Raw genomic sequence first — 72,089 nt, forward strand, 5'->3', positions numbered from 1 at the left:
TAGCATGAGATGTGACATCCAAGTCCTTCCCATTCCAATCCTGAGACCCTTCCGATAGCAGAGATGTGATATCTCAATGCTTATACCAAACCTGAGACCCTTCCTATGGCCTGAGATGTCATATACAACTCCTTCCCATTCCAATCCTGAGACCCTTCCTATAGCATGAGATGTGATATCTCAATGCTTATACCAAATCTGAGACCCTTCCTATAGCATGAGATGTGATATCCAACTCCTTCCCATTCCAAACCTGAGACCCTTCCTATAGCATGAGATGTGATATCTCAATGCCTCTTATACCAAACCTGAGATCCTTCCTCTAACATGAAATGTGATATCCAACTCCTTCCCCTTCCAAACCTGAGAGCCTTCCTATAGCATGAGATATGATATCCAAGTCCTTCCCATTCCAATCCTGAGAATCTTCATATAACATGAGATGTGATATCCAACTCCTTCCCATTCCAACCTGAGACCCTTCCTATAGCATGAGATGGGATATCCAACTCCTTCCAAATCCAATACTGATACCCTTCCGATAGCATGAGATGTGATATCCCAATGCTTCTACCAAACCTGAGACCCATACTATGGCATGAGATGTGATATCAAACTCCTTCCCATTCCAATCCTGAGACCCTTACTATAGCTTGAGATGTGATATCCAACTCCTTCCCATTCCAATTCTGAGACCCTTCCTATACCATGAGACTTGATATCTCAATGCTTCTAATACCAAACCTGAGACCCTTCCTATAACATGAGATGTGATATCCAAATCCTTCCCCTTCCAAACCTTAGACCCTTCCTTTATCATGAGATGTGATATCCAACTCCTTCCCATTCCAATCCTGAGACCCTTCCGATATCATGAGATGTCATATCTCAATGCTTCTAATATCAAACTTCAGACCCTCCCTATAGCATGAGATGTGATATCCAAGTCCTTCCCATTCCAATCCTGAGACCCTTCCTATAGCATGAGAAGTGATATCTCAATGCTTCTAATACCAAACCTGAGACCCGTCCTATAACATGAGATGTGATATCCAAATCCTTCCCCTTCCAAACCTTAGACCCTTCCTTTATCATGAGATGGGAATATCCAACTCCTTCCCATTCCAATCCTGAGACCATTCCGATAGCAGAGATGTGATATCTCAATGCTTATACCAAACCTGAGATCCTTCCTATAACATGAGATGTGATATCCAACTCCTTCCCATTCCAATCCTGAGACACTTCCTATAGCATGAGATGTGATATCTCACTGCTTATACCAAACCTGAGACCCTTCCGATAGCATGAGATGTGATATCCAACTCCTTCCCATTCTAATCCTGAGACCCTTCCTATAGCATGAGATGTGATATCTCAATGCTTCTAATATCAAACTTGAGACCCTCCCTATAGCATGAGATGTGATATCCAAGTCCTTCCCATTCCAATCCTGAGACACTTCCTATAGCATGAGATGTAATATCTCAATGCTTCTAATACCAAACCTGAGACTCTTCCTATAACATGAGATGGGATATCCAACTCCTTCCCATTCCAATCCTGAGACCCTTTCGATTGCAGAGATGTGATATCTCAATGCTTATACCAAACCTGAGACCCTTCCTACGGCATGAGATGTCATATACAACTCCTTCCCATTCCAATCCTGAGACCCTTCCTATAGCATGAGATGTGATATCTCAATGCTTATACCTAACCTGAGACCCTTCCTATAGCATGAGATGTGATATCCAACTCCTTCCCATTCCAATCCTGAGACCCTTCCTATAGCATGAGATGTGATGGCTCAATGCCTCTAATACCAAACCTGAGATCCTTCCTCTAACATGAAATGTGATATCCAACTCCTTCCCTTTCCAAACCTGGGAGCCTATCTATAGCATGAGATGTGATATCCAAGTCCTTCCCATTCCAATACTTAGACCCTTCCTACAGCATGCAATATGATATCTCAATGATTCTAATAACAAACCTGAGACCCGTCCTATAACATGAGATGGGATATCCAACTCCTTCCCATTCCAATCCTGAGACACTTCCGATAGCAGAGATATGATATCTCAATGCTTATACCAAACCTGAGACCCTTCCTATAACATGAGATGTGATATCCAACTCCTTCCCGTTCCAAACCTGAGACCCTTCCTTTAGCATGAGATGTGATATCCAGCTCCTTCCCATTCCAATCCTGAGACATTTCCGATAGCATGAGATGTGATATCTCAATGATTCTACAAAACCTGAGACCCTTCCTTTAGCATGAGATGTGATATCCAACTCCATCCCATTCCAATCCTGAGACCCTTCTTATAGCATGAGATGTGATATCTCAATACTTCTAATACCAAACCTGAGATCCTTCCGATAACATGAGATGTGATATCCAAATCCTTCCCCTTCCAAACCTGAGACCCTCCCTTTAGCATGAGATGTGATATCCAACTCCTTCCCATTCCAATCCTGAGACCCTTCTGATAGCATGAGATGTGATATCTCAATGCTTCTAATACCAAACCTGAGATCCTTCCGATAGCATGAGATGTGATATCTCAATGCTTCTAATACCAAACCTGAGATCCTTCCTATAACATGAGATGTGATATCCAAATCCTTCCCCTTCCAAACCTGAGACCCTCCCTTTAGCATGAGATGTGAAATCCAACTCCTTCCCATTCCAATCCTGAGACCCTTCTGATAGCATGAGATGTGATATCTCAATGCCTCTAAAACGAATCCTGAGACCCTTCCTATAACATGAGATGTGATATCCAACTCCTTCCAATTTCAACCTGAGACCCTTCCTATAGCATGAGATGGGATATCCAACTCCTATCAAATCCAATTCTGATACCCTTCCGATAGCATGAGATGTGATATCCCAATGCTTCTACCAAACCTGAGACCCTTCCTTTAGCATGAGATGTGATATCCAACTCCATCCCATTCCAATCCTGAGACCCTTCTTATAGCATGAGATGTGATATCTCAATGCTTCTAATACCAAGCCTGAGATCCTTCCTATAACATGTGATGTGATATCCAAATCCTTCCCCTTCCAAACCTGAGACCCTCCCTTTAGCATGAGATGTGAAATCCAACTCCTTCCCATTCCAATCCTGAGACTCTTATGATAGCATGAGATGTGATATCTCAATGCCTCTAATACCAAACCTGAGATACTTCCGATAGCATGAGATGTGATATCTCAATGCTTCTAATACCAAACCTGAGATCCTTCCTATAACATGAGATGTGATATCCAAATCCTTCCCCTTCCAAACCTGAGACCCTCCCTTTAGCATGAGATGTGATATCCAACTCCTTCCCATTCCAATCCTGAGACCCTTCTGATAGCATGAGATGTGATATCTCAATGCCTCTAATACCAAACCTGAGATCCTACCTCTAACATGAAATGTGATATCCAACTCCTTCCCTTTCCAAACCTGAGACCCTGCCTATAGCATGAGATGTGATATCCAAGTCCTTCCCATTCCAATCCTGAGACCCTTCCTATAGCATGTGATGTGATATCTCAATGCTTATACCAAACCTGAGACCCTTCCTATGGCATGAGATTTCATATACAACTCCTTCCCATTCCAATCCTGAGAGCCTTCCTATAGCATGAGATGTGATATGTCAATGCTTATACCAAACCTGAGACCCTTCCTATAGCATGAGATGTGATATCCAACTTCTTCCCATTCCAATCCCGAGACCCTTCCTATAACATGAGATTTGATGTCTCAATGCTTCTAATACCAAACCTGAGATCTTTCCTATAACATGAGATGTGATATCCAACTCCTTCCCATTCCAATTCTGAGACCCTTCCTATAGCATGAGATGTGATATCTCAATGCTTATACCAAACCTGAGACCCTTCCTATAGCTTGAGATGTGATATCCAACTCCTTCCCATTCCAATCCTGAGACCCTTCCTATAGCATGAGATGTGATATCTCAATGCTTCTAATACCAAACCTGAGACCCTTCCTATAGCTTGAGATGTGATATCCAACTCCTTCCCCTTCCAAACCTGAGAGCCTTCCCATAGCATGAGATATGATATCCAAGTCCTTCCCATTCCAATCCTGAGACCCTTCCTATAACATGAGATGTGATATCCAACTCCTTCCCATTCCAACCTGAGACCCTTCCTATAGCATGATGGGATATCCAACTCCTTCCAAATCCAATACTGATACCCTTCCGATAGCATGAGATGTGATATCCCAATGCTTCTACCAAACCTGAGACCCATACTATGGCATGAGATGTGATATCAAACTTCTTCCCATTCCAATCCTGAGACCCTTCCTATAGCTTGAGATGTGTTATCCAACTCCTTCCCATTTCAATTCTGAGACCCTTCCTATACCATGAGACTTGATATCTCAATGCTTCTAATACCAAACCCGAGACCCGTCCTATAACATGAGATGTGATATCCAAATCCTTCCCCTTCCAAACCTTAGACCCTTCCTATATCATGAGATGTGATATCCAACTCCTTCCCATTCCAATGTGAGACTATTCCGATATCATGAGATTTGTTATCTCAATGCTTCTAATATCAAACTTGAGACCCTCCCTTATAGCATGAGATGTGACATCCAAGTCCTTCCCATTCCAATCCTGAGACCCTTCCGATAGCAGAGATGTGATATCTCAATGCTTATACCAAACCTGAGACCCTTCCTATGGCCTGAGATGTCATATACAACTCCTTCCCATTCCAATCCTGAGACCCTTCCTATAGCATGAGATGTGATATCTCAATGCTTATACCAAATCTGAGACCCTTCCTATAGCATGAGATGTGATATCCAACTCCTTCCCATTCCAATCCTGAGACCCTTCCTATAGCATGAGAAGTGATATCTCCATGCGTATACCAAACCTGAGACCCTTCCTATAGCATGAGATGTGATATCCAAATCCGTCCCATTCCAATCCTGAGACCCTTCCTATAGCATGAGATGTGATATCTCAATGCTTATACCAAACCTGAAAGCCTACCTATAGCATGAGATGTGATGTCCAAGTCCATCCCATTCCAATCCTTAGACCCTTCCTACAGCATGCGATGTGATCTCTCAATGATTCTAATACCAAACCAGAGACCCGTCCTATAACATGAGATGGGATATCCAACTCCTTCCCATTCCAATCCTGAGCCACTTCCGATAGCAGAGATGTGATATCTCAATGCTTATACCAAACCTGAGACCCTTCCTATAACATGAGATGTGATATCCAAATCATTCCCATTCCAATCCTGAGACCCTTCCGATAGCATGAGATGTGATATCTCAATGCTTCTAATACCAAACCTGAGATCCTTCCTATAGCATATGTGATATCCAACTCCTTCCCATTCCAAACATGAGACCCTTCCTATAGCAAGAATGTAATATCCAACTCCTACTCATTCCAATCCTGAGACCATTCCTATAGCATGAGATGTGATATATCAATGCTTCTAATACCAAACCTGAGATCCTTCCTATGACATGAGATGTGATATCCAAATCCTTCCCATTCCAATCCTGAGACCCTTCCGATAGCATGAGATGTGATATCTCAATGCTTCTAATACCAAATCTGAGATCCTTCCTATAGCATGAGATGTGATATCCAACTTCTTCCCATTCCAATCCTGAGACCCTTCCTATAGCATGAGATGTGATAACTCAATGCTTATACCAAACCTGAGACCCTTCCTATAGCATGAGATGTGATATCCAACTTCTTCCCATTCCAATCCTGAGACCCTTCTTATAACATGAGATGTGATGTCTCAATGCTTCTAATACCAAACCTGAGATCTTTCCTATAACATGAGATGTGATACCCAACTCCTTCCCATTCCAATTCTGAGACCCTTCCTATAGCATGAGATATGATATCCAAGTCCTTCCCATTCCAATCCTGAGACCCTTCCTATAACATGAGATGTGATATCCAACTCCTTCCCATTCCAACCTGAGACCCTTCCTATAGCATGAGATGGGATATCCAACTCCTTCCAAATCCAATACTGATACCCTTCCGATAGCATGAGATGTGATATCCCAAAGCTTCTACCAAACCTGAGACCCATACTATGGCATGAGATGTGATATCAAACTCCTTCCCCTTCCAAACCTGAGACCCTCCCTTTAGCATGAGATGTGATATCCAACTCCTTCCCATTCCAATCCTGAGACCCTTCTGATAGCATGAGATGTGATATCTCAATGCCTCTAATACCAAACCTGAGATCCTACCTCTAACATGAAATGTGATATCCAACTCCTTCCCTTTACAAACCTGAGACCCTGCCTATAGCATGAGATGTGATATCCAAGTCCTTCCCATTCCAATCCTGAGACCCTTCCTATAGCATGTGATGTGATATCTCAATGCTTATACCAAACCTGAGACCCTTCCTATGGCATGAGATGTCATATACAACTCCTTCCCATTCCAATCCTGAGACCCTTCCTATAGTATGAGATGTGATATCTCAATGCTTATACCAAACCTGAGACCCTTCCTATAGCATGAGATGTGATATCCAACTTATTCCCATTCCAATCCTGAGACCCTTCCTATAACATGAGATTTGATGTCTCAATGCTTCTAATACCAAACCTGAGATCTTTCCTATAACATGAGATGTGATATCCAACTCCTTCCTATTCCAATTCTGAGACCCTTCCTATAGCATGAGATATGATATCCAAGTCCTTCCCATTCCAATCCTGAAACCCTTCCTATAACATGAGATGTGATATCCAACTCCTTCCCATTCCAACCTGAGACCCTTCCTATAGCATGAGATGGGATATCCAACTCCTTCCAAATCCAATACTGATACCCTTCCGATAGCATGAGATGTGATATCCCAATGCTTCTACCAAACCTGAGACCCATACTATGGCATGAGATGTGATATCAAACTCCTTCCCCTTCCAAACCTGAGACCCTCCCTTTAGCATGAGATGTGATATCCAACTCCTTCCCATTCCAATCCTGAGACCCTTCTGATAGCATGAGATGTGATATTTCAATGCCTCTAATACCAAAACTGAGATCCTACCTCTAACATGAAATGTGATATCCAACTCCTTCCCTTTCCAAACCTGAGACCCTGCCTATAGCATGAGATGTGATATCCAAATCCTTCCCATTCCAATCCTGAGACCCTTCCTATAGCATGTGATGTGATATCTCAATGCTTATACCAAACCTGAGACCCTTCCTATGGCATGAGACGTCATATACAACTCCTTCCCATTCCAATCCTGAGACCCTTCCTATAGCATGAGATGTGATATCCAACTTCTTCCCATTCCAATCCTGAGACCCTTCCTATAACATGAGATTTGATGTCTCAATGCTTCTAATACCAAACCTGAGATCTTTCCTATAACATGAGATGTGATATCCAACTCCTTCCCATTCCAATTCTGACACCCTTCCTATAGCATGAGATGTGATATCTCAATGCTTATACCAAACCTGAGACCCTTCCTATAGCTTGAGATGTGATATCCAACTCCTTCCCATTCCAATCCTGAGACCCTTCCTATAGCATGAGATGTGATATCTCAATGCTTCTAATACCAAACCTGAGACCCTTCCTATAGCTTGAGATGTGATATCCAACTCCTTCCCCTTCCAAACCTGAGAGCCTTCCCATAGCATGAGATATGATATCCAAGTCCTTCCCATTCCAATCCTGAGACCCTTCCTATAACATGAGATGTGATATCCAACTCCTTCCCATTCCAACCTGAGACCCTTCCTATAGCATGATGGGATATCCAACTCCTTCCAAATCCAATACTGATACCCTTCCGATAGCATGAGATGTGATATCCCAATGCTTCTACCAAACCTGAGACCCATACTATGGCATGAGATGTGATATCAAACTTCTTCCCATTCCAATCCTGAGACCCTTCCTATAGCTTGAGATGTGTTATCCAACTCCTTCCCATTTCAATTCTGAGACCCTTCCTATACCATGAGACTTGATATCTCAATGCTTCTAATACCAAACCCGAGACCCGTCCTATAACATGAGATGTGATATCCAAATCCTTCCCCTTCCAAACCTTAGACCCTTCCTATATCATGAGATGTGATATCCAACTCCTTCCCATTCCAATGTGAGACTATTCCGATATCATGAGATTTGTTATCTCAATGCTTCTAATATCAAACTTGAGACCCTCCCTTATAGCATGAGATGTGACATCCAAGTCCTTCCCATTCCAATCCTGAGACCCTTCCGATAGCAGAGATGTGATATCTCAATGCTTATACCAAACCTGAGACCCTTCCTATGGCCTGAGATGTCATATACAACTCCTTCCCATTCCAATCCTGAGACCCTTCCTATAGCATGAGATGTGATATCTCAATGCTTATACCAAATCTGAGACCCTTCCTATAGCATGAGATGTGATATCCAACTCCTTCCCATTCCAATCCTGAGACCCTTCCTATAGCATGAGAAGTGATATCTCCATGCGTATACCAAACCTGAGACCCTTCCTATAGCATGAGATGTGATATCCAAATCCGTCCCATTCCAATCCTGAGACCCTTCCTATAGCATGTGATGTGATATCTCAATGCTTATACCAAACCTGAGACCCTTCCTATGGCATGAGATGTCATATACAACTCCTTCCCATTCCAATCCTGAGACCCTTCCTATAGTATGAGATGTGATATCTCAATGCTTATACCAAACCTGAGACCCTTCCTATAGCATGAGATGTGATATCCAACTTATTCCCATTCCAATCCTGAGACCCTTCCTATAACATGAGATTTGATGTCTCAATGCTTCTAATACCAAACCTGAGATCTTTCCTATAACATGAGATGTGATATCCAACTCCTTCCTATTCCAATTCTGAGACCCTTCCTATAGCATGAGATATGATATCCAAGTCCTTCCCATTCCAATCCTGAAACCCTTCCTATAACATGAGATGTGATATCCAACTCCTTCCCATTCCAACCTGAGACCCTTCCTATAGCATGAGATGGGATATCCAACTCCTTCCAAATCCAATACTGATACCCTTCCGATAGCATGAGATGTGATATCCCAATGCTTCTACCAAACCTGAGACCCATACTATGGCATGAGATGTGATATCAAACTCCTTCCCCTTCCAAACCTGAGACCCTCCCTTTAGCATGAGATGTGATATCCAACTCCTTCCCATTCCAATCCTGAGACCCTTCTGATAGCATGAGATGTGATATCTCAATGCCTCTAATACCAAAACTGAGATCCTACCTCTAACATGAAATGTGATATCCAACTCCTTCCCTTTCCAAACCTGAGACCCTGCCTATAGCATGAGATGTGATATCCAAATCCTTCCCATTCCAATCCTGAGACCCTTCCTATAGCATGTGATGTGATATCTCAATGCTTATACCAAACCTGAGACCCTTCCTATGGCATGAGACGTCATATACAACTCCTTCCCATTCCAATCCTGAGACCCTTCCTATAGCATGAGATGTGATATCCAACTTCTTCCCATTCCAATCCTGAGACCCTTCCTATAACATGAGATTTGATGTCTCAATGCTTCTAATACCAAACCTGAGATCTTTCCTATAACATGAGATGTGATATCCAACTCCTTCCCATTCCAATTCTGACACCCTTCCTATAGCATGAGATGTGATATCTCAATGCTTATACCAAACCTGAGACCCTTCCTATAGCTTGAGATGTGATATCCAACTCCTTCCCATTCCAATCCTGAGACCCTTCCTATAGCATGAGATGTGATATCTCAATGCTTCTAATACCAAACCTGAGACCCTTCCTATAGCTTGAGATGTGATATCCAACTCCTTCCCCTTCCAAACCTGAGAGCCTTCCCATAGCATGAGATATGATATCCAAGTCCTTCCCATTCCAATCCTGAGACCCTTCCTATAACATGAGATGTGATATCCAACTCCTTCCCATTCCAACCTGAGACCCTTCCTATAGCATGATGGGATATCCAACTCCTTCCAAATCCAATACTGATACCCTTCCGATAGCATGAGATGTGATATCCCAATGCTTCTACCAAACCTGAGACCCATACTATGGCATGAGATGTGATATCAAACTTCTTCCCATTCCAATCCTGAGACCCTTCCTATAGCTTGAGATGTGTTATCCAACTCCTTCCCATTTCAATTCTGAGACCCTTCCTATACCATGAGACTTGATATCTCAATGCTTCTAATACCAAACCCGAGACCCGTCCTATAACATGAGATGTGATATCCAAATCCTTCCCCTTCCAAACCTTAGACCCTTCCTATATCATGAGATGTGATATCCAACTCCTTCCCATTCCAATGTGAGACTATTCCGATATCATGAGATTTGTTATCTCAATGCTTCTAATATCAAACTTGAGACCCTCCCTTATAGCATGAGATGTGACATCCAAGTCCTTCCCATTCCAATCCTGAGACCCTTCCGATAGCAGAGATGTGATATCTCAATGCTTATACCAAACCTGAGACCCTTCCTATGGCCTGAGATGTCATATACAACTCCTTCCCATTCCAATCCTGAGACCCTTCCTATAGCATGAGATGTGATATCTCAATGCTTATACCAAATCTGAGACCCTTCCTATAGCATGAGATGTGATATCCAACTCCTTCCCATTCCAATCCTGAGACCCTTCCTATAGCATGAGAAGTGATATCTCCATGCGTATACCAAACCTGAGACCCTTCCTATAGCATGAGATGTGATATCCAAATCCGTCCCATTCCAATCCTGAGACCCTTCCTATAGCATGAGATGTGATATCTCAATGCTTATACCAAACCTGAAAGCCTACCTATAGCATGAGATGTGATGTCCAAGTCCATCCCATTCCAATCCTTAGACCCTTCCTACAGCATGCGATGTGATCTCTCAATGATTCTAATACCAAACCAGAGACCCGTCCTATAACATGAGATGGGATATCCAACTCCTTCCCATTCCAATCCTGAGCCACTTCCGATAGCAGAGATGTGATATCTCAATGCTTATACCAAACCTGAGACCCTTCCTATAACATGAGATGTGATATCCAAATCATTCCCATTCCAATCCTGAGACCCTTCCGATAGCATGAGATGTGATATCTCAATGCTTCTAATACCAAACCTGAGATCCTTCCTATAGCATATGTGATATCCAACTCCTTCCCATTCCAAACATGAGACCCTTCCTATAGCAAGAATGTAATATCCAACTCCTACTCATTCCAATCCTGAGACCATTCCTATAGCATGAGATGTGATATATCAATGCTTCTAATACCAAACCTGAGATCCTTCCTATGACATGAGATGTGATATCCAAATCCTTCCCATTCCAATCCTGAGACCCTTCCGATAGCATGAGATGTGATATCTCAATGCTTCTAATACCAAATCTGAGATCCTTCCTATAGCATGAGATGTGATATCCAACTTCTTCCCATTCCAATCCTGAGACCCTTCCTATAGCATGAGATGTGATAACTCAATGCTTATACCAAACCTGAGACCCTTCCTATAGCATGAGATGTGATATCCAACTTCTTCCCATTCCAATCCTGAGACCCTTCTTATAACATGAGATGTGATGTCTCAATGCTTCTAATACCAAACCTGAGATCTTTCCTATAACATGAGATGTGATATCCAACTCCTTCCCATTCCAATTCTGAGACCCTTCCTATAGCATGAGATATGATATCCAAGTCCTTCCCATTCCAATCCTGAGACCCTTCCTATAACATGAGATGTGATATCCAACTCCTTCCCATTCCAACCTGAGACCCTTCCTATAGCATGAGATGGGATATCCAACTCCTTCCAAATCCAATACTGATACCCTTCCGATAGCATGAGATGTGATATCCCAAAGCTTCTACCAAACCTGAGACCCATACTATGGCATGAGATGTGATATCAAACTCCTTCCCCTTCCAAACCTGAGACCCTCCCTTTAGCATGAGATGTGATATCCAACTCCTTCCCATTCCAATCCTGAGACCCTTCTGATAGCATGAGATGTGATATCTCAATGCCTCTAATACCAAACCTGAGATCCTACCTCTAACATGAAATGTGATATCCAACTCCTTCCCTTTACAAACCTGAGACCCTGCCTATAGCATGAGATGTGATATCCAAGTCCTTCCCATTCCAATCCTGAGACCCTTCCTATAGCATGTGATGTGATATCTCAATGCTTATACCAAACCTGAGACCCTTCCTATGGCATGAGATGTCATATACAACTCCTTCCCATTCCAATCCTGAGACCCTTCCTATAGTATGAGATGTGATATCTCAATGCTTATACCAAACCTGAGACCCTTCCTATAGCATGAGATGTGATATCCAACTTATTCCCATTCCAATCCTGAGACCCTTCCTATAACATGAGATTTGATGTCTCAATGCTTCTAATACCAAACCTGAGATCTTTCCTATAACATGAGATGTGATATCCAACTCCTTCCTATTCCAATTCTGAGACCCTTCCTATAGCATGAGATATGATATCCAAGTCCTTCCCATTCCAATCCTGAAACCCTTCCTATAACATGAGATGTGATATCCAACTCCTTCCCATTCCAACCTGAGACCCTTCCTATAGCATGAGATGGGATATCCAACTCCTTCCAAATCCAATACTGATACCCTTCCGATAGCATGAGATGTGATATCCCAATGCTTCTACCAAACCTGAGACCCATACTATGGCATGAGATGTGATATCAAACTCCTTCCCCTTCCAAACCTGAGACCCTCCCTTTAGCATGAGATGTGATATCCAACTCCTTCCCATTCCAATCCTGAGACCCTTCTGATAGCATGAGATGTGATATCTCAATGCCTCTAATACCAAAACTGAGATCCTACCTCTAACATGAAATGTGATATCCAACTCCTTCCCTTTCCAAACCTGAGACCCTGCCTATAGCATGAGATGTGATATCCAAATCCTTCCCATTCCAATCCTGAGACCCTTCCTATAGCATGTGATGTGATATCTCAATGCTTATACCAAACCTGAGACCCTTCCTATGGCATGAGACGTCATATACAACTCCTTCCCATTCCAATCCTGAGACCCTTCCTATAGCATGAGATGTGATATCCAACTTCTTCCCATTCCAATCCTGAGACCCTTCCTATAACATGAGATTTGATGTCTCAATGCTTCTAATACCAAACCTGAGATCTTTCCTATAACATGAGATGTGATATCCAACTCCTTCCCATTCCAATTCTGACACCCTTCCTATAGCATGAGATGTGATATCTCAATGCTTATACCAAACCTGAGACCCTTCCTATAGCTTGAGATGTGATATCCAACTCCTTCCCATTCCAATCCTGAGACCCTTCCTATAGCATGAGATGTGATATCTCAATGCTTCTAATACCAAACCTGAGACCCTTCCTATAGCTTGAGATGTGATATCCAACTCCTTCCCCTTCCAAACCTGAGAGCCTTCCCAGAGCATGAGATATGATATCCAAGTCCTTCCCATTCCAATCCTGAGACCCTTCCTATAACATGAGATGTGATATCCAACTCCTTCCCATTCCAACCTGAGACCCTTCCTATAGCATGATGGGATATCCAACTCCTTCCAAATCCAATACTGATACCCTTCCGATAGCATGAGATGTGATATCCCAATGCTTCTACCAAACATGAGACCCATACTATGGCATGAGATGTGATATCAAACTTCTTCCCATTCCAATCCTGAGACCCTTGCTATAGCTTGAGATGTGTTATCCAACTCCTTCCCATTCCAATTCTGAGACCCTTCCTATACCATGAGACTTGATATCTCAATGCTTCTAATACCAAACCTGAGACCCGTCCTATAACATGAGATGTGATATCCAAATCCTTCCCCTTCCAAACCTGAGACCCTTCATATATCATGAGATGTGATATCCAACTCCTTCCCATTCCAATCCTGAGACCCTTCCGATATCATGAGATTTGTTATCTCAATGCTTCTAATATCAAACTTGAGACCCTCCCTATAGCATGAGATTTGACATCCAAGTCCTTCCCATTCCAATCCTGAGACCCTTCCGATAGCAGAGATGTGATATCTCAATGCTTATACCAAACCTGAGACCCTTCCTATGGCCTGAGATGTCATATACAACTCCTTCCCATTCCAATCCTGAGACCCTTCCTATAGCATGAGATGTGATATCTCAATGCTTATACCAAATCTGAGACCCTTCCTATAGCATGAGATGTGTTATCCAACTCCTTCTCATTCCAATCCTGAGACCCTTCCTATAGCATGAGAAGTGATATCTCCATGCGTATACCAAACCTGAGACCCTTCCTATAGCATGAGATGTGATATCCAAATCCGTCCCATTCCAATCTTGAGACCCTTCCTATAGCATGAGATGTGATATCTCAATGCTTATACCAAACCTGAGAGCCTACCTATAGCATGAGATGTGATGTCCAAGTCCATCCCATTCCAATCCTTAGACCCTTCCTACAGCATGCGATGTGATATCTCAATGATTCTAATACCAAACCAGAGACCCGTCCTATAACATGAGATGGGATATCCAACTCCTTCCCATTCCAATCCGGAGCCACTTCCGATAGCAGAGATGTGATATCTCAATGCTTATACCAAACCTGAGACCCTTCCTATAACATGAGATGTGATATCCAAATCATTCCCATTCCAATCCTGAGACCCTTCCGATAGCATGAGATGTGACATCTCAATGCTTCTAATACCAAACCTGAGATCCTTCCTATAGCATATGTGATATCCAACTCCTTCCCATTCCAAACATGAGACCCTTCCTATAGCAAGAATGTAATATCCAACTCCTACCCATTCCAATCCTGAGACCATTCCTATAGCATGAGATGTGATATCTCAATGCTTATACCAAACCTGAGACTCTTCCTATAGCATGAGATGTGATATCCAACTCCTTCCCCTTCCAAACCTGAGAGCCTTCCTATAGCATGAGATATGATATCCAAGTCCTTCCCATTCCAATCCTGAGACCCTTCCTATAACATGAGATGTGATATCCAACTCCTTTCCCTTCCAAACCTGAGAGCCTTCCTATAGCATGAGATATGATATCCAAGGCCTTCCCATTCCAATCCTGAGACCCTTCCTATAACATGAGATGGGATATCCAACTCCTTCCAAATCCAATACTGATACCCTTCCGATAGCATGAGATGTGATATCCCAATGCTTCTACCAAACCTGAGACCCATACTATGGCATGAGATGTGATATCCAACTCCTTCCCATTCCAATCCTGAGACACTTCCTATAGCATGAGATGTGATATCTCACTGCTTATACCAAACCTGAGACCCTTCCTATAGCATGAGATGTGATATCTCAATGCCTCTTATACCAAACCTGAGATCCTTCCTCTAACATGAAATGTGATATCCAACTCCTTCCCCTTCCAAACCTGAGAGCCTTCCTATAGCATGAGATATGATATCCAAGTCCTTCCCATTCCAATCCTGAGACCCTTCCTATAACATGAGATGTGATATCCAACTCCTTCCCATTCCAACCTGAGACCCTTCCTATAGCATGAGATGGGATATCCAACTCCTTCCAAATCCAATACTGATACCCTTCCGATAGCATGAGATGTGATATCCCAATGCTTCTACCAAACCTGAGACCCATACTATGGCATGAGATGTGATATCAAACTCCTTCCCATTCCAATCCTGAGACCCTTACTATAGCTTGAGTTGTGATATCCAACTCCTTCCCATTCCAATTCTGAGACCCTTCCTATACCATGAGACTTGATATCTCAATGCTTCTAATACCAAACCTGAGACCCGTCCTATAACATGAGATGTGATATCCAAATCCTTCCCCTTCCAAACCTTAGACCCTTCCTTTATCATGAGATGTGATATCCAACTCCTTCCCATTCCAATCCTGAGACCCTTCCGATATCATGAGATGTCATATCTCAATGCGTCTAATATCAAACTTCAGACCCTCCCTATAGCATGAGATGTGATATCCAAGTCCTTCCCATTCCAATCCTGAGACCCTTCCTATAGCATGAGAAGTGATATCTCAATGCTTCTAATACCAAACCTGAGACCCGTCCTATAACATGAGATGTGATATCCAACTCCTTCCCATTCCAACCTGAGACCCTTCCTATAGCATGATGGGATATCCAACTCCTTCCAAATCCAATACTGATACCCTTCCGATAGTATGAGATGTGATATCCCAATGCTTCTACCAAACATGAGACCCATACTATGGCATGAGATGTGATATCAAACTTCTTCCCATTCCAATCCTGAGACCCTTGCTATAGCTTGAGATGTGTTATCCAACTCCTTCCCATTCCAATTCTGAGACCCTTCCTATACCATGAGACTTGATATCTCAATGCTTCTAATACCAAACCTGAGACCCGTCCTATAACATGAGATGTGATATCCAAATCCTTCCCCTTCCAAACCTGAGACCCTTCATATATCATGAGATGTGATATCCAACTCCTTCCCATTTCAATCCTGAGACCCTTCCGATATCATGAGATTTGTTATCTCAATGCTTCTAATATCAAACTTGAGACCCTCCCTATCGCATGAGATTTGACATCCAAGTCCTTCCCATTCCAATCCTGAGACCCTTCCGATAGCAGAGATGTGATATCTCAATGCTTATACCAAACCTGAGACCCTTCCTATGGCCTGAGATGTCATATACAACTCCTTCCCATTCCAATCCTGAGACCCTTCCTATAGCATGAGATGTGATATCTCAATGCTTATACCAAATCTGAGACCCTTCCTATAGCATGAGATGTGATATCCAACTCCTTCTCATTCCAATCCTGAGACCCTTCCTATCGCATGAGAAGTGATATCTCCATGCGTATACCAAACCTGAGACCCTTCCTATAGCATGAGGTGTGATATCCAAATCCGTCCCATTCCAATCTTGAGACCCTTCCTATAGCATGAGATGTGATATCTCAATGCTTATACCAAACCTGAGAGCCTACCTATAGCATGAGATGTGATGTCCAAGTCCATCCCATTCCAATCCTTAGACCCTTCCTACAGCATGCGATGTGATATCTCAATGATTCTAATACCAAACCAGAGACCCGTCCTATAACATGAGATGGGATATCCAACTCCTTCCAATTCCAATCCTGAGCCACTTCCGATAGCAGAGATGTGATATCTCAATGCTTATACCAAACCTGAGACCCTTCCTATAACATGAGATGTGATAGCCAAATCATTCCCATTCCAATCCTGAGACCCTTCCGATAGCATGAGATGTGACATCTCAATGCTTCTAATACCAAACCTGAGATCCTTCCTATAGCATATGAGATATCCAACTCCTTCCCATTCCAAACATGAGACCCTTCCTATAGCAAGAATGTAATATCCAACTCCTACCCATTCCAATCCTGAGACCATTCCTATAGCATGAGATGTGATATCTCAATGCTTATACCAAACCTGAGACTCTTCCTATAGCATGAGATGTGATATCCAACTCCTTCCAAACCTGAGAGCCTTCCTATAGCATGAGATATGATATCCAAGTCCTTCCCATTCCAATCCTGAGACCCTTCCTATAACATGAGATGTGATATCCAACTCCTTTCCCTTCCAAACCTGAGACCCTTCCTATAGCATGAGATATGATATCCAAGGCCTTCCCATTCCAATCCTGAGACCCTTCCTATAACATGAGATGGGATATCCAACTCCTTCCAAATCCAATACTGATACCCTTCCGATAGCATGAGATGTGATATCCCAATGCTTCTACCAAACCTGAGACCCATACAAGGCATGAGATGTGATATCCAACTCCTTCCCATTCCAATCCTGAGACACTTCCTATAGCATGAGATGTGATATCTCACTGCTTATACCAAACCTGAGACCCTTCCTATAGCATGAGATGTGATATCTCAATGCCTCTTATACCAAACCTGAGATCCTTCCTCTACCATGAAATGTGATATCCAACTCCTTCCCCTTCCAAACCTGAGAGCCTTCCTATAGCATGAGATATGATATCCAAGTCCTTCCCATTCCAATCCTGAGACCCTTCCTATAACATGAGATGTGATATCCAACTCCTTCCCATTCCAACCTGAGACCCTTCCTATAGCATGAGATGGGATATCCAACTCCTTCCAAATCCAATACTGATACCCTTCCGATAGCATGAGATGTGATATCCCAATGCTTCTACCAAACCTGAGACCCATACTATGGCATGAGATGTGATATCAAACTCCTTCCCATTCCAATCCTGAGACCCTTACTATAGCTTGAGATGTGATATCCAACTCCTTCCCATTCCAATTCTGAGACCCTTCCTATACCATGAGACTTGATATCTCAATGCTTCTAATACCAAACCTGAGACCCGTCCTATAACATGAGATGTGATATCCAAATCCTTCCCCTTCCAAACCTTAGACCCTTCCTTTATCATGAGATGTGATATCCAACTCCTTCCCATTCCAATCCTGAGACCCTTCCGATATCATGAGATGTCATATCTCAATGCTTCTAATATCAAACTTCAGACCCTCCCTACAGCATGAGATGTGATATCCAAGTCCTTCCCATTCCAATCCTGAGACCCTTCCTATAGCATGAGAAGTGATATCTCAATGCTTCTAATACCAAACCTGAGACCCGTCCTATAACATGAGATGTGATATCCAAATCCTTCCCCTTCCAAACCTTAGACCCTTCCTTTATCATGAGATGGGAATATCCAACTCCTTCCCATTCCAATCCTGAGACCATTCCGATAGCAGAGATGTGATATCTCAATGCTTATACCAAACCTGAGATCCTTCCTATAACATGAGATGTGATATCCAACTCCTTCCCATTCCAATCCTGAGACACTTCCTATAGCATGAGATGTGATATCTCACTGCTTATACCAAACCTGAGACCCTTCCTATAGCATGAGATGTGATATCCAACTCCTTCCCATTCTAATCCTGAGACCCTTCCTATAGCATGAGATGTGATATCTCAAAGCTTCTAATATCAAACTTGAGACCCTCCCTATAGCATGAGATGTGATATCCAAGTCCCACCCATTCCAATCCTGAGACACTTCCTATAGCATGAGATGTAATATCTCAATGCTTCTAATACCAAACCTGAGACTCTTCCTATAACATGAGATGGGATATCCAACTCCTTCCCATTCCAATCCTGAGACCCTTTCGATTGCAGAGATGTGATATCTCAATGCTTATACCAAACCTGAGACCCTTCCTACGGCATGAGATGTCATATACAACTCCTTCCCATTCCAATCCTGAGACCCTTCCTATAGCATGAGATGTGATATCTCAATGCTTATACCTAACCTGAGACCCTTCCTATAGCATGAGATGTGATATCCAACTCCTTCCCATTCCAATCCTGAGACCCTTCCTATAGCATGAGATGTGATGTCTCAATGCCTCTAAAACCAAACCTGAGATCCTTCCTCTAACATGAAATGTGATATCCAACTCCTTCCCTTTCCAAACCTGGGAGCCTATCTATAGCATGAGATGTGATATCCAAGTCCTTCCCATTCCAATACTTAGACCCTTCCTACAGCATGCAATATGATATCTCAATGATTCTAATAACAAACCTGAGACCCGTCCTATAACATGAGATGGGATATCCAACTCCTTCCCATTCCAATCCTGAGACACTTCCGATAGCAGAGATATGATATCTCAATGCTTATACCAAACCTGAGACCCTTCCTATAACATGAGATGTGATATCCAACTCCTTCCCGTTCCAAACCTGAGACCCTTCCTTTAGCATGAGATGTGATATCCAGCTCCTTTCCATTCCAATCCTGAGACATTTCCGATAGCATGAGATGTGATATCTCAATGATTCTACCAAACCTGAGACCCTTCCTTTAGCATGAGATGTGATATCCAACTCCATCCCATTCCAATCCTGAGACCCTTCTTATAGCATGAGATGTGATATCTCAATACTTCTAATACCAAACCTGAGATCCTTCCGATAACATGAGATGTGATATCCAAATCCTTCCCCTTCCAAACCTGAGACCCTCCCTTTAGCATGAGATGTGATATCTCAATGATTCTACCAAACCTGAGACCCTTCCTTTAGCATGAGATGTGATATCCAACTCCATCCCATTCCAATCCTGAGACCCTTCTTATAGCATGAGATGTGATATCTCAATACTTCTAATACCAAACCTGAGATCCTTCCGATAACATGAGATGTGATATCCAAATCCTTCCCATTCCAATCCTGAGACCCTTCTGATAGCAAGAGATGTGATATCTCAATGCTTCTAATACCAAACCTGAGATCCTTCCGATAGCATGAGATGTGATATCTCAATGCTTCTAATACCAAACCTGAGATCCTTCCTATAACATGAGATGTGATATCCAAATCCTTCCCCTTCCAAACCTGAGACCCTCCCTTTAGCATGAGATGTGAAATCCAACTCCTTCCCATTCCAATCCTGAGACCCTTCTGATAGCATGAGATGTGATATCTCAATGCCTCTAAAACGAATCCTGAGACCCTTCCTATAACATGAGATGTGATATCCAACTCCTTCCCATTTCAACCTGAGACCCTTCCTATAGCATGAGATGGGATATCCAACTCCTTCCAAATCCAATTCTGATAACCTTCCGATAGTATGAGATGTGATATCCCAATGCTTCTAACAAACCTGAGACCCTTCCTTTAGCATGAGATGTGATATCCAACTCCATCCCATTCCAATCCTGAGACCCTTCCTATAGCATGAGATGTGATATCTCAATGCTTCTAATACCAAACCTGAGACCCTTCCTATAGCTTGAGATGTGATATCCAACTCCTTCCCCTTCCAAACCTGAGAGCCTTCCCATAGCATGAGATATGATATCCGAGTCCTTCCCATTCCAATCCTGAGACCCTTCCTATAACATGAGATGTGATATCCAACTCCTTCCCATTCCAACCTGAGACCCTTCCTATAGCATGATGGGATATCCAACTCCTTCCAAATCCAATACTGATACCCTTCCGATAGCATGAGATGTGATATCCCAATGCTTCTACCAAACCTGAGACCCATACTATGGCATGAGATGTGATATCAAACTTCTTCCCATTCCAATCCTGAGACCCTTCCTATAGCTTGAGATGTGTTATCAAACTCCTTCCCATTTCAATTCTGAGACCCTTCCTATACCATGAGACTTGATATCTCAATGCTTCTAATACCAAACCCGAGACCTGTCCTATAACATGAGATGTGATATCCAAATCCTTCCCCTTCCAAACCTTAGACCCTTCCTATATCATGAGATGTGATATCCAACTCCTTCCCATTCCAATCCTGAGACACTTCCTATAGCATGAGATGTGATATCTCACTGCTTATACCAAACCTGAGACCCTTCCTATAGCATGAGATGTGATATCCAACTCCTTCCCATTCTAATCCTGAGACCCTTCCTATAGCATGAGATGTGATATCTCAAAGCTTCTAATATCAAACTTGAGACCCTCCCTATAGCATGAGATGTGATATCCAAGTCCTTCCCATTCCAATCCTGAGACACTTCCTATAGCATGAGATGTAATATCTCAATGCTTCTAATACCAAACCTGAGACTCTTCCTATAACATGAGATGGGATATCCAACTCCTTCCCATTCCAATCCTGAGACCCTTTCGATTGCAGAGATGTGATATCTCAATGCTTATACCAAACCTGAGACCCTTCCTACGGCATGAGATGTCATATACAACTCCTTCCCATTCCAATCCTGAGACCCTTCCTATAGCATGAGATGTGATATCTCAATGCTTATACCTAACCTGAGACCCTTCCTATAGCATGAGATGTGATATCCAACTCCTTCCCATTCCAATCCTGAGACCCTTCCTATAGCATGAGATGTGATGTCTCATTGCCTCTAATACCAAACCTGAGATCCTTCCTCTAACATGAAATGTGATATCCAACTCCTTCCCTTTCCAAACCTGGGAGCCTATCTATAGCATGAGATGTGATATCCAAGTCCTTCCCATTCCAATACTTAGACCCTTCCTACAGCATGCAATATGATATCTCAATGATTCTAATAACAAACCTGAGACCCGTCCTATAACATGAGATGGGATATCCAACTCCTTCCCATTCCAATCCTGAGACACTTCCGATAGCAGAGATATGATATCTCAATGCTTATACCAAACCTGAGACCCTTCCTATAACATGAGATGTGATATCCAACTCCTTCCCGTTCCAAACCTGAGACCCTTCCTTTAGCATGAGATGTGATATCCAGCTCCTTCCCATTCCAATCCTGAGACATTTCCGATAGCATATGATGTGATATCTCAATGATTCTACCAAACCTGAGACCCTTCCTTTAGCATGATATGTGATATCCAACTCCATCCCATTCCAATCCTGAGACCCTTCTTATAGCATGAGATGTGATATCTCAATACTTCTAATACCAAACCTGAGATCCTTCCGATAACATGAGATGTGATATCCAAATCCTTCCCCTTCCAAACCTGAGACCCTCCCTTTAGCATGAGATGTGATAGCCAACTCCTTCCCATTCCAATCCTGAGACCCTTCTGATAGCAAGAGATGTGATATCTCAATGCTTCTAATACCAAACCTGAGATCCTTCCGATAGCATGAGATGTGATATCTCAATGCTTCTAATACCAAACCTGAGATCCTTCCTATAACATGAGATGTGATATCCAAATCCTTCCCCTTCCAAACCTGAGACCCTCCCTTTAGCATGAGATGTGAAATCCAACTCCTTCCCATTCCAATCCTGAGACCCTTCTGATAGCATGAGATGTGATATCTCAATGCCTCTAAAACGAATCCTGAGACCCTTCCTATAACATGAGATGTGATATCCAACTCCTTCCCATTTCAACCTGAGACCCTTCCTATAGCATGAGATGGGATATCCAACTCCTTCCAAATCCAATTCTGATACCCTTCCGATAGCATGAGATGTGATATCCCAATGCTTCTAACAAACCTGAGACCCTTCCTTTAGCATGAGATGTGATATCCAACTCCATCCCATTCCAATCCTGAGACCCTTCCTATAGCATGAGATGTGATATCTCAATGCTTCTAATACCAAACCTGAGACCCTTCCTATAGCTTGAGATGTGATATCCAACTCCTTCCCCTTCCAAACCTGAGAGCCTTCCCATAGCATGAGATATGATATCCAAGTCCTTCCCATTCCAATCCTGAGACCCTTCCTATAACATGAGATGTGATATCCAACTCCTTCCCATTCCAACCTGAGACCCTTCCTATAGCATGATGGGATATCCAACTCCTTCCAAATCCAATACTGATACCCTTCCGATAGCATGAGATGTGATATCCCAATGCTTCTACCAAACCTGAGACCCATACTATGGCATGAGATGTGATATCAAACTTCTTCCCATTCCAATCCTGAGATCCTTCCTTTAGCTTGAGATGTGTTATCAAACTCCTTCCCATTTCAATTCTGAGACCCTTCCTATACCATGAGACTTGATATCTCAATGCTTCTAATACCAAACCCGAGACCCGTCCTATAACATGAGATGTGATATCCAAATCCTTCCCCTTCCAAACCTTAGACCCTTCCTATATCATGAGATGTGATATCCAACTCCTTCCCATTCCAATGTGAGACTATTCCGATATCATGAGATTTGTTATCTCAATGCTTCTAATATCAAACTTGAGACCCTCCCTTATAGCATGAGATGTGACATCCAAGTCCTTCCCATTCCAATCCTGAGACCCTTCCGATAGCAGAGATGTGATATCTCAATGCTTATACCAAACCTGAGACCCTTCCTATGGCCTGAGATGTCATATACAACTCCTTCCCATTCCAATCCTGAGACCCTTCCTATAGCATGAGATGTGATATCTCAATGCTTATACCAAATCTGAGACCCTTCCTATAGCATGAGATGTGATATCCAACTCCTTCCCATTCCAATCCTGAGACCCTTCCTATAGCATGAGAAGTGATATCTCCATGCGTATACCAAACCTGAGACCCTTCCTATAGCATGAGATGTGATATCCAAATCCGTCCCATTCCAATCCTGAGACCCTTCCTATAGCATGAGATGTGATATCTCAATGCTTATACCAAACCTGAAAGCCTACCTATAGCATGAGATGTGATGTCCAAGTCCATCCCATTCCAATCCTTAGACCCTTCCTACAGCATGCGATGTGATCTCTCAATGATTCTAATACCAAACCAGAGACCCGTCCTATAACATGAGATGGGATATCCAACTCCTTCCCATTCCAATCCTGAGCCACTTCCGATAGCAGAGATGTGATATCTCAATGCTTATACCAAACCTGAGACCCTTCCCATAACATGAGATGTGATATCCAAATCATTCCCATTCCAATCCTGAGACCCTTCCGATAGCATGAGATGTGATATCTCAATGCTTCTAATACCAAACCTGAGATCCTTCCTATAGCATATGTGATATCCAACTCCTTCCCATTCCAAACATGAGACCCTTCCTATAGCAAGAATGTAATATCCAACTCCTACTCATTCCAATCCTGAGACCATTCCTATAGCATGAGATGTGATATATCAATGCTTCTAATACCAAACCTGAGATCCTTCCTATGACATGAGATGTGATATCCAAATCCTTCCCATTCCAATCCTGAGACCCTTCCGATAGCATGAGATGTGATATCTCAATGCTTCTAATACCAAATCTGAGATCCTTCCTATAGCATGAGATGGAATATCCAACTTCTTCCCATTCCAATCCTGAGACCCTTCCTATAGCATCAGATGTGATATCTCAATGCTTATACCAAACCTGAGACCCTTCCTATAGCATGAGATGTGATATCCAACTTCTTCCCATTCCAATCCTGAGACCCTTCCTATAACATGAGATGTGATGTCTCAATGCTTCTAATACCAAACCTGAGATCTTTCCTATAACATGAGATGTGATATCCAACTCCTTCCCATTCCAATTCTGAGACCCTTCCTATAGCATGAGATATGATATCCAAGTCCTTCCCATTCCAATCCTGAGACCCTTCCTATAACATGAGATGTGATATCCAACTCCTTCCCATTCCAACCTGAGACCCTTCCTATAGCATGAGATGGGATATCCAACTCCTTCCAAATCCAATACTGATACCCTTCCGATAGCATGAGATGTGATATCCCAAAGCTTCTACCAAACCTGAGACCCATACTATGGCATGAGATGTGATATCAAACTCCTTCCCCTTCCAAACCTGATACCCTCCCTTTAGCATGAGATGTGATATCCAACTCCTTCCCATTCCAATCCTGAGACCCTTCTGATAGCATGAGATGTGATATCTCAATGCCTCTAATACCAAACCTGAGATCCTACCTCTAACATGAAATGTGATATCCAACTCCTTCCCTTTACAAACCTGAGACCCTGCCTATAGCATGAGATGTGATATCCAAGTCCTTCCCATTCCAATCCTGAGACCCTTCCTATAGCATGTGATGTGATATCTCAATGCTTATACCAAACCTGAGACCCTTCCTATGGCATGAGATGTCATATACAACTCCTTCCCATTCCAATCCTGAGACCCTTCCTATAGTATGAGATGTGATATCTCAATGCTTATACCAAACCTGAGACCCTTCCTATAGCATGAGATGTGATATCCAACTTATTCCCATTCCAATCCTGAGACCCTTCCTATAACATGAGATTTGATGTCTCAATGCTTCTAATACCAAACCTGAGATCTTTCCTATAACATGAGATGTGATATCCAACTCCTTCCTATTCCAATTCTGAGACCCTTCCTATAGCATGAGATATGATATCCAAGTCCTTCCCATTCCAATCCTGAAACCCTTCCTATAACATGAGATGTGATATCCAACTCCTTCCCATTCCAACCTGAGACCCTTCCTATAGCATGAGATGGGATATCCAACTCCTTCCAAATCCAATACTGATACCCTTCCCATAGCATGAGATGTGATATCCCAATGCTTCTACCAAACCTGAGACCCATACTATGGCATGAGATGTGATATCAAACTTCTTCCCCTTCCAAACCTGAGACCCTCCCTTTAGCATGAGATGTGATATCCAACTCCTTCCCATTCCAATCCTGAGACCCTTCTGATAGCATGAGATGTGATATCTCAATGCCTCTAATACCAAAACAGAGATCCTACCTCTAACATGAAATGTGATATCCAACTCCTTCCCTTTCCAAACCTGAGACCCTGCCTATAGCATGAGATGTGATATCCAAGTCCTTCCCATTCCAATCCTGAGACCCTTCCTATAGCATGTGATGTGATATCTCAATGCTTATACCAAACCTGAGACCCTTCCTATGGCATGAGACGTCATATACAACTCCTTCCCATTCCAATCCTGAGACCCTTCCTATAGCATGAGATGTGATATCCAACTTCTTCCCATTCCAATCCTGAGACCCTTCCTATAACATGAGATTTGATGTCTCAATGCTTCTAATACCAAACCTGAGATCTTTCCTATAACATGAGATGTGATATCCAACTCCTTCCCATTCCAATTCTGACACCCTTCCTATAGCATGAGATGTGATATCTCAATGCTTATACCAAACCTGAGACCCTTCCTATAGCTTGAGATGTGATATCCAACTCCTTCCCATTCCAATCCTGAGACCCTTCCTATAGCATGAGATGTGATATCTCAATGCTTCTAATACCAAACCTGAGACCCTTCCTATAGCTTGAGATGTGATATCCAACTCCTTCCCCTTCCAAACCTGAGAGCCTTCCCATAGCATGAGATATGATATCCAAGTCCTTCCCATTCCAATCCTGAGACCCTTCCTATAGCATGATGGGATATCCAACTCCTTCCAAATCCAATACTGATACCCTTCCGATAGCATGAGATGTGATATCCCAATGCTTCTACCAAACATGAGACCCATACTATGGCATGAGATGTGATATCAAACTTCTTCCCATTCCAATCCTGAGACCCTTGCTATAGCTTGAGATGTGTTATCCAACTCCTTCCCATTCCAATTCTGAGACCCTTCCTATACCATGAGACTTGATATCTCAATGCTTCTAATACCAAACCTGAGACCCGTCCTATAACATGAGATGTGATATCCAAATCCTTCCCCTTCCAAACCTGAGACCCTTCATATATCATGAGATGTGATATCCAACTCCTTCCCATTCCAATCCTGAGACCCTTCCGATATCATGAGATTTGTTATCTCAATGCTTCTAATATCAAACTTGAGACCCTCCCTATAGCATGAGATTTGACATCCAAGTCCTTCCCATTCCAATCCTGAGACCCTTCCGATAGCAGAGATGTGATATCTCAATGCCTATACCAAACCTGAGACCCTTCCTATGGCCTGAGATGTCATATACAACTCCTTCCCATTCCAATCCTGAGACCCTTCCTATAGCATGAGATGTGATATCTCAATGCTTATACCAAATCTGAGACCCTTCCTATAGCATGAGATGTGATATCCAACTCCTTCTCATTCCAATCCTGAGACCCTTCCTATAGCATGAGAAGTGATATCTCCATGCGTATACCAAACCTGAGACCCTTCCTATAGCATGAGATGTGATATCCAAATCCGTCCCATTCCAATCTTGAGACCCTTCCTATAGCATGAGATGTGATATCTCAATGCTTATACCAAACCTGAGAGCCTACCTATAGCATGAGATGTGATGTCCAAGTCCATCCCATTCCAATCCTTAGACCCTTCCTACAGCATGCGATGTGATATCTCAATGATTCTAATACCAAACCAGAGACCCGTCCTATAACATGAGATGGGATATCCAACTCCTTCCCATTCCAATCCTGAGCCACTTCCGATAGCAGAGATGTGATATCTCAATGCTTATACCAAACCTGAGACCCTTCCTATAACATGAGATGTGATATCCAAATCATTCCCATTCCAATCCTGAGACCCTTCCGATAGCATGAGATGTGACATCTCAATGCTTCTAATACCAAACCTGAGATCCTTCCTATAGCATATGTGATATCCAACTCCTTCCCATTCCAAACATGAGACCCTTCCTATAGCAAGAATGTAATATCCAACTCCTACCCATTCCAATCCTGAGACCATTCCTATAGCATGAGATGTGATATCTCAATGCTTATACCAAACCTGAGACTCTTCCTATAGCATGAGATGTGATATCCAACTCCTTCCCCTTCCAAACCTGAGAGCCTTCCTATAGCATGAGATATGATATCCAAGTCCTTCCCATTCCAATCCTGAGACCCTTCCTATAACATGAGATGTGATATCCAACTCCTTTCCCTTCCAAACCTGAGAGCCTTCCTATAGCATGAGATATGATATCCAAGGCCTTCCCATTCCAAACCTGAGACCCTTCCTATAACATGAGATGGGATATCCAACTCCTTCCAAATCCAATACTGATACCCTTCCGATAGCATGAGATGTGATATCCCAATGCTTCTACCAAACCTGAGACCCACACTATGGCATGAGATGTGATATCCAACTCCTTCCCATTCCAATCCTGAGACACTTCCTATAGCATGAGATGTGATATCTCACTGCTTATACCAAACCTGAGACCCTTCCTATAGCATGAGATGTGATATCTCAATGCCTCTTATACCAAACCTGAGATCCTTCCTCTAACATGAAATGTGATATCCAACTCCTTCCCCTTCCAAACCTGAGAGCCTTCCTATAGCATGAGATATGATATCCAAGTCCTTCCCATTCCAATCCTGAGACCCTTCCTATAACATGAGATGTGATATCCAACTCCTTCCCATTCCAACCTGAGACCCTTCCTATAGCATGAGATGGGATATCCAACTCCTTCCAAATCCAATACTGATACCCTTCCGATAGCATGAGATGTGATATCCCAATGCTTCTACCAAACCTGAGACCCATACTATGGCAGGAGATGTGATATCAAACTCCTTCCCATTCCAATCCTGAGACCCTTACTATAGCTTGAGTTGTGATATCCAACTCCTTCCCATTCCAATTCTGAGACCCTTCCTATACCATGAGACTTGATATCTCAATGCTTCTAATACCAAACCTGAGACCCGTCCTATAACATGAGATGTGATATCCAAATCCTTCCCCTTCCAAACCTTAGACCCTTCCTTTATCATGAGATGTGATATCCAACTCCTTCCCATTCCAATCCTGAGACCCTTCCGATATCATGAGATGTCATATCTCAATGCTTCTAATATCAAACTTCAGACCCTCCCTATAGCATGAGATGTGATATCCAAGTCCTTCCCATTCCAATCCTGAGACCCTTCCTATAGCATGAGAAGTGATATCTCAATGCTTCTAATACCAAACCTGAGACCCGTCCTATAACATGAGATGTGATATCCAAATCCTTCCCCTTCCAAACCTTAGACCCTTCCTTTATCATGAGATGGGAATATCCAACTCCTTCCCATTCCAATCCTGAGACCATTCCGATAGCAGAGATGTGATATCTCAATGCTTATACCAAACCTGAGATCCTTCCTATAACATGAGATGTGATATCCAACTCCTTCCCATTCCAATCCTGAGACACTTCCTATAGCATGAGATGTGATATCTCACTGCTTATACCAAACCTGAGACCCTTCCTATAGCATGAGATGTGATATCCAACTCCTTCCCATTCTAATCCTGAGACTCTTCCTATAACATGAGATGGGATATCCAACTCCTTCCGATTCCAATCCTGAGACCCTTTCGATTGCAGAGATGTGATATCTCAATGCTTATACCAAACCTGAGACCCTTCCTACGGCATGAGATGTCATATACAACTCCTTCCCATTCCAATCCTGAGACCCTTCCTATAGCATGAGATGTGATATCTCAATGCTTATACCTAACCTGAGACCCTTCCTATAGCATGAGATGTGATATCCAACTCCTTCCCATTCCAATCCTGAGACCCTTCCTATAGCATGAGATGTGATGTCTCAATGCCTCTAATACCAAACCTGAGATCCTTCCTCTAACATGAAATGTGATATCCAACTCCTTCCCTTTCCTCCAAACCTGAGAGCCTATCTATAGCATGAGATGTGATATCCAAGTCCTTCCCATTCCAATACTTAGACCCTTCCTACAGCATGCAATATGATATCTCAATGATTCTAATAACAAACCTGAGACCCATCCTATAACATGAGATGGGATATCCAACTCCTTCCCATTCCAATCCTGAGACACTTCCGATAGCAGAGATATGATATCTCAATGCTTATACCAAACATGAGACCCTTCCTATAACATGAGATGTGATATCCAACTCCTTCCCGTTCCAAACCTGAGACCCTTCCTTTAGCATGAGATGTGATATCCAACTCCTTCCCATTCCAATCCTGAGACCCTTCCTATAGCATGAGATGTGATATCTCAATGCTTCTAATACCAAACCTGAGACCCTTCCTATAGCTTGAGATGTGATATCCAACTCCTTCCCCTTCCAAACCTGAGAGCCTTCCCATAGCATGAGATATGATATCCAAGTCCTTCCCATTCCAATCCTGAGACCCTTCCTATAACATGAGAAGTGATATCCAACTCCTTCCCATTCCAACCTGAGACCCTTCCTATAGCATGATGGGATATCCAACTCCTTCCAAATCCAATACTGATACCCTTCCGATAGCATGAGATGTGATATCCCAATGCTTCTACCAAACATGAGACCCATACTTTGGCATGAGATGTGATATCAAACTTCTTCCCATTCCAATCCTGAGACCCTTGCTATAGCTTGAGATGTGTTATCCAACTCCTTCCCATTCCAATTCTGAGACCCTTCCTATACCATGAGACTTGATATCTCAATGCTTCTAATACCAAACCTGATACCCGTCCTATAACATGAGATGTGATATCCAAATCCTTCCCCTTCCAAACCTGAGACCCTTCATATATCATGAGATGTGATATCCAACTCCTTCCCATTCCAATCCTGAGACCCTTCCGATATCATGAGATTTGTTATCTCAATGCTTCTAATATCAAACTTGAGACCCTCCCTATAGCATGAGATTTGACATCCAAGTCCTTCCCATTCCAATCCTGAGACCCTTCCGATAGCAGAGATGTAATATCTCAATGCTTATACCAAACCTGAGACCCTTCCTATGGCCTGAGATGTCATATACAACTCCTTCCCATTCCAATCCTGAGACCCTTCCTATAGCATGAGATGTGATATCTCAATGCTTATACCAAATCTGAGACCCTTCCTATAGCATGAGATGTGATATCCAACTCCTTCTCATTCCAATCCTGAGACCCTTCCTATAGCATGAGAAGTGATATCTCCATGCGTATACCAAACCTGAGACCCTTCCTATAGCATGATATGTGATATCCAAATCCGTCCCATTCCAATCTTGAGACCCTTCCTATAGCATGAGATGTGATATCTCAATGCTTATACCAAACCTGAGAGCCTACCTATAGCATGAGATGTGAAGTCCAAGTCCATCCCATTCCAATCCTTAGACCCTTCCTACAGCATGCGATGTGATATCTCAATGATTCTAATACCAAACCAGAGACCCGTCCTATAACATGAGATGGGATATCCAACTCCTTCCCATTCCAATCCTGAGCCACTTCCGATAGCAGAGATGTGATATCTCAATGCTTATACCAAACCTGAGACCCTTCCTATAACATGAGATGTGATATCCAAATCATTCCCATTCCAATCCTGAGACCCTTCCGATAGCATGAGATGTGACATCTCAATGCTTCTAATACCAAACCTGAGATCCTTCCTATAGCATATGAGATATCCAACTCCTTCCCATTCCAAACATGAGACCCTTCCTATAGCAAGAATGTAATATCCAACTCCTACCCATTCCAATCCTGAGACCATTCCTATAGCATGAGATGTGATATCTCAATGCTTATACCAAACCTGAGACTCTTCCTATAGCATGAGATGTGATATCCAACTCCTTCCCCTTCCAAACCTGAGAGCCTTCCTATAGCATGAGATATGATATCCAAGTCCTTCCCATTCCAATCCTGAGACCCTTCCTATAACATGAGATGTGATATCCAACTCCTTTCCCTTCCAAACCTGAGAGCCTTCCTATAGCATGAGATATGATATCCAAGGCCTTCCCATTCCAATCCTGAGACCCTTCCTATAGCATGAGAAGTGATATCTCAATGCTTCTAATACCAAACCTGAGACCCTTCCTATAACATGAGATGGGAATATCCAACTCCTTTCCATTCCAATCCTGAGACCATTCCGATAGCAGAGATGTGATATCTCAATGCTTATACCACACCTGAGATCCTTCCTATAACATGAGATGTGATATCCAACTCCTTCCCATTCCAATCCTGAGACACTTCCTATAGCATGAGATGTGATATCTCACTGCTTATACCAAACCTGAGACCCTTCCTATAGCATGAGATGTGATATCCAACTCCTTCCCATTCTAATCCTGAGACCCTTCCTATAGCATGAGATGTGATATCTCAATGCTTCTAATAACAAACTTGAGACCCTCGCTATAGCATGAGAAGTGATATCCAAGTCCTTCCCATTCCAATCCTGAGACACTTCCTATAGCATGAGATGTAATATCTCAATGCTTCTAATACCAAACCTGAGACTCTTCCTATAACATGAGATGGGATATCCAACTCCTTCCCATTCCAATCCTGAGACCCTTTCAATTGCAGAGATGTGATATCTCAATGCTTATACCAAACCTGAGACCCTTCCTACGGCATGAGATGTCATATACAACTCCTTCCCATTCCAATCCTGAGACCCTTCCTATAGCATGAGATGTGATATCTCAATGCTTATACCTAACCTGAGACCCTTCCTATAGCATGAGATGTGATATCCAACTCCTTCCCATTCCAATCCTAAAACCCTTCCTATAGCATGAGATGTGATGTCTCAATGCCTCTAATACCAAACCTGAGATCCTTCCTCTAACATGAAATGTGATATCCAACTCCTTCCCTTTCCAAACCTGAGAGCCTATCTATAGCATGAGATGTGATATCCAAGTCCTTCCCATTCCAATACTTAGACCCTTCCTACAGCATGCAATATGATATCTCAATGATTCTAATAACAAACCTGAGACCCGTCCTATAACATGAGATGGGATATCCAACTCCTTCCCATTCCAATCCTGAGACACTTCCGATAGCAGAGATATGATATTTCAATGCTTATACCAAACCTGAGACCCTTCCTATAACATGAGATGTGATATCCAACTCCTTCCCGTTCCAAACCTGAGACCCTTCCTTTAGCATGAGATGTGATATCCAGCTCCTTCCCATTCCAATCCTGAGACATTTCCGATAGCATGAGATGTGATATCTCAATGATTCTACCAAACCTGAGACTTTTCCTTTAGCATGAGATGTGATATCTCAATGCTTCTAATATCAAACTTGAGACCCTCCCTATAGCATGAGATGTGACATCCAAGTCCTTCCCATTAAAATCCTGAGATCCTTCCGATAGCAGAGATGTGATATCTCAATGCTTATACCAAACCTGAGACCCTTCCTATGGCCTGAGATGTCATATACAACTCCTTCCCATTCCAATCCTGAGACCCTTCCTATAGCATGAGATGTGATATCTCAATACTTCTAATACCAAACCTGAGATCCTTCCGATAACATGAGATGTGATATCCAAATCCTTCCCCTTCCAAACCTGAGACCCTCCCTTTAGCATGAGATGTGATATCCAACTCCTTCCCATTCCAATCCTGAGACCCTTCTGATAGCATGAGATGTGATATCTCAATGCTTCTAATACCAAACCTGAGATCCTTCCGATAGCATGAGATGTGATATCTCAATGCTTCTAATATCAAACTTGAGACCCTCCCTATAGCATGAGATGTGACATCCAAGTCCTTCCCATTAAAATCCTGAGACCCTTCCGATAGCAGAGATGTGATATCTCAATGCTTATACCAAACCTGAGACCCTTCCTATGGCCTGAGATGTCATATACAACTCCTTCCCATTCCAATCCTGAGACCCTTCCTATAGCATGAGATGTGATATCTCAATGCTTATACCAAATCTGAGACCCTTCCTATAGCATGAGATGTGATATCCAACTCCTTCCCATTCCAATCCTGAGACCCTTCCTATAGCATGAGATGTGACGTCTCAATGCTTCTAATACCAAACCTGAGATCCTTCCTATAACATGAGATGTGATATCCAACTCCTTCCCATTCCAATCCTGAGACCCTTCCTGTAGCATGAGAAGTGCTATCTCCATGGTTATACCAAACCTGAGACCCTTCCTGTAGCATGAGATGTGATATCCAAATCCTTCCCATTCCAATCCTGAGACCCTTCCTATAGCATGAGATGTGATATCTCAATGCTTATACCAAACCTGAGAGCCTACCTATAGCATGAGATGTGATATCCAAGTCCATCCCATTCCAATCCTTAGACCCTTCCTACAGCATGCGATGTGATATCTCAATGATTCTAATACCAAACCAGAGACCCGTCCTATAACATGAGATGGGATATCCAACTCCTTCCCATTCCAATCCTGAGCCACTTCCGATAGCAGAGATGTGATATCTCAATGCTTATACCAAACCTGAGACCCTTCCTATAACATAAGATGTGATATCCAACTCCTTCCCGTTCCAAACCTGAGACACTTCCTATAGCATATGTGATATCCAACTCCTTCCCATTCCAAACATGAGACCCTTCGTATAGCAAGAATTTAATATCCAACTCCTACCCATTCCAATCCTGAGACCATTCCTATAGCATGAGATGTGATATATCAATGCTTCTAATACCAAACCTGAGATCCTTCCTATGACATGAGATGTGATGTCTCAATGCTTCTAATACCAAACCTGAGATCTTTCCTATAACATGAGATGTGATATCCAACTCCTTCCCATTCCAATTCTGAGACCCTTCCAATAGCATGAGATGTGATATCTCAATGCTTATACCAAACCTGAGACCCTTCCTATAGCTTGAGATGTGATATCCAACTCCTTCCCATTCCAATCCTGAGACCCTTCCTATAGCGTGAGATGTGATATCTCAATGCCTCTAATACCAAACCTGAGATCCTTCCTCTAACATGAAATGTGATATCCAACTCCTTCCCCTTCCAAACCTGAGAGCCTTCCCATAGCATGAGATATGATATCCAAGTCCTTCCCATTCCAATCCTGAGACCCTTCCTATAAAATGAGATGTGATATCCAACTCCTTCCCATTCCAACATGAGACCCTTCCTATAGCATGAGATGGGATATCCAACTCCTTCCAAATCCAATCCTGATACCCTTCCGATAGCATGAGATGTGATATCCCAATGCTTCTACCAAACCTGAGACCCATACTATGGCATGAGATGTGATATCAAACTCCTTCCCATTCCAATACTGAGACCCTTCCTATAGCTTGAAATGTGATATCCAACTCCTTCCCATTCCAATTCTGAGACCCTTCCTATACCATGAGACTTGATATCTCAATGCTTCTAATACCAAACCTGAGACCCATCCTATAACGTGGGATGTGATATCCAAATCCTTCCCCTTCCAAACCTTACACCCTTCCTTTATCATGAGATGTGATATCCAACTCCTTCCCTTTCCAATCCTGAGACCCTTACGATATCATGAGATTTGTTATCTCAATGCTTCTAATATCAAACTTGAGAGCCTTCCTATGGCCTGAGATGTCATATACAACTCCTTCCCATTAAAATCCTGAGACCCTTCCTATAGCATGAGATGTGATATCTCAATGCTTATACCAAATCTGAGACCCTTCCTATAGCATGAGATGTGATATCCAACTCCTTCCCATTCCAATCCTGAGACCCTTCCTATAGCATGAGATCTGATGTCTGAATGCTTCTAATACCAAACCTGAGATCCTTCCTATAACATGAGATGTGATATCCAACTCCTTCCCATTCCAATCCTGAGACCCTTCCTATAGCATGAGAAGTGATATCTCCATGCTTATACCAAACCTGAGACCCTTCCTATGGCCTGAGATTTCATATACAACTCCTTCCCATTCCAATCCTGAGACCCTTCCTATAGCATGAGATGTGATATACAACTCCTTCCCATTCCAACCTGAGACCCTTCCTATAGCATGAGATGGGATATCCAACTCCTTCCCATTCCAATCCTGAGACCCTTCCTATAGCATGAGATGTGATGTCTGAATGCTTCTAATACCAAACCCGAGATCCTTCCTATAACATGAAATGTGATATCCAACTCCTTCCCCTTCCAAACCTGAGAGCCTTCCCATAGCATGAGATATGATATCCAAGTCCTTCCCATTCCAATCCTGAGACCCTTCCTATAACATGAGATGTGATATCCAACTCCTTCCCATTCCAATCCTGAGACCCTTCCTATAACATGAGATGTGATATCCAAATCCTTCCCCTTCCAAACCTTAGACCCTTCCTTTATCATGAGATGTGATATCCAACTCCTTCCCATTCCAATCCTGAGACCCTTCCGATATCATGAGATTTGTTATCTCAATGCTTCTAATATCAAACTTGAGACCCTCCCTATAGCATGAGATGTGACATCTAAGTCCTTCCCATTCCAATCCTGAGACCCATCCTATAGCATGAGATGTGATATCTCAGTGCTTCTAATACCAAACCTGAGACCCTTCCTATAACATGGGATGGGATATCCAACTCCTTCCCATTCCAATCCTGAGACCCTTCCGATAGCAGAGATGTGATATCTCAATGCTTATACCAAACCTGAGACCCTTCCTATGGCCTGAGATGTCATATACAACTCCTTCCCATTCCAATCCTGAGACCCTTCCTATAGCATGGGATGTGATATCTCAATGCTTATACCAAATCTGAGACCCTTCCTATAGCATGAGATGTGATATCCAACTCCTTCCCATTCCAATCCTGAGACCCTTCCTATAGCATGAGATGTAATATCTCAATGCTTATCCCAATCCTGAGTGCCTATCTATAGCATGAGATGTGATATCCAAGTCCATCCCATTCCAATCCTTAGACCCTTCCTACAGCATGCGATGTGATATCTCAATGATTCTAATACCAAACCAGAGACCCGTCCTATAACATGAGATGGGATATCCAACTCCTTCCCATTCCAATCCTGAGCCACTTTCAATAGTAGAGATGTGATATCTCAATGCTTATACCAAACCTGAGACCCTTCCTATAACATGAGATGTGATATGCAACTCCTTCCCGTTCCAAACCTGAGACACTTCCTATAGCATATGTGATATCCAACTCCTTCCCATTCCAAACATTAGACCCTTCCTATAGCAAGAATGTAATATCCAACTCCTACCCATTCCAATCCTGAGACCATTCCTATAGCATGAGATGTGATATATCAATGCTTCTAATACCAAACCTGAGATCCTTCCTATGACATGAGATGTGATATCCAAATCCTTCCCATTCCAATCCTGAGACCCTTCCTATAGCAAGAGATGTGATATCCAAATCCTTCCCATTCCAATCCTGAGACCCTTCCTATAACATGAGTTGTGATATCCAATTTCTTCCCATTCCAACCTGAGACCCTTCCTATAGCATGAGAAGGGATATCCAACTCCTTCCCAATCCAATCCTGAGACCCTTCCGATAGCAGAGATGTGATATCACAATGCTTATACCAAACCTGAGACCCTTCCTATGGCATGAGATGTGATATCCAACTCCTTGCCATTCAAATCCTGAGACCCCTACTAAAGCATGAGATGTGACATCTCAATGCTTCTACCAAACCTGAGACCCTTCCTTTAGCATGAGATGTGATATCCAAATCCTTCATATTCCAATCCTGAGGCCCTTCCTATAGCATGAGATGTGATATCTCAATGCTTCTAATACCAAACCTGAGATCCTTCCTATAACATGAGATGTGATAGCCAATTCCTTCCCATTCCAAACCTGAGACCCTTCCTATTGGATGAGATGTGATCTCCAACTCCTTCCCATTCCAACCCTGAGACCCTTCCTATACCATGAGATGTGATATCTCAATGCTTCTAATACCAAACCTGGGACCCGTCCTATAACATGAGATATGATATCCAAATCCTTCCCCTTCCAAACCTGAGACCCTTCCTTTAGCATGAGATGTGATATCCAAATCCTTCCCATTCCAATCCTAAAACCCTTCCTATAGTATGAGATGTGATATCTCAATGTTTCTAATAAAAAACCTTAGACCCTTCCTATAGCAAGAGATGTGATATCCAATTCCTTCCCATTCCAATCCTGAGACCCTTCCTATAACATGAGATGTGATATCCAACTCCTTCCCATTCCAACCTGAGACCCTATAGTATGAGAAGGGATATCCAACTCCTTCCCAATCCAATCCTGAGACCCTTCCCATAGCAGAGATGTGATATCTCAATGCTTATACCAAACCTGAGACCCTTCCTATGGCATGAGATGTGATATCCAACTCCTTGCCATTCAAATCCTGAGACCCTCCCTATAACAAGAGATGTCATATCCAACTCCTTCCCATTCCAAACCTGAGACCCTTCCTTTAGCATGAGATGTGATATCCAAATCCTTCACATTCCAATCCTGAGACCCTTCCTATAGCATGAGATGTGATATCTCAATGCTTCTAATACCAAACCTGAGATCCTTCCTATAACATGAGATGTGATATCCAACTACTTCCCATTCCAAACCTGAGACCCTTCCGATAGCATGAGATGTGATATCTCAATGCTTCAAAAACCAAACATGAGAACCATCCTATAACATGAGATGTGAAATCCAAATCCCTTCCTTCCCAAACCTGAGACTCTTCCTATAGCATGAGATGTGATATCTCAATGCTTCTACCAAACCTGAAACCCTTCCTATAGCATGAGATGTGATATCCAACTCCTTCCCATTCCAATCCTGAGACCCTTCCTATAGCATGAGATGTGATATCTCAATGCTTCTAATACCAAACCTGAGACCCGTCCTATATCAGGAGATGTGATATCCAAATCCTTCCCCTTCCAAACCTGAGACCCTTCCTTTAGCATGAGATGTGATATCCAGCTCCTCCCATTCCAATCCTGAGACCCTTCCGATAGCATGAGATGTGATATCTCAATGCTTCTAATATCAAAATTGAGACCCTCCTTATAGCATGAGATGTGATATCTAAGTCCTTCCCATTCCAATCCTGAGACCCTTCCGATAGCAGAGATGTGATATCTCAATGCTTATACCAAACCTGAGACCCTTCCTATAGCATGAGATGTGATATCCAACTCCTTCCCATTCCAATCCTGAGACCCTTCCTATAGCATGAGATGTGATATCTCAATGCTTCTACCAAAACTGAGACCCTTCCTTTAGCATGAGATGTGATATCCAACTCCTTCCGATTCCAATCCTGAGACCCTTCCTATAGCATGAGATGTGATATCTCAATGCTTCTAATACCAAACCTGAGACCCTTCCTATAACATGAGATGTGATATCCAACTCCTTCCCATTCCAATCCTGAGACCCTTCCTATAGCATGAGATGTGATATCTCAATGCTTCTAATACCAAACCTGAGATCCTTCCGATAGCATGAGTTGTGATATCTCAATGCTTCTAATACAAAACCTGAGATCCTTCCTATAACATGAGATGTGATATCCAAATCCTTCCCCTTCCAAACCTGAGACCCTCCCTTTAGCATGAGATGTGATATCCAACTCCTTCCCATTCCAATCCTGATACCCTTCTGATAGCATGAGATGTGATATCTCAATGCCTCTAATACCAAACCTGAGATCCTACCTCTAACATGAAATGTGATAGCCCACTCCTTCCCTTTCCAAACCTGAGAGCTTTCTTACAGCATGAGATGTGATATCCAACTCCTTCCCATTCCAATCCTGAGACCCTTCCGATAGCATGAGATGTGATATCTCAATGCTTCTAATATCAAAACTGAGACCCTCCCTATAGCATGAGATGTGATATCTAAGTCCTTCCCATTCCAATCCTGAGACCCTTCCGATAGCAGAGATGTGATATCTCAATGCTTATACCAAACCTGAGACCCTTCCTATAGCATGAGATGTGATATCCAACTCCTTCCCATTCCAATCCTGAGACCCTTCCTATAGCATGAGATGTGATATCTCAATGCTTCTACCAAAACTGAGACCCTTCCTTTAGCATGAGATGTGATATCCAACTCCTTCCCATTCCAATCCTGAGACCCTTCCTATAGCATGAGATTTGATATCTCAATGCTTCTAATACCAAACCTGAGATCCTTCCTATAACATGAGATGTGATATCCAACTCCTTCCCATTCCAATCCTGAGACCCTTCCTATAGCATGAGATGTGATATCTCAATGCTTCTAATACCAAACCTGAGATCCTTCCAATAGCATGAGTTGTGATATCTCAATGCTTCTAATACCAAACCTGAGATCCTTCCTATAACATGAGATGTGATATCCAAATCCTTCCCCTTCCAAACCTGAGACCCTCCCTTTAGCATGAGATGTGATATCCAACTCCTTCCCATTCCAATCCTGATACCCTTCTGATAGCATGAGATGTGATATCTCAATGCCTCTAATACCAAACCTGAGATCCTACCTCTAACATGAAATGTGATAGCCCACTCCTTCCCTTTCCAAACCTGAGAGCCTTCCTACAGCATGAGATGTGATATCCAAGTCCTTCCCATTCCAATCCTGAGACCCTTCCTATAACATGAGATGTGATATCCAACTCCTTCCCATTCCAACCTTAGACCCTTCCTATAGCATGAGATGGGATATCCAACTCCTTCCAAATCCAATCCTGATACCCTTCCGATAGCATGAGATGTGTTATCCCAATGCTTCTACAAAACCTGAGACCCATACCATGGCATGAGATGTGATATCAAACTCCTTCCCATTCCAATCCTGAGACTCATCCTATAGCTTGAGATGTGATATCCAACTCCTTCACATTCCAATCCTGAGACCCTTCCTATAGCTTGAGATGTGATATCCAACTCCTTCCCATTCCAATTCTGAGACCCGTCCTATACCATGAGACTTGATATCTCAATGCTTCTAATACCAAACCTGAGACCCTTCCTATAACATGTCGATGTGATATCCAAGTCCTTCCCATTACAATCCTGAGACCCTTCCTATAGCTTGAGATGTGATATCCAACTCCTTCCCATTCCAATTCTGAGACCCGTCCTATACCATGAGACTTGATATCTCAATGCTTCTAATGCCAAACCTGAGACCGGTCCTACACCATGAGATGTGATATACAAATCCTTCCCCTTCCAAACCTTAGACCCTTCCTATAGCATGAGATGTGATATCGCAATGCTTCTAATACCAAACCTGAGACCCTTCTTATAACGAGATGGGATATCCAACTCCTTCCCAGTCCAATCCTGAGACCCTTCCGATAGCAGAGATGTGATAACTCAATGCCTATACCAAACCTGAGACCCTTCCTATGGCATGAGATGTCATATACAACTCCTTTCGATTCCAATCCTGAGACCCTTCCTAGAGCATGAGATGTGATATCCAACTCCTTCCCATTCAAATCCTGAGACCCTTCCTATAGCATGAGATGTGATATCTCAATGCTTCTAATACCAAACCTGAGATCCTTCCTATAACATGAGATGCGATATCAAACTCCTTCCCCTTCCAAACCTGAGACCCTCCCTTTAGCATGAGATGTGATATCCAAATCCTTCCCCTTCCAAACCTGAGACCCTCCCTTTAGCATGAGATGTGATATCCAACTCCTTCCCATTCCAATCCTGAGACCCTTCTGATAGCATGAGATGTGATATCTCAATGCCTCTAATACCAATCCTGAGACCCTTCCTATAACATGAGATGTGATATCCAACTCCTTCCCATTCCAACCTGAGACCCTTCCTATAGCATGAGATGGGATATCCAACTCCTTCCAAATCCAATACTGATACCCTTCCGATAGCATGAGATGTGATATCCCAATGCTTCTACCAAACCTGAGACCCATACTATGGCATGAGATGTGATATCAAACTCATTCCCATTCCAATCCTGAGACCCTTCCTATAGCTTGAGATGTGATATCCAACTCCTTCCCATTCCAATTCTGAGATCCTTCCTATACCATGAGACTTGATATCTCAATGCTTCTAATACCAAACCTGAGACCCGTCCTATAACATGAGATGTGATATCCAAATCCTTCCCCTTCCAAACCTAAGACCCTTCCTTTATCATGAGATGTGATATCCAACTCCTTCCTATTCCAATCCTGAGACCCTTCCGATATCATGAGATGTGATATCTCAATGCTTCTAATATCAAACTTGAGACCCTCCCTATAGCATGAGATGTGATATCCAAGTCCTTCCCATTCCAATCCTGAGACCCTTCCTATAGCATGAGATGTGATATCTCAATGCTTCTAATACCAAACCTGAGACCCTTCCTATAACATGAGATGGGAATATCCAACTCCTTCCCATTCCAATCATGAGACCCTTCCGATAGCAGAGATGTGATATCTGAATGCTTATACCAAACCTGAGATCCTTCCTATAACATGAGATGCGATATCCAACTCCTTCCCATTCCAATCCTGAGACACTTCCTATAGCATGAGATGTGATATCTCACTGCTTATACCAAACCTGAGACCCTTCCTATAGCATGAGTTGTGATATCCAACTCCTTCCCATTCCAATCCTGAGACCCTTCCTATAGCATGAGATGTGATATCTCAATGCTTCTAATATCAAACTTGAGACCCTCACTATAGCATGAGATGTGATATCCAAGTTCTTCCCATTCCAATCCTGAGACACTTCCTATAGCATGAGATGTGATATCTCAATGCTTCTAATACCAAACCTGAGACTCTTCCTATAACATGAGATGGGATATCCAACTCCTTCCCATTCCAATCCTGAGACCCTTCCGATAGCAGAGATGTGATATCTCAATGCTTATACCAAACCTGAGACCCTTCCTATGGCATGAGATGTCATATACAACTCCTTCCCATTATAATCCTGAGACCCTTCCTATAGCATGAGATGTGATGTCTCAATGCTTCTAATACCAAACCTGAGATCCTTCCTATAACATGAGATGTGATATCCAACTCCTTCCCATTCCAATCCAGAGACCCTTCCTATAGTATGAGATGTGATATCTCAATGCTTATACCAAACCCGAGACCCTTCCTATAGCATGAGATGTGATATCCAACTCCTTCCCATTCCAATCCTGAGACCCTTCCTATTGCATGAGATGTGATATCTCAATGCCTCTAATACCAAACCTGAGATCCTTCCTCTAACATGAAATGTGATATCCAACTCCTTTCCTTTCCAATCCTGAGAGCCTACCTATAGCATGAGATGTGATATCCAAGTCCTTCCCATTCCAATCCTTAGACCCTTCCTACAGCATGCAATATGATATCTCAATGATTCTAATAACAAACCTGAGACCCGTCCTATAACATGAGATGGGATATCCAACTCCTTCCCATTCCAATCCTGAGACACTTCCGATAGCAGAGATGTGATATCTCAATGCGTATACCAAACCTGAGACCCTTCCTATAACATGAGATGTGATATCCAACTCCTTCCCGTTCCAAACATGTGACCCTTCCTATAGCATATGTGATATCCAACTCCTTCCCATTCCAAACATGAGACCCTTCCTATAGCAAGAATGTAATATCCAACTCCTTCCCATTCCAATCCTGAGACCATTCCTATAGCATGAGATGTGATATCTCAATGCTTCTAATACCAAACCTGAGATCCTTCCTATGACATGAGATGTGATATCCAATTCCTTCCCATTCCAAACCTGAGACCCTTCCTATAGCATGAGATGTGATATCCAACTCCTTCCCGTTCCAAACCTGAGACCCTCCCTTTAGCATGAGATGTGATATCCAACTCCTTCCCGTTCCAATCCTGAGACCCTTCTGATAGCATGAGATGTGATATCTCAATGCCTCTAATACCAAACCTGAGATCCTACCTCTAACATGAAATGTTATATCCAACTGCTTCCCTTTCCAAACCTGAGACCCTGCCTATAGCATGAGATGTGATATCCAAGTCCTTCCCATTCCAATCCTGAGACCCTTCCTATAGCATGTGATGTGATATCTCAATGCTTATACCAAACCTGATACCCTTCCTATGGCATGAGATGTCATATACAACTCCTTCCCATTCCAATCCTGAGACCCTTCCTATAGCATGGGATGTGATATCTCAATGCTTATACCAAACCTGAGACCCTTCCTATAGCATGAGATGTGATATCCAACTTCTTCCCATTCCAATCCTGAGACCCTTCCTATAACATGAGATGTGATGTCTCAATGCTTCTAATACCAAACCTGAGATCTTTCCTATAACATGAGATGTGATATCCAACTCCTTCCCATTCCAATTCTGAGACCCTTCCTATAGCATGAGATGTGATATATCAATGCTTATACCAAACCTGAGACCCTTCCTATAGCTTGAGATGTGATATCCAACTCCTTCCCATTCCAATCCTGAGACCCTTCCTATAGCATGAGATGTGATATCTCAATGCCTCTTATACCAAACCTGAGATCCTTCCTCTAACATGAAATGTGATATCCAACTCCTTCCCCTTCCAAACCTGAGAGCCTTCCTATAGCATGAGATATGTTATCCAAGTCCTCCCATTCCAATCCTGAGACCCTTCCTATAACATGAGATGTGATATCCAACTCCTTTCCCTTCCAAACCTGAGAGCCTTCCTATAGCATGAGATATGATATCCAAGGCCTTCCCATTCCAATCCTGAGACCCTTCCTATAACATGAGATGGGATATCCAACTCCTTCCAAATCCAATACTGATACCCTTCCGATAGCATGAGATGTGATATCCCAATGCTTCTACCAAACCTGAGACCCATACTATGGCATGAGATGTGATATCCAACTCCCTCCCATTCCAATCCTGAGACACTTCCTATAGCATGAGATGTGATATCTCACTGCTTATACCAAACCTGAGACCCTTCCTATAGCATGAGATGTGATATCTCAATGCCTCTTATACCAAACCTGAGATCCTTCCTCTAACATGAAATGTGATATCCAACTCCTTCCCCTTCCAAACCTGAGAGCCTTCCTATAGCATGAGATATGATATCCAAGTCCTTCCCATTCCAATCCTGAGAATCTTCATATAACATGAGATGTGATATCCAACTCCTTCCCATTCCAACCTGAGACCCTTCCTATAGCATGAGATGGGATATCCAACTCCTTCCAAATCCAATACTGATACCCTTCCGATAGCATGAGATGTGATATCCCAATGCTTCTACCAAACCTGAGACCCATACTATGGCATGAGATGTGATATCAAACTCCTTCCCATTCCAATCCTGAGACCCTTACTATAGCTTGAGATGTGATATCCAACTCCTTCCCATTCCAATTCTGAGACCCTTCCTATACCATGAGACTTGATATCTCAATGCTTCTAATACCAAACCTGAGACCCTTCCTATAACATGAGATGTGATATCCAAATCCTTCCCCTTCCAAACCTTAGACCCTTCCTTTATCATGAGATGTGATATCCAACTCCTTCCCATTCCAATCCTGAGACCCTTCCGATATCATGAGATGTCATATCTCAATGCTTCTAATATCAAACTTCAGACCCTCCCTATAGCATGAGATGTGATATCCAAGTCCTTCCCATTCCAATCCTGAGACCCTTCCTATAGCATGAGAAGTGATATCGCAATGCTTCTAATACCAAACCTGAGACCCGTCCTATAACATGAGATGTGATATCCAAATCCTTCCCCTTCCAAACCTTAGACCCTTCCTTTATCATGAGATGGGAATATCCAACTCCTTCCCATTCCAATCCTGAGACCATTCCGATAGCAGAGATGTGATATCTCAATGCTTATACCAAACCTGAGATCCTTCCTATAACATGAGATGTGATATCCAACTCCTTCCCATTCCAATCCTGAGACACTTCCTATAGCATGAGATGTGATATCTCACTGCTTATACCAAACCTGAGACCCTTCCTATAGCATGAGATGTGATATCCAACTCCTTCCCATTCTAATCCTGAGACCCTTCCTATAGCATGAGATGTGATATCTCAATGCTTCTAATATCAAACTTGAGACCCTCCCTATAGCATGAGATGTGATATCCAAGTCCTTCCCATTCCAATCCTGAGACACTTCCTATAGCATGAGATGTAATATCTCAATGCTTCTAATACCAAACCTGAGACTCTTCCTATAACATGAGATGGGATATCCAACTCCTTCCCATTCCAATCCTGAGACCCTTTCGATTGCAGAGATGTGATATCTCAATGCTTATACCAAACCTGAGACCCTTCCTACGGCATGAGATGTCATATACAACTCCTTCCCATTCCAATCCTGAGACCCTTCCTATAGCATGAGATGTGATATCTCAATGCTTATACCTAACCTGAGACCCTTCCTATAGCATGAGATGTGATATCCAACTCCTTCCCATTCCAATCCTGAGACCCTTCCTATAGCATGAGATGTGATGGCTCAATGCCTCTAATACCAAACCTGAGATCCTTCCTCTAACATGAAATGTGATATCCAACTCCTTCCCTTTCCAAACCTGGGAGCCTATCTATAGCATGAGATGTGATATCCAAGTCCTTCCCATTCCAATACTTAGACCCTTCCTACAGCATGCAATATGATATCTCAATGATTCTAATAACAAACCTGAGACCCGTCCTATAACATGAGATGGGATATCCAACTCCTTCCCATTCCAATCCTGAGACACTTCCGATAGCAGAGATATGATATCTCAATGCTTATACCAAACCTGAGACCCTTCCTATAACATGAGATGTGATATCCAACTCCTTCCCGTTCCAAACCTGAGACCCTTCCTTTAGCATGAGATGTGATATCCAGCTCCTTCCCATTCCAATCCTGAGACATTTCCGATAGCATGAGATGTGATATCTCAATGATTCTACCAAACCTGAGACCCTTCCTTTAGCATGAGATGTGATATCCAACTCCATCCCATTCCAATCCTGAGACCCTTCTTATAGCATGAGATGTGATATCTCAATACTTCTAATACCAAACCTGAGATCCTTCCGATAACATGAGATGTGATATCCAAATCCTTCCCCTTCCAAACCTGAGACCCTCCCTTTAGCATGAGATGTGATATCCAACTCCTTCCCATTCCAATCCTGAGACCCTTCTGATAGCATGAGATGTGATATCTCAATGCCTCTAAAACGAATCCTGAGACCCTTCCTATAACATGAGATGTGATATCCAACTCCTTCCCATTTCAACCTGAGACCCTTCCTATAGCATGAGATGGGATATCCAACTCCTTCCAAATCCAATTCTGATACCCTTCCGATAGCATGAGATGTGATATCCCAATGCTTCTACCAAACCTGAGACCCTTCCTTTAGCATGAGATGTGATATCCAACTCCATCCCATTCCAATCCTGAGACCCTTCTTATAGCATGAGATGTGATATCTCAATGCTTCTAATACCAAGCCTGAGATCCTTCCTATAACATGTGATGTGATATCCAAATCCTTCCCCTTCCAAACCTGAGACCCTCCCTTTAGCATGAGATGTGAAATCCAACTCCTTCCCATTCCAATCCTGAGACTCTTATGATAGCATGAGATGTGATATCTCAATGCCTCTAATACCAAACCTGAGATACTTCCGATAGCATGAGATGTGATATCTCAATGCTTCTAATACCAAACCTGAGATCCTTCCTATAACATGAGATGTGATATCCAAATCCTTCCCCTTCCAAACCTGAGACCCTCCCTTTAGCATGAGATGTGATATCCAACTCCTTCCCATTCCAATCCTGAGACCCTTCTGATAGCATGAGATGTGATATCTCAATGCCTCTAATACCAAACCTGAGATCCTACCTCTAACATGAAATGTGATATCCAACTCCTTCCCTTTCCAAACCTGAGACCCTGCCTATAGCATGAGATGTGATATCCAAGTCCTTCCCATTCCAATCCTGAGACCCTTCCTATAGCATGTGATGTGATATCTCAATGGTTATACCAAACCTGAGACCCTTCCTATGGCATGAGATTTCATATACAACTCCTTCCCATTCCAATCCTGAGAGCCTTCCTATAGCATGAGATGTGATATGTCAATGCTTATACCAAACCTGAGACCCTTCCTATAGCATGAGATGTGATATCCAACTTCTTCCCATTCCAATCCCGAGACCCTTCCTATAACATGAGATTTGATGTCTCAATGCTTCTAATACCAAACCTGAGATCTTTCCTATAACATGAGATGGGATATCCAACTCCTTCCAAATCCAATCCTGATACCCTTCCGATAGCATGAGATGTGATATCCCAATGCTTCTACCAAACCTGAGACCCATACTATGGCATGAGATGTGATATCAAACTCCTTCCCATTCCAATACTGAGACCCTTCCTATAGCTTGAAATGTGATATCCAACTCCTTCCCATTCCAATTCTGAGACCCTTCCTATACCATGAGACTTGATATCTCAATGCTTCTAATACCAAACCTGAGACCCATCCTATAACGTGGGATGTGATATCCAAATCCTTCCCCTTCCAAACCTTACACCCTTCCTTTATCATGAGATGTGATATCCAACTCCTTCCCTTTCCAATCCTGAGACCCTTACGATATCATGAGATTTGTTATCTCAATGCTTCTAATATCAAACTTGAGAGCCTTCCTATGGCCTGAGATGTCATATACAACTCCTTCCCATTAAAATCCTGAGACCCTTCCTATAGCATGAGATGTGATATCTCAATGCTTATACCAAATCTGAGACCCTTCCTATAGCATGAGATGTGATATCCAACTCCTTCCCATTCCAATCCTGAGACCCTTCCTATAGCATGAGATCTGATGTCTGAATGCTTCTAATACCAAACCTGAGATCCTTCCTATAACATGAGATGTGATATCCAACTCCTTCCCATTCCAATCCTGAGACCCTTCCTATAGCATGAGAAGTGATATCTCCATGCTTATACCAAACCTGAGACCCTTCCTATGGCCTGAGATTTCATATACAACTCCTTCCCATTCCAATCCTGAGACCCTTCCTATAGCATGAGATGTGATATACAACTCCTTCCCATTCCAACCTGAGACCCTTCCTATAGCATGAGATGGGATATCCAACTCCTTCCCATTCCAATCCTGAGACCCTTCCTATAGCATGAGATGTGATGTCTGAATGCTTCTAATACCAAACCCGAGATCCTTCCTATAACATGAAATGTGATATCCAACTCCTTCCCCTTCCAAACCTGAGAGCCTTCCCATAGCATGAGATATGATATCCAAGTCCTTCCCATTCCAATCCTGAGACCCTTCCTATAACATGAGATGTGATATCCAACTCCTTCCCATTCCAATCCTGAGACCCTTCCTATAACATGAGATGTGATATCCAAATCCTTCCCCTTCCAAACCTTAGACCCTTCCTTTATCATGAGATGTGATATCCAACTCCTTCCCATTCCAATCCTGAGACCCTTCCGATATCATGAGATTTGTTATCTCAATGCTTCTAATATCAAACTTGAGACCCTCCCTATAGCATGAGATGTGACATCTAAGTCCTTCCCATTCCAATCCTGAGACCCATCCTATAGCATGAGATGTGATATCTCAGTGCTTCTAATACCAAACCTGAGACCCTTCCTATAACATGGGATGGGATATCCAACTCCTTCCCATTCCAATCCTGAGACCCTTCCGATAGCAGAGATGTGATATCTCAATGCTTATACCAAACCTGAGACCCTTCCTATGGCCTGAGATGTCATATACAACTCCTTCCCATTCCAATCCTGAGACCCTTCCTATAGCATGGGATGTGATATCTCAATGCTTATACCAAATCTGAGACCCTTCCTATAGCATGAGATGTGATATCCAACTCCTTCCCATTCCAATCCTGAGACCCTTCCTATAGCATGAGATGTAATATCTCAATGCTTATCCCAATCCTGAGTGCCTATCTATAGCATGAGATGTGATATCCAAGTCCATCCCATTCCAATCCTTAGACCCTTCCTACAGCATGCGATGTGATATCTCAATGATTCTAATACCAAACCAGAGACCCGTCCTATAACATGAGATGGGATATCCAACTCCTTCCCATTCCAATCCTGAGCCACTTTCAATAGTAGAGATGTGATATCTCAATGCTTATACCAAACCTGAGACCCTTCCTATAACATGAGATGTGATATGCAACTCCTTCCCGTTCCAAACCTGAGACACTTCCTATAGCATATGTGATATCCAACTCCTTCCCATTCCAAACATTAGACCCTTCCTATAGCAAGAATGTAATATCCAACTCCTACCCATTCCAATCCTGAGACCATTCCTATAGCATGAGATGTGATATATCAATGCTTCTAATACCAAACCTGAGATCCTTCCTATGACATGAGATGTGATATCCAAATCCTTCCCATTCCAATCCTGAGACCCTTCCTATAGCAAGAGATGTGATATCCAAATCCTTCCCATTCCAATCCTGAGACCCTTCCTATAACATGAGTTGTGATATCCAATTTCTTCCCATTCCAACCTGAGACCCTTCCTATAGCATGAGAAGGGATATCCAACTCCTTCCCAATCCAATCCTGAGACCCTTCCGATAGCAGAGATGTGATATCACAATGCTTATACCAAACCTGAGACCCTTCCTATGGCATGAGATGTGATATCCAACTCCTTGCCATTCAAATCCTGAGACCCCTACTAAAGCATGAGATGTGACATCTCAATGCTTCTACCAAACCTGAGACCCTTCCTTTAGCATGAGATGTGATATCCAAATCCTTCATATTCCAATCCTGAGGCCCTTCCTATAGCATGAGATGTGATATCTCAATGCTTCTAATACCAAACCTGAGATCCTTCCTATAACATGAGATGTGATAGCCAATTCCTTCCCATTCCAAACCTGAGACCCTTCCTATTGGATGAGATGTGATCTCCAACTCCTTCCCATTCCAACCCTGAGACCCTTCCTATACCATGAGATGTGATATCTCAATGCTTCTAATACCAAACCTGGGACCCGTCCTATAACATGAGATATGATATCCAAATCCTTCCCCTTCCAAACCTGAGACCCTTCCTTTAGCATGAGATGTGATATCCAAATCCTTCCCATTCCAATCCTAAAACCCTTCCTATAGCATGAGATGTGATATCTCAATGTTTCTAATAAAAAACCTTAGACCCTTCCTATAGCAAGAGATGTGATATCCAATTCCTTCCCATTCCAATCCTGAGACCCTTCCTATAACATGAGATGTGATATCCAACTCCTTCCCATTCCAACCTGAGACCCTATAGTATGAGAAGGGATATCCAACTCCTTCCCAATCCAATCCTGAGACCCTTCCCATAGCAGAGATGTGATATCTCAATGCTTATACCAAACCTGAGACCCTTCCTATGGCATGAGATGTGATATCCAACTCCTTGCCATTCAAATCCTGAGACCCTCCCTATAACAAGAGATGTCATATCCAACTCCTTCCCATTCCAAACCTGAGACCCTTCCTTTAGCATGAGATGTGATATCCAAATCCTTCACATTCCAATCCTGAGACCCTTCCTATAGCATGAGATGTGATATCTCAATGCTTCTAATACCAAACCTGAGATCCTTCCTATAACATGAGATGTGATATCCAACTACTTCCCATTCCAAACCTGAGACCCTTCCGATAGCATGAGATGTGATATCTCAATGCTTCAAAAACCAAACATGAGAACCATCCTATAACATGAGATGTGAAATCCAAATCCCTTCCTTCCCAAACCTGAGACTCTTCCTATAGCATGAGATGTGATATCTCAATGCTTCTACCAAACCTGAAACCCTTCCTATAGCATGAGATGTGATATCCAACTCCTTCCCATTCCAATCCTGAGACCCTTCCTATAGCATGAGATGTGATATCTCAATGCTTCTAATACCAAACCTGAGACCCGTCCTATATCAGGAGATGTGATATCCAAATCCTTCCCCTTCCAAACCTGAGACCCTTCCTTTAGCATGAGATGTGATATCCAGCTCCTCCCATTCCAATCCTGAGACCCTTCCGATAGCATGAGATGTGATATCTCAATGCTTCTAATATCAAAATTGAGACCCTCCTTATAGCATGAGATGTGATATCTAAGTCCTTCCCATTCCAATCCTGAGACCCTTCCGATAGCAGAAATGTGATAACTCAATGCTTATACCAAACCTGAGACCCTTCCTATAGCATGAGATGTGATATCCAACTCCTTCCCATTCCAATCCTGAGACCCTTCCTATAGCATGAGATGTGATATCTCAATGCTTCTACCAAAACTGAGACCCTTCCTTTAGCATGAGATGTGATATCCAACTCCTTCCGATTCCAATCCTGAGACCCTTCCTATAGCATGAGATGTGATATCTCAATGCTTCTAATACCAAACCTGAGACCCTTCCTATAACATGAGATGTGATATCCAACTCCTTCCCATTCCAATCCTGAGACCCTTCCTATAGCATGAGATGTGATATCTCAATGCTTCTAATACCAAACCTGAGATCCTTCCGATAGCATGAGTTGTGATATCTCAATGCTTCTAATACAAAACCTGAGATCCTTCCTATAACATGAGATGTGATATCCAAATCCTTCCCCTTCCAAACCTGAGACCCTCCCTTTAGCATGAGATGTGATATCCAACTCCTTCCCATTCCAATCCTGATACCCTTCTGATAGCATGAGATGTGATATCTCAATGCCTCTAATACCAAACCTGAGATCCTACCTCTAACATGAAATGTGATAGCCCACTCCTTCCCTTTCCAAACCTGAGAGCTTTCTTACAGCATGAGATGTGATATCCAACTCCTTCCCATTCCAATCCTGAGACCCTTCCGATAGCATGAGATGTGATATCTCAATGCTTCTAATATCAAAACTGAGACCCTCCCTATAGCATGAGATGTGATATCTAAGTCCTTCCCATTCCAATCCTGAGACCCTTCCGATAGCAGAGATGTGATATCTCAATGCTTATACCAAACCTGAGACCCTTCCTATAGCATGAGATGTGATATCCAACTCCTTCCCATTCCAATCCTGAGACCCTTCCTATAGCATGAGATGTGATATCTCAATGCTTCTACCAAAACTGAGACCCTTCCTTTAGCATGAGATGTGATATCCAACTCCTTCCCATTCCAATCCTCAGACCCTTCCTATAGCATGAGATTTGATATCTCAATGCTTCTAATACCAAACCTGAGATCCTTCCTATAACATGAGATGTGATATCCAACTCCTTCCCATTCCAATCCTGAGACCCTTCCTATAGCATGAGATGTGATATCTCAATGCTTCTAATACCAAACCTGAGATCCTTCCAATAGCATGAGTTGTGATATCTCAATGCTTCTAATACCAAACCTGAGATCCTTCCTATAACATGAGATGTGATATCCAAATCCTTCCCCTTCCAAACCTGAGACCCTCCCTTTAGCATGAGATGTGATATCCAACTCCTTCCCATTCCAATCCTGATACCCTTCTGATAGCATGAGATGTGATATCTCAATGCCTCTAATACCAAACCTGAGATCCTACCTCTAACATGAAATGTGATAGCCCACTCCTTCCCTTTCCAAACCTGAGAGCCTTCCTACAGCATGAGATGTGATATCCAAGTCCTTCCCATTCCAATCCTGAGACCCTTCCTATAACATGAGATGTGATATCCAACTCCTTCCCATTCCAACCTTAGACCCTTCCTATAGCATGAGATGGGATATCCAACTCCTTCCAAATCCAATCCTGATACCCTTCCGATAGCATGAGATGTGTTATCCCAATGCTTCTACAAAACCTGAGACCCATACCATGGCATGAGATGTGATATCAAACTCCTTCCCATTCCAATCCTGAGACTCATCCTATAGCTTGAGATGTGATATCCAACTCCTTCACATTCCAATCCTGAGACCCTTCCTATAGCTTGAGATGTGATATCCAACTCCTTCCCATTCCAATTCTGAGACCCGTCCTATACCATGAGACTTGATATCTCAATGCTTCTAATACCAAACCTGAGACCCTTCCTATAACATGTCGATGTGATATCCAAGTCCTTCCCATTACAATCCTGAGACCCTTCCTATAGCTTGAGATGTGATATCCAACTCCTTCCCATTCCAATTCTGAGACCCGTCCTATACCATGAGACTTGATATCTCAATGCTTCTAATGCCAAACCTGAGACCGGTCCTACACCATGAGATGTGATATACAAATCCTTCCCCTTCCAAACCTTAGACCCTTCCTATAGCATGAGATGTGATATCGCAATGCTTCTAATACCAAACCTGAGACCCTTCTTATAACGAGATGGGATATAAAACTCCTTCCCATTCCAATCCTGAGACCCTTCCGATAGCAGAGATGTGATAACTCAATGCCTATACCAAACCTGAGACCCTTCCTATGGCATGAGATGTCATATACAACTCCTTTCGATTCCAATCCTGAGACCCTTCCTAGAGCATGAGATGTGATATCCAACTCCTTCCCATTCAAATCCTGAGACCCTTCCTATAGCATGAGATGTGATATCTCAATGCTTCTAATACCAAACCTGAGATCCTTCCTATAACATGAGATGCGATATCAAACTCCTTCCCCTTCCAAACCTGAGACCCTCCCTTTAGCATGAGATGTGATATCCAAATCCTTCCCCTTCCAAACCTGAGACCCTCCCTTTAGCATGAGATGTGATATCCAACTCCTTCCCATTCCAATCCTGAGACCCTTCTGATAGCATGAGATGTGATATCTCAATGCCTCTAATACCAATCCTGAGACCCTTCCTATAACATGAGATGTGATATCCAACTCCTTCCCATTCCAACCTGAGACCCTTCCTATAGCATGAGATGGGATATCCAACTCCTTCCAAATCCAATACTGATACCCTTCCGATAGCATGAGATGTGATATCCCAATGCTTCTACCAAACCTGAGACCCATACTATGGCATGAGATGTGATATCAAACTCATTCCCATTCCAATCCTGAGACCCTTCCTATAGCTTGAGATGTGATATCCAACTCCTTCCCATTCCAATTCTGAGATCCTTCCTATACCATGAGACTTGATATCTCAATGCTTCTAATACCAAACCTGAGACCCGTCCTATAACATGAGATGTGATATCCAAATCCTTCCCCTTCCAAACCTAAGACCCTTCCTTTATCATGAGATGTGATATCCAACTCCTTCCTATTCCAATCCTGAGACCCTTCCGATATCATGAGATGTGATATCTCAATGCTTCTAATATCAAACTTGAGACCCTCCCTATAGCATGAGATGTGATATCCAAGTCCTTCCCATTCCAATCCTGAGACCCTTCCTATAGCATGAGATGTAATATCTCAATGCTTCTAATACCAAACCTGAGACCCTTCCTATAACATGAGATGGGAATATCCAACTCCTTCCCATTCCAATCATGAGACCCTTCCGATAGCAGAGATGTGATATCTGAATGCTTATACCAAACCTGAGATCCTTCCTATAACATGAGATGCGATATCCAACTCCTTCCCATTCCAATCCTGAGACACTTCCTATAGCATGAGATGTGATATCTCACTGCTTATACCAAACCTGAGACCCTTCCTATAGCATGAGTTGTGATATCCAACTCCTTCCCATTCCAATCCTGAGACCCTTCCTATAGCATGAGATGTGATATCTCAATGCTTCTAATATCAAACTTGAGACCCTCACTATAGCATGAGATGTGATATCCAAGTTCTTCCCATTCCAATCCTGAGACACTTCCTATAGCATGAGATGTGATATCTCAATGCTTCTAATACCAAACCTGAGACTCTTCCTATAACATGAGATGGGATATCCAACTCCTTCCCATTCCAATCCTGAGACCCTTCCGATAGCAGAGATGTGATATCTCAATGCTTATACCAAACCTGAGACCCTTCCTATGGCATGAGATGTCATATACAACTCCTTCCCATTATAATCCTGAGACCCTTCCTATAGCATGAGATGTGATGTCTCAATGCTTCTAATACCAAACCTGAGATCCTTCCTATAACATGAGATGTGATATCCAACTCCTTCCCATTCCAATCCAGAGACCCTTCCTATAGTATGAGATGTGATATCTCAATGCTTATACCAAACCCGAGACCCTTCCTATAGCATGAGATGTGATATCCAACTCCTTCCCATTCCAATCCTGAGACCCTTCCTATTGCATGAGATGTGATATCTCAATGCCTCTAATACCAAACCTGAGATCCTTCCTCTAACATGAAATGTGATATCCAACTCCTTTCCTTTCCAATCCTGAGAGCCTACCTATAGCATGAGATGTGATATCCAAGTCCTTCCCATTCCAATCCTTAGACCCTTCCTACAGCATGCAATATGATATCTCAATGATTCTAATAACAAACCTGAGACCCGTCCTATAACATGAGATGGGATATCCAACTCCTTCCCATTCCAATCCTGAGACACTTCCGATAGCAGAGATGTGATATCTCAATGCTTATACCAAACCTGAGACCCTTCCTATAACATGAGATGTGATATCCAACTCCTTCCCGTTCCAAACATGTGACCCTTCCTATAGCATATGTGATATCCAACTCCTTCCCATTCCAAACATGAGACCCTTCCTATAGCAAGAATGTAATATCCAACTCCTTCCCATTCCAATCCTGAGACCATTCCTATAGCATGAGATGTGATATCTCAATGCTTCTAATACCAAACCTGAGATCCTTCCTATGACATGAGATGTGATATCCAATTCCTTCCCATTCCAAACCTGAGACCCTTCCTATAGCATGAGATGTGATATCCAACTCCTTCCCGTTCCAAACCTGAGACCCTCCCTTTAGCATGAGATGTGATATCCAACTCCTTCCCGTTCCAATCCTGAGACCCTTCTGATAGCATGAGATGTGATATCTCAATGCCTCTAATACCAAACCTGAGATCCTACCTCTAACATGAAATGTTATATCCAACTGCTTCCCTTTCCAAACCTGAGACCCTGCCTATAGCATGAGATGTGATATCCAAGTCCTTCCCATTCCAATCCTGAGACCCTTCCTATAGCATGTGATGTGATATCTCAATGCTTATACCAAACCTGATACCCTTCCTATGGCATGAGATGTCATATACAACTCCTTCCCATTCCAATCCTGAGACCCTTCCTATAGCATGGGATGTGATATCTCAATGCTTATACCAAACCTGAGACCCTTCCTATAGCATGAGATGTGATATCCAACTTCTTCCCATTCCAATCCTGAGACCCTTCCTATAACATGAGATGTGATGTCTCAATGCTTCTAATACCAAACCTGAGATCTTTCCTATAACATGAGATGTGATATCCAACTCCTTCCCATTCCAATTCTGAGACCCTTCCTATAGCATGAGATGTGATATATCAATGCTTATACCAAACCTGAGACCCTTCCTATAGCTTGAGATGTGATATCCAACTCCTTCCCATTCCAATCCTGAGACCCTTCCTATAGCATGAGATGTGATATCTCAATGCCTCTTATACCAAACCTGAGATCCTTCCTCTAACATGAAATGTGATATCCAACTCCTTCCCCTTCCAAACCTGAGAGCCTTCCTATAGCATGAGATATGTTATCCAAGTCCTCCCATTCCAATCCTGAGACCCTTCCTATAACATGAGATGTGATATCCAACTCCTTTCCCTTCCAAACCTGAGAGCCTTCCTATAGCATGAGATATGATATCCAAGGCCTTCCCATTCCAATCCTGAGACCCTTCCTATAACATGAGATGGGATATCCAACTCCTTCCAAATCCAATACTGATACCCTTCCGATAGCATGAGATGTGATATCCCAATGCTTCTACCAAACCTGAGACCCATACTATGGCATGAGATGTGATATCCAACTCCCTCCCATTCCAATCCTGAGACACTTCCTATAGCATGAGATGTGATATCTCACTGCTTATACCAAACCTGAGACCCTTCCTATAGCATGAGATGTGATATCTCAATGCCTCTTATACCAAACCTGAGATCCTTCCTCTAACATGAAATGTGATATCCAACTCCTTCCCCTTCCAAACCTGAGAGCCTTCCTATAGCATGAGATATGATATCCAAGTCCTTCCCATTCCAATCCTGAGAATCTTCATATAACATGAGATGTGATATCCAACTCCTTCCCATTCCAACCTGAGACCCTTCCTATAGCATGAGATGGGATATCCAACTCCTTCCAAATCCAATACTGATACCCTTCCGATAGCATGAGATGTGATATCCCAATGCTTCTACCAAACCTGAGACCCATACTATGGCATGAGATGTGATATCAAACTCCTTCCCATTCCAATCCTGAGACCCTTACTATAGCTTGAGATGTGATATCCAACTCCTTCCCATTCCAATTCTGAGACCCTTCCTATACCATGAGACTTGATATCTCAATGCTTCTAATACCAAACCTGAGACCCTTCCTATAACATGAGATGTGATATCCAAATCCTTCCCCTTCCAAACCTTAGACCCTTCCTTTATCATGAGATGTGATATCCAACTCCTTCCCATTCCAATCCTGAGACCCTTCCGATATCATGAGATGTCATATCTCAATGCTTCTAATATCAAACTTCAGACCCTCCCTATAGCATGAGATGTGATATCCAAGTCCTTCCCATTCCAATCCTGAGACCCTTCCTATAGCATGAGAAGTGATATCGCAATGCTTCTAATACCAAACCTGAGACCCGTCCTATAACATGAGATGTGATATCCAAATCCTTCCCCTTCCAAACCTTAGACCCTTCCTTTATCATGAGATGGGAATATCCAACTCCTTCCCATTCCAATCCTGAGACCATTCCGATAGCAGAGATGTGATATCTCAATGCTTATACCAAACCTGAGATCCTTCCTATAACATGAGATGTGATATCCAACTCCTTCCCATTCCAATCCTGAGACACTTCCTATAGCATGAGATGTGATATCTCACTGCTTATACCAAACCTGAGACCCTTCCTATAGCATGAGATGTGATATCCAACTCCTTCCCATTCTAATCCTGAGACCCTTCCTATAGCATGAGATGTGATATCTCAATGCTTCTAATATCAAACTTGAGACCCTCCCTATAGCATGAGATGTGATATCCAAGTCCTTCCCATTCCAATCCTGAGACACTTCCTATAGCATGAGATGTAATATCTCAATGCTTCTAATACCAAACCTGAGACTCTTCCTATAACATGAGATGGGATATCCAACTCCTTCCCATTCCAATCCTGAGACCCTTTCGATTGCAGAGATGTGATATCTCAATGCTTATACCAAACCTGAGACCCTTCCTACGGCATGAGATGTCATATACAACTCCTTCCCATTCCAATCCTGAGACCCTTCCTATAGCATGAGATGTGATATCTCAATGCTTATACCTAACCTGAGACCCTTCCTATAGCATGAGATGTGATATCCAACTCCTTCCCATTCCAATCCTGAGACCCTTCCTATAGCATGAGATGTGATGGCTCAATGCCTCTAATACCAAACCTGAGATCCTTCCTCTAACATGAAATGTGATATCCAACTCCTTCCCTTTCCAAACCTGGGAGCCTATCTATAGCATGAGATGTGATATCCAAGTCCTTCCCATTCCAATACTTAGACCCTTCCTACAGCATGCAATATGATATCTCAATGATTCTAATAACAAACCTGAGACCCGTCCTATAACATGAGATGGGATATCCAACTCCTTCCCATTCCAATCCTGAGACACTTCCGATAGCAGAGATATGATATCTCAATGCTTATACCAAACCTGAGACCCTTCCTATAACATGAGATGTGATATCCAACTCCTTCCCGTTCCAAACCTGAGACCCTTCCTTTAGCATGAGATGTGATATCCAGCTCCTTCCCATTCCAATCCTGAGACATTTCCGATAGCATGAGATGTGATATCTCAATGATTCTACCAAACCTGAGACCCTTCCTTTAGCATGAGATGTGATATCCAACTCCATCCCATTCCAATCCTGAGACCCTTCTTATAGCATGAGATGTGATATCTCAATACTTCTAATACCAAACCTGAGATCCTTCCGATAACATGAGATGTGATATCCAAATCCTTCCCCTTCCAAACCTGAGACCCTCCCTTTAGCATGAGATGTGATATCCAACTCCTTCCCATTCCAATCCTGAGACCCTTCTGATAGCATGAGATGTGATATCTCAATGCCTCTAAAACGAATCCTGAGACCCTTCCTATAACATGAGATGTGATATCCAACTCCTTCCCATTTCAACCTGAGACCCTTCCTATAGCATGAGATGGGATATCCAACTCCTTCCAAATCCAATTCTGATACCCTTCCGATAGCATGAGATGTGATATCCCAATGCTTCTACCAAACCTGAGACCCTTCCTTTAGCATGAGATGTGATATCCAACTCCATCCCATTCCAATCCTGAGACCCTTCTTATAGCATGAGATGTGATATCTCAATGCTTCTAATACCAAGCCTGAGATCCTTCCTATAACATGTGATGTGATATCCAAATCCTTCCCCTTCCAAACCTGAGACCCTCCCTTTAGCATGAGATGTGAAATCCAACTCCTTCCCATTCCAATCCTGAGACTCTTATGATAGCATGAGATGTGATATCTCAATGCCTCTAATACCAAACCTGAGATACTTCCGATAGCATGAGATGTGATATCTCAATGCTTCTAATACCAAACCTGAGATCCTTCCTATAACATGAGATGTGATATCCAAATCCTTCCCCTTCCAAACCTGAGACCCTCCCTTTAGCATGAGATGTGATATCCAACTCCTTCCCATTCCAATCCTGAGACCCTTCTGATAGCATGAGATGTGATATCTCAATGCCTCTAATACCAAACCTGAGATCCTACCTCTAACATGAAATGTGATATCCAACTCCTTCCCTTTCCAAACCTGAGACCCTGCCTATAGCATGAGATGTGATATCCAAGTCCTTCCCATTCCAATCCTGAGACCCTTCCTATAGCATGTGATGTGATATCTCAATGGTTATACCAAACCTGAGACCCTTCCTATGGCATGAGATTTCATATACAACTCCTTCCCATTCCAATCCTGAGAGCCTTCCTATAGCATGAGATGTGATATGTCAATGCTTATACCAAACCTGAGACCCTTCCTATAGCATGAGATGTGATATCCAACTTCTTCCCATTCCAATCCCGAGACCCTTCCTATAACATGAGATTTGATGTCTCAATGCTTCTAATACCAAACCTGAGATCTTTCCTATAACATGAGATGTGATATCCAACTCCTTCCCATTCCAATTCTGAGACCCTTCCTATAGCATGAGATGTGATATTTCAATGCTTATACCAAACCTGAGACCCTTCCTATAGCTTGAGATGTGATATCCAACTCCTTCCCATTCCAATCCTGAGACCCTTCCTATAGCATGAGATGTGATATCTCAATGCTTCTAATACCAAACCTGAGACCCTTCCTATAGCTTGAGATGTGATATCCAACTCCTTCCCCTTCCAAACCTGAGAGCCTTCCCATAGCATGAGATATGATATCCAAGTCCTTCCCATTCCAATCCTGAGACCCTTCCTATAACATGAGATGTGATATCCAACTCCTTCCCATTCCAACCTGAGACCCTTCCTATAGCATGATGGGATATCCAACTCCTTCCAAATCCAATACTGATACCCTTCCGATAGCATGAGATGTGATATCCCAATGCTTCTACCAAACCTGAGACCCATACTATGGCATGAGATGTGATATCAAACTTCTTCCCATTCCAATCCTGAGACCCTTCCTATAGCTTGAGATGTGTTATCCAACTCCTTCCCATTTCAATTCTGAGACCCTTCCTATACCATGAGACTTGATATCTCAATGCTTCTAATACCAAACCCGAGACCCTCCCTTATAGCATGAGATGTGACATCCAAGTCCTTCCCATTCCAATCCTGAGACCCTTCCGATAGCAGAGATGTGATATCTCAATGCTTATACCAAACCTGAGACCCTTCCTATGGCCTGAGATGTCATATACAACTCCTTCCCATTCCAATCCTGATACCCTTCCTATAGCATGAGATGTGATATCTCAATGCTTATACCAAATCTGAGACCCTTCCTATAGCATGAGATGTGATATCCAACTCCTTCCCATTCCAATCTTGAGACCCTTCCTATAGCATGAGAAGTGATATCTCCATGCGTATACCAAACCTGAGACCCTTCCTATAGCATGAGATGTGATATCCAAATCCGTCCCATTCCAATCCTGAGACCCTTCCTATAGCATGAGATGTGATATCTCAATGCTTATACCAAACCTGAAAGCCTACCTATAGCATGAGATGTGATGTCCAAGTCCATCCCATTCCAATCCTTAGACCCTTCCTACAGCATGCGATGTGATCTCTCAATGATTCTAAAACCAAACCAGAGACCGGTCCTATAACATGAGATGGGATATCCAACTCCTTCCCATTCCAATCCTGAGCCACTTCCGATAGCAGAGATGTGATATCTCAATGCTTATACCAAACCTGAGACCCTTCCTATAACATGAGATGTGATATCCAAATCATTCCCATTCCAATCCTGAGACCCTTCCGATAGCATGAGATGTGATATCTCAATGCTTCTAATACCAAACCTGAGATCCTTCCTATAGCATATGTGATATCCAACTCCTTCCCATTCCAAACATGAGACCCTTCCTATAGCAAGAATGTAATATCCAACTCCTACTCATTCCAATCCTGAGACCATTCCTATAGCATGAGATGTGATATATCAATGCTTCTAATACCAAACCTGAGATCCTTCCTATGACATGAGATGTGATATCCAAATCCTTCCCATTCCAATCCTGAGACCCTTCCGATAGCATGAGATGTGATATCTCAATGCTTCTAATACCAAATCTGAGATCCTTCCTATAGCATGAGATGTGATATCCAACTTCTTCCCATTCCAATCCTGAGACCCTTCCTATAGCATGAGATGTGATAACTCAATGCTTATACCAAACCTGAGACCCTTCCTATAGCATGAGATGTGATATCCAACTTCTTCCCATTCCAATCCTGAGACCCTTCTTATAACATGAGATGTGATGTCTCAATGCTTCTAATACCAAACCTGAGATCTTTCCTATAACATGAGATGTGATATCCAACTCCTTCCCATTCCAATTCTGAGACCCTTACTATAGCATGAGATATGATATCCAAGTCCTTCCCATTCCAATCCTGAGACCCTTCCTATAACATGAGATGTGATATCCAACTCCTTCCCATTCCAACCTGAGACCCTTCCTATAGCATGAGATGGGATATCCAACTCCTTCCAAATCCAATACTGATACCCTTCCGATAGCATGAGATGTGATATCCCAAAGCTTCTACCAAACCTGAGACCCATACTATGGCATGAGATGTGATATCAAACTCCTTCCCCTTCCAAACCTGAGACCCTCCCTTTAGCATGAGATGTGATATCCAACTCCTTCCCATTCCAATCCTGAGACCCTTCTGATAGCATGAGATGTGATATCTCAATGCCTCTAATACCAAACCTGAGATCCTACCTCTAACATGAAATGTGATATCCAACTCCTTCCCTTTACAAACCTGAGACCCTGCCTATAGCATGAGATGTGATATCCAAGTCCTTCCCATTCCAATCCTGAGACCCTTCCTATAGCATGTGATGTGATATCTCAATGCTTATACCAAACCTGAGACCCTTCCTATGGCATGAGATGTCATATACAACTCCTTCCCATTCCAATCCTGAGACCCTTCCTATAGTATGAGATGTGATATCTCAATGCTTATACCAAACCTGAGACCCTTCCTATAGCATGAGATGTGATATCCAACTTATTCCCATTCCAATCCTGAGACCCTTCCTATAACATGAGATTTGATGTCTCAATGCTTCTAATACCAAACCTGAGATCTTTCCTATAACATGAGATGTGATATCCAACTCCTTCCTATTCCAATTCTGAGACCCTTCCTATAGCATGAGATATGATATCCAAGTCCTTCCCATTCCAATCCTGAAACCCTTCCTATAACATGAGATGTGATATCCAACTCCTTCCCATTCCAACCTGAGACCCTTCCTATAGCATGAGATGGGATATCCAACTCCTTCCAAATCCAATACTGATACCCTTCCGATAGCATGAGATGTGATATCCCAATGCTTCTACCAAACCTGAGACCCATACTATGGCATGAGATGTGATATCAAACTCCTTCCCCTTCCAAACCTGAGACCCTCCCTTTAGCATGAGATGTGATATCCAACTCCTTCCCATTCCAATCCTGAGACCCTTCTGATAGCATGAGATGTGATATCTCAATGCCTCTAATACCAAAACTGAGATCCTACCTCTAACATGAAATGTGATATCCAACTCCTTCCCTTTCCAAACCTGAGACCCTGCCTATAGCATGAGATGTGATATCCAAATCCTTCCCATTCCAATCCTGAGACCCTTCCTATAGCATGTGATGTGATATCTCAATGCTTATACCAAACCTGAGACCCTTCCTATGGCATGAGACGTCATATACAACTCCTTCCCATTCCAATCCTGAGACCCTTCCTATAGCATGAGATGTGATATCCAACTTCTTCCCATTCCAATCCTGAGACCCTTCCTATAACATGAGATTTGATGTCTCAATGCTTCTAATACCAAACCTGAGATCTTTCCTATAACATGAGATGTGATATCCAACTCCTTCCCATTCCAATTCTGACACCCTTCCTATAGCATGAGATGTGATATCTCAATGCTTATACCAAACCTGAGACCCTTCCTATAGCTTGAGATGTGATATCCAACTCCTTCCCATTCCAATCCTGAGACCCTTCCTATAGCATGAGATGTGATATCTCAATGCTTCTAATACCAAACCTGAGACCCTTCCTATAGCTTGAGATGTGATATCCAACTCCTTCCCCTTCCAAACCTGAGAGCCTTCCCATAGCATGAGATATGATATCCAAGTCCTTCCCATTCCAATCCTGAGACCCTTCCTATAACATGAGATGTGATATCCAACTCCTTCCCATTCCAACCTGAGACCCTTCCTATAGCATGATGGGATATCCAACTCCTTCCAAATCCAATACTGATACCCTTCCGATAGCATGAGATGTGATATCCCAATGCCTCTACCAAACATGAGACCCATACTATGGCATGAGATGTGATATCAAACTTCTTCCCATTCCAATCCTGAGACCCTTGCTATAGCTTGAGATGTGTTATCCAACTCCTTCCCATTCCAATTCTGAGACCCTTCCTATACCATGAGACTTGATATCTCAATGCTTCTAATACCAAACCTGAGACCCGTCCTATAACATGAGATGTGATATCCAAATCCTTCCCCTTCCAAACCTGAGACCCTTCATATATCATGAGATGTGATATCCAACTCCTTCCCATTCCAATCCTGAGACCCTTCCGATATCATGAGATTTGTTATCTCAATGCTTCTAATATCAAACTTGAGACCCTCCCTATAGCATGAGATTTGACATCCAAGTCCTTCCCATTCCAATCCTGAGACCCTTCCGATAGCAGAGATGTGATATCTCAATGCTTATACCAAACCTGAGACCCTTCCTATGGCCTGAGATGTCATATACAACTCCTTCCCATTCCAATCCTGAGACCCTTCCTATAGCATGAGATGTGATATCTCAATGCTTATACCAAATCTGAGACCCTTCCTATAGCATGAGATGTGTTATCCAACTCCTTCTCATTCCAATCCTGAGACCCTTCCTATAGCATGAGAAGTGATATCTCCATGCGTATACCAAACCTGAGACCCTTCCTATAGCATGAGATGTGATATCCAAATCCGTCCCATTCCAATCTTGAGACCCTTCCTATAGCATGAGATGTGATATCTCAATGCTTATACCAAACCTGAGAGCCTACCTATAGCATGAGATGTGATGTCCAAGTCCATCCCATTCCAATCCTTAGACCCTTCCTACAGCATGCGATGTGATATCTCAATGATTCTAATACCAAACCAGAGACCCGTCCTATAACATGAGATGGGATATCCAACTCCTTCCCATTCCAATCCTGAGCCACTTCCGATAGCAGAGATGTGATATCTCAATGCTTATACCAAACCTGAGACCCTTCCTATAACATGAGATGTGATATCCAAATCATTCCCATTCCAATCCTGAGACCCTTCCGATAGCATGAGATGTGACATCTCAATGCTTCTAATACCAAACCTGAGATCCTTCCTATAGCATATGTGATATCCAACTCCTTCCGATTCCAAACATGAGACCCTTCCTATAGCAAGAATGTAATATCCAACTCCTACCCATTCCAATCCTGAGACCATTCCTATAGCATGAGATGTGATATCTCAATGCTTATACCAAACCTGAGACTCTTCCTATAGCATGAGATGTGATATCCAACTCCTTCCCCTTCCAAACCTGAGAGCCTTCCTATAGCATGAGATATGATATCCAAGTCCTTCCCATTCCAATCCTGAGACCCTTCCTATAACATGAGATGTGATATCCAACTCCTTTCCCTTCCAAACCTGAGAGCCTTCCTATAGCATGAGATATGATATCCAAGGCCTTCCCATTCCAATCCTGAGACCCTTCCTATAACATGAGATGGGATATCCAACTCCTTCCAAATCCAATACTGATACCCTTCCGATAGCATGAGATGTGATATCCCAATGCTTCTACCAAACCTGAGACCCATACTATGGCATGAGATGTGATATCCAACTCCTTCCCATTCCAATCCTGAGACACTTCCTATAGCATGAGATGTGATATCTCACTGCTTATACCAAACCTGAGACCCTTCCTATAGCATGAGATGTGATATCTCAATGCCTCTTATACCAAACCTGAGATCCTTCCTCTAACATGAAATGTGATATCCAACTCCTTCCCCTTCCAAACCTGAGAGCCTTCCTATAGCATGAGATATGATATCCAAGTCCTTCCCATTCCAATCCTGAGACCCTTCCTATAACATGAGATGTGATATCCAACTCCTTCCCATTCCAACCTGAGACCCTTCCTATAGCATGCGATGGGATATCCAACTCCTTCCAAATCCAATACTGATACCCTTCCGATAGCATGAGATGTGATATCCCAATGCTTCTACCAAACCTGAGACCCATACTATGGCATGAGATGTGATATCAAACTCCTTCCCATTCCAATCCTGAGACCCTTACTATAGCTTGAGTTGTGATATCCAACTCCTTCCCATTCCAATTCTGAGACCCTTCCTATACCATGAGACTTGATATCTCAATGCTTCTAATACCAAACCTGAGACCCGTCCTATAACATGAGATGTGATATCCAAATCCTTCCCCTTCCAAACCTTAGACCCTTCCTTTATCATGAGATGTGATATCCAACTCCTTCCCATTCCAATCCTGAGACCCTTCCGATATCATGAGATGTCATATCTCAATGCGTCTAATATCAAACTTCAGACCCTCCCTATAGCATGAGATGTGATATCCAAGTCCTTCCCATTCCAATCCTGAGACCCTTCCTATAGCATGAGAAGTGATATCTCAATGCTTCTAATACCAAACCTGAGACCCGTCCTATAACATGAGATGTGATATCCAACTCCTTCCCATTCCAACCTGAGACCCTTCCTATAGCATGATGGGATATCCAACTCCTTCCAAATCCAATACTGATACCCTTCCGATAGTATGAGATGTGATATCCCAATGCTTCTACCAAACATGAGACCCATACTATGGCATGAGATGTGATATCAAACTTCTTCCCATTCCAATCCTGAGACCCTTGCTATAGCTTGAGATGTGTTATCCAACTCCTTCCCATTCCAATTCTGAGACCCTTCCTATACCATGAGACTTGATATCTCAATGCTTCTAATACCAAACCTGAGACCCGTCCTATAACATGAGATGTGATATCCAAATCCTTCCCCTTCCAAACCTGAGACCCTTCATATATCATGAGATGTGATATCCAACTCCTTCCCATTCCAATCCTGAGACCCTTCCGATATCATGAGATTTGTTATCTCAATGCTTCTAATATCAAACTTGAGACCCTCCCTATAGCATGAGATTTGACATCCAAGTCCTTCCCATTCCAATCCTGAGACCCTTCCGATAGCAGAGATGTGATATCTCAATGCTTATACCAAACCTGAGACCCTTCCTATGGCCTGAGATGTCATATACAACTCCTTCCCATTCCAATCCTGAGACCCTTCCTATAGCATGAGATGTGATATCTCAATGCTTATACCAAATCTGAGACCCTTCCTATAGCATGAGATGTGATATCCAACTCCTTCTCATTCCAATCCTGAGACCCTTCCTATAGCATGAGAAGTGATATCTCCATGCGTATACCAAACCTGAGACCCTTCCTATAGCATGAGATGTGATATCCAAATCCGTCCCATTCCAATCTTGAGACCCTTCCTATAGCATGAGATGTGATATCTCAATGCTTATACCAAACCTGAGAGCCTACCTATAGCATGAGATGTGATGTCCAAGTCCATCCCATTCCAATCCTTAGACCCTTCCTACAGCATGCGATGTGATATCTCAATGATTCTAATACCAAACCAGAGACCCGTCCTATAACATGAGATGGGATATCCAACTCCTTCCCATTCCAATCCTGAGCCACTTCCGATAGCAGAGATGTGATATCTCAATGCTTATACCAAACCTGAGACCCTTCCTATAACATGAGATGTGATAGCCAAATCATTCCCATTCCAATCCTGAGACCCTTCCGATAGCATGAGATGTGACATCTCAATGCTTCTAATACCAAACCTGAGATCCTTCCTATAGCATATGAGATATCCAACTCCTTCCCATTCCAAACATGAGACCCTTCCTATAGCAAGAATGTAATATCCAACTCCTACCCATTCCAATCCTGAGACCATTCCTATAGCATGAGATGTGATATCCCAATGCTTATACCAAACCTGAGACTCTTCCTATAGCATGAGATGTGATATCCAACTCCTTCCCCTTCCAAACCTGAGAGCCTTCCTATAGCATGAGATATGATATCCAAGTCCTTCCCATTCCAATCCTGAGACCCTTCCTATAACATGAGATGTGATATCCAACTCCTTTCCCTTCCAAACCTGAGACCCTTCCTATAGCATGAGATATGATATCCAAGGCCTTCCCATTCCAATCCTGAGACCCTTCCTATAACATGAGATGGGATATCCAACTCCTTCCAAATCCAATACTGATACCCTTCCGATAGCATGAGATGTGATATCCCAATGCTTCTACCAAACCTGAGACCCATACTATGGCATGAGATGTGATATCCAACTCCTTCCCATTCCAATCCTGAGACACTTCCTATAGCATGAGATGTGATATCTCACTGCTTATACCAAACCTGAGACCCTTCCTATAGCATGAGATGTGATATCTCAATGCCTCTTATACCAAACCTGAGATCCTTCCTCTACCATGAAATGTGATATCCAACTCCTTCCCCTTCCAAACCTGAGAGCCTTCCTATAGCATGAGATATGATATCCAAGTCCTTCCCATTCCAATCCTGAGACCCTTCCTATAACATGAGATGTGATATCCAACTCCTTCCCATTCCAACCTGAGACCCTTCCTATAGCATGAGATGGGATATCCAACTCCTTCCAAATCCAATACTGATACCCTTCCGATAGCATGAGATGTGATATCCCAATGCTTCTACCAAACCTGAGACCCATACTATGGCATGAGATGTGATATCAAACTCCTTCCCATTCCAATCCTGAGACCCTTACTATAGCTTGAGATGTGATATCAAACTCCTTCCCATTCCAATTCTGAGACCCTTCCTATACCATGAGACTTGATATCTCAATGCTTCTAATACCAAACCTGAGACCCGTCCTATAACATGAGATGTGATATCCAAATCCTTCCCCTTCCAAACCTTAGACCCTTCCTTTATCATGAGATGTGATATCCAACTCCTTCCCATTCCAATCCTGAGACCCTTCCGATATCATGAGATGTCATATCTCAATGCTTCTAATATCAAACTTCAGACCCTCCCTATAGCATGAGATGTGATATCCAAGCACTTCCCATTCCAATCCTGAGACCCTTCCTATAGCATGAGAAGTGATATCTCAATGCTTCTAATACCAAACCTGAGACCCGTCCTATAACATGAGATGTGATATCCAAATCCTTCCCCTTCCAAACCTTAGACCCTTCCTTTATCATGAGATGGGAATATCCAACTCCTTCCCATTCCAATCCTGAGACCATTCCGATAGCAGAGATGTGATATCTCAATGCTTATACCAAACCTGAGATCCTTCCTATAACATGAGATGTGATATCCAACTCCTTCCCATTCCAATCCTGAGACACTTCCTATAGCATGAGATGTGATATCTCACTGCTTATACCAAACCTGAGACCCTTCCTATAGCATGAGATGTGATATCCAACTCCTTCCCATTCTAATCCTGAGACCCTTCCTATAGCATGAGATGTGATATCTCAAAGCTTCTAATATCAAACTTGAGACCCTCCCTATAGCATGAGATGTGATATCCAAGTCCTTCCCATTCCAATCCTGAGACACTTCCTATAGCATGAGATGTAATATCTCAATGCTTCTAATACCAAACCTGAGACTCTTCCTATAACATGAGATGGGATATCCAACTCCTTCCCATTCCAATCCTGAGACCCTTTCGATTGCAGAGATGTGATATCTCAATGCTTATACCAAACCTGAGACCCTTCCTACGGCATGAGATGTCATATACAACTCCTTCCCATTCCAATCCTGAGACCCTTCCTATAGCATGAGATGTGATATCTCAATGCTTATACCTAACCTGAGACCCTTCCTATAGCATGAGATGTGATATCCAACTCCTTCCCATTCCAATCCTGAGACCCTTCCTATAGCATGAGATGTGATGTCTCAATGCCTCTAATACCAAACCTGAGATCCTTCCTCTAACATGAAATGTGATATCCAACTCCTTCCCTTTCCAAACCTGGGAGCCTATCTATAGCATGAGATGTGATATCCAAGTCCTTCCCATTCCAATACTTGGACCCTTCCTACAGCATGCAATATGATATCTCAATGATTCTAATAACAAACCTGAGACCCGTCCTATAACATGAGATGGGATATCCAACTCCTTCCCATTCCAATCCTGAGACACTTCCGATAGCAGAGATATGATATCTCAATGCTTATACCAAACCTGAGACCCTTCCTATAACATGAGATGTGATATCCAACTCCTTCCCGTTCCAAACCTGAGACCCTTCCTTTAGCATGAGATGTGATATCCAGCTCCTTCCCATTCCAATCCTGAGA

This window comes from Ambystoma mexicanum, chromosome 13 (assembly GCF_040938575.1).
Source record: "Ambystoma mexicanum isolate Mex_15411 chromosome 13, UKY_AmexF1_1, whole genome shotgun sequence".
NCBI classification, from domain to species: Eukaryota; Metazoa; Chordata; class Amphibia; order Caudata; family Ambystomatidae; genus Ambystoma; species Ambystoma mexicanum.